The 72089-nt window shown below is 34.6% G+C and overlaps 5 protein-coding genes across 18 annotated transcripts in view; 3 read left to right on the top strand and 2 right to left on the bottom strand.

Annotated features, from left to right (window-relative positions):
- Nucleotides 1-13805: 13805 nt before the first annotated feature.
- On the top strand, nt 13806-22555 carry LOC107776910 (transcription factor TGA2-like). Of its 2 annotated transcripts, XM_016596868.2 has the most exons (9): nt 13806-14085; nt 16123-16245; nt 16568-16633; nt 16721-16780; nt 17845-17922; nt 18055-18106; nt 19842-20113; nt 21139-21384; nt 22133-22555. In XM_016596868.2, the coding sequence occupies exons 2-9, from the start codon at nt 16189-16191 to the stop codon at nt 22277-22279; spliced, it is 978 nt and encodes a 325-aa protein (XP_016452354.1). In that variant the 5' UTR covers nt 13806-14085; nt 16123-16188; the 3' UTR covers nt 22280-22555.
- A 272-nt stretch (nt 22556-22827) lies between these two features.
- On the bottom strand, nt 22828-24564 carry LOC107776909 (GDP-mannose 4,6 dehydratase 1). Its single transcript, NM_001325224.1, is given in 2 exon segments — nt 22828-23514; nt 23815-24564. Coding segments are annotated over 2 exon segments (1104 nt in total). The 5' UTR covers nt 24547-24564; the 3' UTR covers nt 22828-23142.
- A 2587-nt stretch (nt 24565-27151) lies between these two features.
- LOC107776907 (uncharacterized) lies at nt 27152-38206 on the top strand. Of its 3 annotated transcripts, XM_016596864.2 has the most exons (7): nt 27152-27252; nt 28472-28657; nt 29362-29532; nt 29714-29893; nt 36328-36498; nt 37521-37706; nt 37973-38206. In XM_016596864.2, the coding sequence occupies exons 1-7, from the start codon at nt 27235-27237 to the stop codon at nt 38021-38023; spliced, it is 963 nt and encodes a 320-aa protein (XP_016452350.1). In that variant the 5' UTR covers nt 27152-27234; the 3' UTR covers nt 38024-38206. The 3 variants fall into 3 exon arrangements, with proteins under 3 accessions (XP_016452350.1, XP_016452351.1, XP_016452352.1); XM_016596865.2 differs by lacking the exon at nt 36328-36498; XM_016596866.2 differs by lacking the exon at nt 37973-38206 and having other exon boundaries at nt 37501-37577.
- A 24-nt stretch (nt 38207-38230) lies between these two features.
- LOC107776906 (dihydropyrimidinase) lies at nt 38231-51999 on the bottom strand. 2 transcript variants are annotated; one of them, XM_075237378.1, is made up of 13 exons: nt 51782-51999; nt 44109-44276; nt 43189-43240; nt 42561-42830; nt 42198-42409; nt 40808-40928; nt 40209-40296; nt 40028-40106; nt 39758-39845; nt 39616-39656; nt 39461-39513; nt 39138-39294; nt 38231-38622 (listed from the first exon to the last, which is right to left on the bottom strand). In XM_075237378.1, the coding sequence occupies exons 3-13, from the start codon at nt 43193-43195 to the stop codon at nt 38437-38439; spliced, it is 1302 nt and encodes a 433-aa protein (XP_075093479.1). In that variant the 5' UTR covers nt 43196-43240; nt 44109-44276; nt 51782-51999; the 3' UTR covers nt 38231-38436. The 2 variants fall into 2 exon arrangements, with proteins under 2 accessions (XP_075093479.1, XP_016452348.2); XM_016596862.2 differs by lacking the exon at nt 51782-51999 and adding an exon at nt 47721-48444.
- Nucleotides 52000-66357: 14358 nt separating this feature from the next.
- Nucleotides 66358-72089, top strand: part of LOC107776905 (F-box protein At2g26850) — a 6316-nt gene continuing 584 nt past the window's right edge. Inside the window, exons 1-6 of one of the 10 annotated variants that reach the window (XR_012702361.1) lie at nt 66358-68266; nt 68350-68429; nt 68787-68965; nt 69101-69317; nt 70072-70146; nt 70695-70737. Coding sequence is in view for 2 of the 10 variants with exons in the window: in XM_075237379.1 (XP_075093480.1) it covers nt 67595-68266; nt 68350-68429; nt 68787-68965; nt 70072-70146; nt 70695-70717 (1029 nt within the window). In the remaining 8 variants the exon portion in view is untranslated. Of the gene's footprint in view, nt 68267-68349; nt 68430-68786; nt 68966-69100; nt 69318-70071; nt 70147-70694; nt 71204-72089 lie in introns of those variants that run through there. The other 9 variants (XR_012702362.1, XR_012702363.1, XR_012702360.1 and 6 more) reach the window with 9 other exon arrangements.

Here is a 72089-nt window from a genome sequence, read left to right on the forward strand (position 1 = left end):
CGATGCCCTTGCCTCTCGACTCGGCCCCCAAATGCTCCGAATCTAACCAAAATCAATATATTATCATCAATATATGCTAAAGGAATGAATTCCACACGAAAATAATCAAATTAGACCAAAAATCTCGAATTGGACTCAAACCCGGCCCCCAAGCCCACATATAGGAATCTAATCGCAAAACTAGAAACTCCTTTCACTCCCGAGTCTATTCATACCAAAATCATCAAAATTTGACCTCAAATGACCCATCAAATCCCCAATCAAAGCTCTCCAAGACTCAAGCCCTATCCCTTCAACTTCACCCCAAAATCCCCCACTAAGTTTATGATTCAACAGTGGAAAAATCATCACAAACACAAAATATAAAGCAAAGTAACTTACCTCACTGATACCTCTCAATTCCCTCTTGAAATCACAGCTCTAAGCTCCAAACTCGTCCAAAAAATGGCGAAGAATGGACTGAAATTCACGAAGGAGATCTTATAGACTTTCTACCCAGAACTTCCGCATCTGCGGTCCATAAATCGCTTCTGCGACGCCGCACCTGCGGAAAATTCATCCCAGGTGCGGTTTTCACTTAACCCTCGAAAATCGCTTATGCGGTCAGATCCCGCATCTGCGATCTCGCAGGTGCGGTCCCATGTGCGCACCTGCAGTTCCTGCTTCCTTGGCCTTGGCCGCTTCTACGGCTGCTCCCTCGCTTCTGCGGACCTTGCACCTGCGGTCCCCACTCTGCATGTGCGGTTATGACAGCTCAAGGAATTCTTCAGCACTTCCTCAAATCCCATCTTTGATCCGACAACCTCCTGAATTCAACCCGAGGCCCTCGAAACCTCAACCAAACATGCCAACAAGTCCCATATCACCATTCAAACTTATTCCAACCTTCGGAACACTCAAAACAACATCAAAATACCAAATCACCCTCGGATTCAAACCTAAGAATTTCCAAACTTTCGAATTTCGCAAATGATGCCAAAACATATTAAACCTCGTCCGAATGACCTGAAATTTTGCACACGCATCACAAATAACATAACTGACCTACTACAATTTCCAGGATTCCATTTCGAACCCGATATCAAGATTTTCACAGCCGCCCGAAAAACGTTAAATTTTTAATTTCGCCAATTCAAGCCTAAATCTTCCACGGACCTCCAAATTATATTCCGAACACACTCCTAAATCCAAAATCACCTAACGAAGCTATCTGAACCATCAAATTCACATCCGAGATCTTCTACGTATAAGTCAACATCCGGTTACTTTTCCAACTTTAGCTTCTAAATAAGAGACTAAGTGTCTCATTCCACTCCAAGGCCACTCCGAACACAAAACGACCAACACGATGCGATGAAATACAGCTGAACAACACATAAAGAAGCTGAAATGGGGGAAGCGGTGCTATAACTCATGAAATGACTGGCCAAGTCGTTACAATAAGCAACAAAGTTGATCCATCATGTATTATATTATTATTTATTTTTGATAAAATTCCCGTAAGTTAGTTTGTGCACAGATTTCTCTCATTTCTTTATTGCCATAATCCTCCATGTGTTTATTGGCTCGAAACATTGTAAAAAGCGAAGCCATTTGTTCTTTGCATATTGGATAATATAAAAAGATAAAAGTTTAACTAATATGTATTGACAGTGTAAATAATGGAGTATTTTATATTGTCAAGTCATTCAGAAAATATCCACAAATAACTTGTAATCTTGAAAATAAAGTAGGTAGTGTAAAATTCTTTCACCATTAATGAAAATTAGTTAAACAAGATTAAAAAAAAATGCACACATACGTAAAAATAATTTTGACATAAAGTTCAAAGAATACAAAAACACAAAAATACATAGTTTTGTTGACAATAACAAATTTCAATAAATAAAGACTTCAAATAACTACCGTTTCTATCCTATTAGATACTATATATCTGTAGAAAGAATCTTGTCGAAATATTTGCCTAATTAATCAAATGTCAAGAATAGTTAAAAATATAAATTATCAATCAAACTTTTAAAGAAACAGTTATTAAATTAAACGTCATAATTATAGTCATAATCTGGCCATTCAATGGGTCAATCATATTTGCATTCTTTCTCTATATTTAAAGATGAAAGATTTTTGTTCCTCAAGCCATACTCATTCCCTTTTTCAACCATAACTAGAGCTGGAAAGTATCAATTCCTATGCTCAAATCTCATCATCAAAACAATAGACTCAAGTAGTATCATAGTTAAAAGATGAAAATAAACAATCAAAATTCTAAATTAATCTTCATAGAATGCGGTAAACAAAGTTAAAAAGACTAAAGTCATCTTGAATCAAAATATCCTCCTAAAATTATATTTTCTTTACAACTTCGATCGACAGTAAGTTCAATTAGAACGAAAAGAAGTCTTTAGACATATAACAGAAGTAGTGATAATATAATATGAAAAAAGAAAAATTAAAATAGGACATAGCTTCACCCAATTCTAATCAACCCTAAAAACGTGATTTTCTTGTGTTATGTATTGTTACTTTTCTTTTGCAAATCTATATATATATATATATATATATATATATATATATATATATATATATATAAAGTAGGGACTTAGGCAAGGTGATGTGACAATCTCTTGAACAAGGAAACCTCCTTATACTTTTTCTACTTTTTTTTTGCCATTTTCCCCATATATCCCTTTTTATCTGCTAATTTTAAAATAAAATAAAAAATGAAAAGTCACGTCTCATGAATAGAGTTGATTGCACTTACGCCTTTTCGTCTTCTTTTGTTCTTTAATTTAATAAGTAACATCTTTTGCTTCGAAAAAAAAAGTAACGTTATTTCCTCTTCTTTCAGCCTATTTAATTTGAATGGAACTACAGAAGGAAAGCTACACCAATTCTTATCACCATTTTACTGCAGAACGCTGCAATATGAAAGACAGGGTTTGTGCTTTTCCTGTTGTCTTGGTTGTCAAGGAAAAAGTATGATAAATCTCCAAAATTGTGAATTTTGTTTTAAGAGATCTTATAGTTAGATTTTTTTACGGTAAGTTTTTTGACTGCAATCAAGGCGCGATCACATTTTCTAGGTGACAGTTCTAGCGAATTTGGAACTTTGTACTTGTCGACAAAGAAATTGCATTTACATAACATTCTTATGCTGAGTTTGGGTTATTTATTTTCTCGTGTAGTTAATAGAAAAATTGTAGTGAGTACAAAAAATTCTCATTTTTCATCTATGCTAATTCTTTTTTTGGTCACAGATGTATAGTAGTGGAATTGGCTCGAAAAAGGTTCATTATCCTTCTTACACTCCGATGCTAAACTATCAACAAAAGATTTGCTTATATCAAGGTAAACTTCAATTTTGTCATTTAAGATTAGGATTATTCTTATAGTGTGCCTATTTTTCTTTTGTCAATTGGGAAAGACTAATTTTTTTACAGGTTTAAAATCATTATTTTGGTCATTAGTGAGAGTATGACTATTTCTATAGTGTGCGTTTATGTTTTCCATCTGTTTTGTTAATCGACAGGTAATTTTGATTGTTTTTCTTAAATTTATTTATTTTGTACTTTTGGATAATTCTATTTGAGTTTTGATTTCCTTTATTTTTGTATAGAGCTGATGCTCTCAAAGAGAGGCTCGAGGTTAGCAGATACTACGTGTTATGTTATTCCCCTTTTCTCCATATCTTTTTTCTTACTTTTTAGTCAGTCTATGACTTATTGGCATGTTAATTAGTTCTACTTTTATGCATTTATATAGTAAAATTTCATTTCCTTCATAGAAAAGATTAAATCAAATATAGGATTAACGTCTAAACCTTTATTTTACTTATCTAGGTCAACTTTTTAATTTTAATTTATTTCATTAAATATATAATTTTTGTATTTATAAGACATTTTCCCGTGCGAGCAAATATATTTATATTGATATAGCTTATTCCATAGTGTAGGAATTCTATTTATTTTTTTTATTTTTTTCATTTATTGTATTTTAAAAGGTCAGCATCTATCGCACCTCTTCGGAAGCGTTATGCCTTTTCAAGTTCTAACTCTTTCTTTTTAACTTTTTAACTTTTTTTCCAATTTATATTATGGGTGATCAATGGAAAGTTTAAATTGTAAGAAGCAAAATCTTTGGAAAATTGCCAGCGAATTGGGAAAAGAAGATTGAAGGAGATATGTAGGTAGGCACGAAGATGGAACAGAGACCTGTGTTGCCACTTCTTTTCCTTTGTGTTTAGTTTTTTTAATTTTTTTTTATTTGATTAAAAGAAAATTTTAAAAAAATAATATTTTTATACTGTTTAATGAAAGAAAGAAATCAAATACTTATATTTAATATATGCTCAACTAAGAGATTATGTATTAAAATCACATACACGTTATATTAAAAAATAAATAAACTTTATATATTTTTCCATTTTAAAGAAAAAAATGTAATAATTTGCTAATATTTTTACCAATATTTAATAAGTACTTCACCTACACATTAATACTTTTAGTTTACAGTTGCGACTTCATCAATATTTAAAAAATTAATATTTTTATGCATATATATATATATATATAATATGCATATATATATATATATATATATATATATATATATATATATATATATATATATATATATATATGAAATTCTTTTATCTCATTTGATATGGTAAAATTTATATAAAAAAGGTTTTTAAATTGAGTAATGTACCGCGCGAAGCGCAAATATATTTTCTAGTATGGTATATTACATAGTCAAATAAGGAAAAATCTAATACATAATATTTAGTTGATTTTGAATTTCTAAATATTAGACAAATAATTAAATGATTAGTTAGGGAATTAATTAAATGACTATTTTATCCAATGTGAAATCTATTTTAAAGGGTAGAAAAGACGAACGATATTTCGCTAAAGGCATTCGTGCTTTTAATATAATACTAGTTTTATAGTATGTGCGTTGCGCGTGTACCCATGTCAGTGAGTAAACAATTTTTTATGAAATCATATAAATATTATTAAATAATATATTCGCATTAAAAATAATAAAAATATAAGTTCTTAAAAGTTATGAACACTTATCCTATTTAGTTGGTTCGATAAATGAAGTAATATGATTTATTATTATTCTATTTCCGCCAATTATCAAAATTATCTATTGTCTTCTTTAATTCTCTCTCTTTTATATATTTATTTTTGTTGTAGAGTGTCATTTTAAAATTACACCTAAAAAGTCAATGAAGAGTAAATATTATTTGAGTACAAAATTAAAAGAGTTTAAATATAATAATCGAATAAATTGTAGTCATGTTATGACATAAAATTATGGACATGTTACATTTTTAAAATAAGAAGGTAAAATCTTGAATGTCTTTTAAATCTTAAATATCTAAACTTCCAACATATTTTAAAATAAAGAAGGATTCAATTGATGAATGTTTCAATTTTGAATCTTTGTATTTAACTATTACAAATCACTTTTGTTTTCATTCGCAAAGTGGGGATTAGGCAAAATAGGAACTGGTACGGGGGCAAGACACTCGTGAAACGCTCTTGGACTTTCGTATGGGCTCTTAGTTTATGTCACGATCTGGAATTCCTATCCTCGGAAATCGTGATGGCGCCTACTCGTAGAAGCTAGACAAGCTACGAAATTAGAAAAATTCTTTACTTCTTTGTTTTAATCCTTTTAACAACTTGCTTCAACAGGTGATAAACATTTAAATAACAACAGAATATGAGATTAAGCGGAAGACTTAAACAAAAGAACCCAAATTAATTTGGAAATCAACATATGTCTCTACCCAGAAACTGGTGTCACAACTCTCACGGACTATCTATGATTACTACATACAAACGTTTGAAAGAAGGAACACTATCTGTCTCGGATGCAATGATAACAGAACAAATAACTGATAGAAGAGACGTCGGGCCTGTGAACGCCTGCAGGACTACCTCGGGATCTCGGTGGACTGAAGGCTGGCTCCCAAGCTACTGCTGCTGACCCAGTGCTACTCCGGTATCTGCACATAAGTGTAGAGTGTAGCATCAGTACAACCGACCCCATATGCTGGTAAGTGTCTGGCCTAATCCCGGTGAGGTAGTGACGAGGCTAGGACCAGACTCTAGATAAACCTGTGTAATTATATATATATCAGAAAAGAAATACCGAAAAAAACAACTAATGATAGGAGGGGGAAACATGCTTCGGGGAAATAAAGGTAAAACAGAATTTCAAGGGAAGTATAAAGGAATCAACATCAATCACTAACAAGAATGAGGAAAAATAAAGGCAGATTTCATTTTCTTTTCACATCTTGTTGCAGACGTGCAACCCGATCCCGATTCCTGTATCTCGTGGCAGGAGTGCCACCCGCTCCCATTTCAATTTATCTCGTGGTAGGCGTACTACCCGCTCCCATTTTATTATATCTTGTGCTAGGCGTACCACCCGCTCCCATTTTATCATATCTTGTGATAGGCGTACCACCCGCTCCTATTTCATCATATCTTGTGGTAGGCGTACCACCCGCTCCCATTTCATTTTATCTTGTGGTAGGCGTACCACCCGCTCCCAGTTACAAGCCAAAAATAATCACAAGGAATCCCGACAAGGGAACAAAAGCAATATAGCAACTTCCCGACAAGGGAACAATGTTATCAAAACAAACATCCCGGAAATGGATCTTTAATATCAAACAAACATCCCGACAAGGGAACAAAGGTGATAATAACATATGAAGCGCAATAAACCACAACGAAGACATAACAATTATAATACAAGACTCACGGGCATGCTTGACACCAACGTATAGATACTCGTCACCATACCTATACGTCATACTCCACAATTAACATGTAGCAAATAGGACACAACTCCTAATCCATCAAGCTAAGGTTAGACCAAACACTTACCTCGATGCCCTGAACATAACTCAAGTTTGAATTATAGCTTTACCCCTTGATTCCGCCGCCAATTCGCTCGTATCTAGCCACAAGTTACTTAATTACATCAATAAACGCTAAATGAATCAATTTGAATGCATGAAAATGAGTTTTCCAAAGTTTTTACCCAAAAAGTCAAAATTGTCCCCGGGTCCACGTGGTCAAAACTCAAGGTTCGAACCAAAACCCGATTATCCATTCCCCCACGAGCTCAAATATGTAATTTATTTTAAAATCGGACCTTAAATCGAGGTTCAAATTCCTAATTTTTGAAAAACCTAGGTTCTACCCAAAATACCCAATTTTCCCCATGAAAATCATTGATTTGAAGTTGAAATCATGTTAGAAGATGTTAATGATTGAAGAAAATGAGTTAGAAATCACTTACCAACGTTTTGGAGAAGAACAGTTGTTTGAAAAATCGCCTCTTATGTTTTTGGGGTTTTGAAAAATGAAAAATGACTAAAAATCCCATCTATTTATACCCCTCTCAGACCCCCTGTGCGGACCGCACAAAATGGACTGCGGCCGCACAGGCCTTCCTGAGGGTATTGCGGTCCAGTGCCCTGTGGGGACCGTCCAAAATGGACTGCGACCGCACAGGCCTTCCTGAGGGTACGACGGTCCAGTGCCCTGTGCGGACCGCAAAAATGGACTGCGGCCGCACAACCCTCCACCGCGCACCGCACAAGGCCGACCGCGGACCGCACTGGCCCCTTCTGCGGTCACACACGTTTTCGTGCGGACCACAGTGGCGGGTTAAGAGATCTGCAAATTCGCTGAACCTGCAACAATTGTGTTTTTAGGCCTAAGGTATCCCGAAACTCACCCGAGCCCTCGGGGCTCCAAACCAAATATACACAAAAATCCTCATACGAACTTATTCGTTCAATCAAATCATCAAAATAACATCATGAACATCAAGTTAAATCTCGAGATCAATGAAATTTTCTCAAAAACTTCTTTAAACATCAACTTTGCGATTTAAGTCCGAATCACGTCATATGACATCCGTTTTTCACCAAATTCCACATAAACATCTTAAATCATATATAAGACCTGTACCATCATGTTCTAAGAAAATTTCATTTTAATTTTCCTTAAACAATTTCAGAAAATAATTTCCTTTAAAAAATTCATTTCTCGGGCTTGGGACCTCGGAATTCGATTCCGGGCATACGCCCAAGTCCCATATTTTCCTACGGACCCTCCGGGACCATCAAATTACGGGTCTGGGTCCGTTTACCTAAAAGGTTGACCGAAGTCAAATTTATTTATTTTACAGTCAAAACTTATCATTTTTCACAGATTTTCACATTTAAGCTTTCCGCTATGCGTCCGGACTGTGTACGCAAATCGAAATGGTGCTAAGGGAGGTTTTTAAGGCCACGAAACGTAAAATTTCATTGCAACACAAGTGATGGCCTTTTGGGTCTTCACAATTTGGGAATCTTACGCCTCAAGCGCTCGACATATGCTTGGTATGTGTCTGACGCCTAACACGCGGGCTCCTCCCACGGTTTGTGTGCTACTCTGTGTAATTAGCTTTGTAGATCATAAAAAATTCATTAATAATCTTTTAACTTGTAAAAAGCTCTCTTAATTAATTGCATTTCAAAAATTTAAAATACTAATATTACATCATGAAAGTGAATTTACTAGAAACCCTCCATCCAAAATTTCTTCATGTTATAATTTTTGTTAGGTCGATATTGTTGAATTCTTTATAATTTTTTTCTTCAAATCTTGACTTTTATTTTATTTCGTTTGAAAATAATTTTATCATATTTGTAGGTGATGAAACTTATTACTTAATATTTAGTGTTTGGTGAATAATAACTTATAAGTATTTATATCCATTAATATTCTTTTAATAATGATTAGAGTATTGTGTAGACACTGAAATTTTAACAGATCAAGATAAGTCCTAATTTCAAGACAACTCTTGAAAAATTAGAAGTCTATTAGGGTTACTTGGTGGCTACTTCACCCAAACGCTAATTTATGCCGATAAATAAGGCGACATGTATCCTTCAAAGACGATCTCGAAATTCCATAAAAAATCATGAAATATTCATAGAGAGATCAAAGACATTAAATATTGTCTTTCTCAAAGTCGCCGAAGTGATCAACGTATGTTCTTCCTTTTCATGGAGATCAAATACATCTGAGGAAGGTCAGCATCATCCCACGTTTGAGAAATATGCCGCTAAGGCCCTCGAATCACGTAAAATAAATTGGAGGGAAGAATCAAGGGATAAACAGAGTTGTAACCTGCAATGCTTATCAATAATTATTTTTTTATAGTTGTTTATGATTGCAGTTTTATTTTTCTCTGCATAAATTTATTACAAATAAATTGGCACGTCCAGTGGGACCAGTTTTGCTAAAATTTCTTCCTCATGCAAATCAAAAACTTCAAGTTTCAAGATTATCTGTTGCGATTGTCGGGTACTTTAAGTCTCGTCTTCAAGTTTCAGCAAGCCTACACCTCGACAAACCTTGAAGTATGGGGCATTTGTAGATACTGAAATTTTAACAGATCAAGATAATTTCTTATTTCAAGACAACTCTTGAAAAATTAGAAGTCTATTAAGGTTACTCGGTGGCTACTCCATCCAAACCCTAATTTATGCCTATAAATAAGGCTACATGTATCCTTTAAAGACGATCTCGAAATTCCATAAAAAAATCATGGAATATTCATAGAGAGATCAAAGACATCAAATATTGTCTTTCTCAAAGCCGTTGAAGTGATCAACAGATGTTCTTCCTTTTCATGGAGATCAAATACATCCGAGGAAGGTCAGCATCATCCTACGTTCGAGAAATACGCCGCTAAGGCCCTCGAATCACGTAGAATAAATCGGAGGAAAGAATCAAGGGATAAATAAAGTTGTAACCTGCAATGTTTATCAATAAAATCCTTTTTTCTTTATAGTTTTTTGTGATTATAGTTTTATTTTTCTCTGCATAAATTTATTGCAAACATATTGAATTATGTTTTAACTTATAAAAGCTTATTGGAAGCATACAATGCTAAATTGTATTATGTAGTTGGAACTATTCCTTTAAAATTATATTTGTAAATATTTTATTAACTTGAAAAGGGACTCACTCTTTTTTTTTTTTTTTTGTAATTAAATAGTTTCATTAATCACGTTTTTATGTAAAAAAAAATGGGACTTTTAAATCTAAAAGAACTGCAAAATGTTTTGAAACTTTCCAAATATAAATTTGCAATGTTTCAGTCTTTCAATTTTTTTTTCTATCTTCCTCTTTATAATTTTCGTTTCTTTTAACCTATGTGGCTTAGAAGTCTTATTAATATGAATGTGCAATGTTTTCCTTAAGATTTTAAGCCTAAAAACCGTATTATGATATGTCATTATTTTATTTTATTTCACAAATATGGCATATCACATAGTTCAAATAAGGAAAGTTTTAATATAGAAAATTTAGTTGATTTTGAAGTCCTAAATATTAAAAAAATAATTAAATAACTATTGTCCTAAATATTAGAGATAAAATTAAATGACTATTTTGTCCAATGTGAAATCAATTTTAAAAGGGTAATAAAGGTGAACGACATTTCACTAAGGACTTTCGTGCTTTTAATATAGTATATATATAATATATATACATATATATATATAGATATAGATATAGATATAGATAGTATAGATTTGATGAATAAATAATTAACTTCAAAACTAATTCTATTTTTTGTATTTCCAGTATTTCGACTGATCCTAGTTGACTTGGTCAAACTAGGACGAGTCAATTCAAGGTTTAAAGCATCAATTTAAATTGTCGAACACAAATGATTTGGTTTATGGGGACCCTTAATAAAGAGTTTAATAGAAAATCCAGGTAATCTCAGAGTCAAAAGGACCAAAATCACAAATGTCATTAATGACCTTTTTATAAAAGTTTAAAATCGAATATTATTTATTTTAAGTACTTTATTCGGAAGATGAGTATAAAAATTCACTGTAAAACACTTTGTGTCCAAATGTCACTAAATAGTACTTTCCCTATCCCAATTTCAATCAACTCAATCTAATATTTTTTTTTATTTTATAAATATATCATTTAAGGACCAATTATTCAAATTCATTAAATTAAATAAAAGTCACCTTCGATATGATATTTCCTTCATAAAACTAGAATTTCACTTTTTACATAGTACTTTCTCTTCTATTATTTATTAAATAAACAAGTCAAATAAAACATGTAAAATTCCAAATTCAATTAAATAAAGTATTACATAAACTGGAACACGAAAGTCCTTGTTTCTAGCATTTCGATCATAGATGAGATTATTATAATAAAATTTTTGTTTTGTTTTATATTATCCTTTTCTTTGATATTTTAGCCCTTTTCCTTAAAGTCGTCCTTTTTTTAACTGAAGAACAAAATGTAAATTATTTAATAAAAGAATATTCTCAATACACTTTTTTTTCATGTGTTATAGACCGTTCAATCAGTGCAAATAAGAAAAGTAGAATTCACTTTTTTCCGCTAGGATTTTGTCTTAGATTGCTAGTGATTAATGTTGTGTTTACATTGATCTTTTGCTTTTTTAGTATCAGACTTTATCTACTGATTATTGTTTTGCTTTTCATCTATGTTCTTGTAATGCTGTTATTTCTTTCTAAGGTTTATTGAACTGATATACTGTTTCTTTTCGTCTTCATTTGGTCTTCTTCGGCCGAGGATCTATCGGAAATAACTTCTCTATTACTTGGGGGCAGAGGTAAGGTTTGCGTACACACTATCCTCTCCAAACCCCACTAATGGGATTTCAGTAGGTTGTTGTTGTTACTATTTTATTGTTGAGTTTACCTATTCGATGTCCGCTATCTGCATTGGAATCCGACTATATTCGGATCCACATCGTATATGATCCATTTAAAGGGTAATCACTCTCTAACCGAATTTTTTCTATGGACTCAAACTCAAAACGTCTTATTAAAGATAAAGGGATCATATCCATCCCGTCATAAATCATGCTAGTTATGATTTAATTTGTTTACCTCACTTGTCATTGGGATTAGATGACAATTGATTAGCCTCCACCTTGGTCACTACTAAATACAAATTACTCAAGACAAAATTATTTAACTTGTTCACTTTTTATCTATCAACTTGATTTTGACATGAAAAATTCTTTCACTCCACCAGAATAATAACAACATCATAATTTTAAATAAGTTAAAATTCGCTATATAATTTTTTTATGACCATACCATTTTATTTAAGTTTATGTCAATCTAATACTTATTATAATAAAGTAAAAGTACTAAAGTCATGGGCGGATGCACGTGGAGCCATATGGGTGCTCTAGCACCCATTGCTTTTGGTGCGGAACCATTATTTTATGTAAACAATTAGTATTAAATTAACAAATAATTTTAGTAAGCACCCAGGAACAAAATAAGCAGGTGGGTGCTTTGGTTAGAAAGTGCACTTGAGAGATCTCTAGATGAAACAGTCGCAAAATCGAATTCCTGAAAATATTTTTTCCATTTTGATATTAATAATCCCTTTAGTACTTGTATTCCTCTTTTAATTTTATTTGCTTCATTTTAATTTTTCTTCTTTCTCTTTCTGTTTTCTTCCCCAATATCGTGGCCCATTCGGCTCCAAAAATGAATGGTCTTTCATATTTTTCTTTTCTTTTTAAGTGCCTTTGCTTTTTTTAATTTCTTTCCCCCAAACCCCATCAAACCTAAGCTGACGAAACTCCATCTTTTGCGATTGTAGAAGAAAATTGGTAATATAGTTTAAACTTTTTTGTAATTAATTAAAAATATTCAATTTATGTTCAATCTAAAGCTAATAGTTTTGCACTGAAGGTTAATTCTGAAAATAAACGTAAAATAAGTAAAAAATGATATTTGTTTGCATATTGTGTATTTAAAAAATGAAAATCGCAAGGAATAATCGTGAATAAATTAAATCTTTTAACTATAATATTAATTTTAGTATATTTGTTAAATATTTTTACTATCGTGGGATAAGACGCAGTTGTGCACTTATATGTTGTGACCGTAACCAGAGGCGGATCCAGAATTTAAACTCTATGGGTTTAACTGTTAAGTTTTTAGCATTGAACCCATTATATATATTTTTAAAGTTATGGGTTCATATCCACTATTTTTGCAATTTTATTGAATGTTTACATAAAAAAATTTACTCTACGTAAAAAGTTACGGGTTCAATTGAACCTGTCGGTAGAACACTACATCCGCCTCTGACCGTAACAACTGTAGATAAAGAGGCGGAGCACCCACGACTACAAGATCCTGGATCCGCCACTGACTAAAGTTTTTATTTTAATATTTTCCAGTGACATTATAGCGTGTGCCTAAGTGAGTGTGTTTTAAAATTCAGACTTTCAATAATATATTCTGTATTATAAGGATATTTCATAACCTGGCAATCCTATTGCAACCCTCCTACTACATAAAATAATAAAAAACAATTCTAAAACTTATTTTCTTGTTTGAAACAATTTAAAATTATTTATTAATATTCGGTGCAATTGATCATCTTAAACATAAACGCGACTAAATTTTGGAGAAAAAAAGAGAATTTAATCTTAGTTCTAAGAATTTTGTTTAATAGAATTATATAGGTAATATTTTTTCGTAAAATAGCAAAAAATAGACACAAACTGATCCGAACCTCACTATTATATTAAAATAAAATAAAATAAATAAAAAATATTTCCACGAATATTTGGAACCAACCTTCAAAAATTATAGAAGTAAAATAAAATTACCCCCACAAGAAAAAATAGGAAATAATAGAGTGAGAGAGAGTGTGACCAAAAAGTCAAAATTGGCTGGTAAGAGAGAGAAAGAGAGCTGACAAAATATAGACGTCACCCCCATTTTCCCAAATTTTCACCTGCTTCTTTCTCATCTAGGAACTTCCCAACAACTGGGGTTGATTGTTTTTTTTTGTTGATAGTAAACTTCAGTTGAAATCTCACTGATTTACAGAAACAGCTGAGGCAAAAAAACCCAAGAAAAATAGCAGAAAAAGGAACAAGATTTGATGGTTTTGTTGTCTAACTCTGGCTTTGTGGCAAAGTTTGAGCCTTTTGCTATAGACCCTTTTCGTTTCTTGAACTGTAAGTTGCTTACCTTTCTGTAATCTTCAGTTATTATGTAACTTGCTACTGTATTGCTTTAATTTACAGTTATTATGTTACTTGCTACTATATTGCAAACTGTTTTTTGAAGTTGGGTGTGTGTGTTTGGGGTTGGAAGGTTATAAAGTTTGGATTTTGAGGACTTGATGAGCAAAAAGTATTAATTTATTTTTCTGTTAGGGAGGACTTGATGAGCAAAAAGTATTGGGAAGGAGATTTTGTTTGGATTTTACTAGATATGAGTTGTGAGCTTGATTCTTGATCATGGTATAGCTTAGTAAGTTCAATTTTAGAGTAGTGGTGTCTAAGAGAATAAAAACCCCATCCCTCCGGGGAACTCGGGTTCAAATCCAAGCAGAGGCAAGAAAATACTAGGTGAGTTCTTTCACATCTAGCTAAGACTTGGTGGGCAGAGTTACTAGTATCTGTGCTAGTGGGAGGTTATCGATACTTGATGGAATAGTCGAGGTGCCGCGCAAGTTGGTCCGGGCACCACCGTTAGAAAATAAAGATTAGAGAATTAGACGAGCAATTCTTTAACATTTTGTGTTATTTTGCTTTTGATATGAGAAAAGCTGTATGATCTCTGAAGATGTTCTTCAGCTTAGGCCAAATTACTTCTTAGAAATGCTTTTACAGCAATGTCTATGCTTGTATACTTTATCTCTGAGGCTGTGTATTCATCAATTCTGTTGCTTTTGATAGTTCTGTCCTCACTCCTAGTGATACGTGTCTGGTACTTGCTGGGTTTTCATTTGCTTTTTTAGTATTGCTTAGGTTTCAGTACGTTGTTTTCTATTTGCTGTACTTTGGTGTAAGATGAATAACTTTACTCATATAGAATAGAGAATTAAACTTTATCAAGCGTTTGAAAGAAAAAAGGTGTCAACTAGATGTTGTCAACCTTTTTTGTTCTCCCAGATGTAACTTATTAGTTGATGGAATCTTGTTGTATAAGGTGCCAGAATAACAAGTCTTTTAGTCTGCAGCTTAGTTTTTTTTTTTTTTTTTGCTTCAGCATGAAACTTTTAGCATCTTTCAGAGGGACCATGTGAATTCAAGTCCGTTGCTGCTCACCTTGCCAACCTAATTCATCCCTCCCCTTCGTCTACCACCCCCACCAAAATGAAAGAGACGATTTTGCATTTTGCAGCCAATAGTTTGAGGGGTTGGGTATTAAGCAACCACCGATTCTAATATTGACCATAACACCTTGAGGTTTTGTAGAATAAAGCATTCAGAAGCCTCTTGATAGCTAAAGGAGTAAACTTTTTTTTTTTTTTGGATGACCGAGAAATCCGTCTGGGGCCAATCCCTTTGGACCAACCGCAGCCTTCGAAACTCGGTGGATAATGGGCCCACCCCTCTACCCTTCTCCACTTAAATACCAGGCTTTGCTTTGCATGGTGTGGGGGCTTGAACCTGTGACCTAAGATACAAATCCACCACCCTTTGCCACTTGAGCTAGGCCCTGGGGGCTAGATAAAGGAGTAAACTTTTATGGATCACCATCATCAAAAAAACATATCCCCAGTTGGCTGCTCATCTGATGAATGAACCTATTGGCCAATGTTCATGAGGCTGAAGCTTTGGGTTAGCGAGGAGTGCGCATTTTCTTGCTAGATATATACTTAGGACATGATCTTTTCTTGAATTTGTTATTGGTTTTATGGTGAACAAAATTTGCTTGTTGCCGAATGCTATATGCATAAATAGACCTTGACTTTCCAATATCCATCTTAGCCAGCTTGTTGGTTTCTTTTCTGTTTCAGAAAACTATGTTACTACGTCGAGGGAGATGATAAGATACTCATGTGTTCATAATATGTAAAGTTAAATAACAAGATGTGCTAAACAAGATGCCTTCTCGTTGTAACTAAGCCAAACTGTATTGCCTATTGCAGAGACAAGTCTTTTGTGCTTTAATGTTGTTACCAAATTTCTTTAGCAGTTAACAATTTGATATCCGCACGTCAATATGTATTGACATCATCTTCTCCCTTGGTGTTTTTACAGAAGATACTACATCTGATTTGTGTACCAATCTGAATCGATCATCCAAAAAGTTGGCGGTAGTCCACGATGGCTGATATCAGTCCTAGTACATCAACAGATGCCGATACGGAAGATAAGAACAGGGTAAACCAATTACTTCTCGAATCCATCTCTAGTATTTAATTTGTAATTATATGTTTTGAGCTATGACTATTCTTGACTTCAGTAAGCACAAGTAGGCTTGGTTGACTGGTTTGACTTCATAAGTTCAATCTTGGTTTTCCTTTAAAAACATAAAAAAGTACAGCTTTTTTCTTTTTTAGTTGATTGAAAAAATAAACATGTTTGTGCCCTTACATATTAGCCCATGAACTTCCCTGAACGTGGTTTCACTACATTTTATCCTGTAAAATAATCCGTACTACAAATGCTTGATGAAACTGAGATTCAATCACTGCTGGTGCAGTTCCTAAATTCTCAACAACTGGGTGCGGTAGCTTCTGATGGAAGTGACAGGACAAGAGATCAGAAGGTATCCTATATTTATTGTCTCATTTAGAATGACAGAATATGAGTGGAAAAAGAAAAGTTTATATGATGTTGAACTCTTGTTGTGCAGACACTTCGTAGACTTGCCCAAAATCGTGAAGCAGCTCGAAAAAGTCGTCTAAGGAAAAAGGTAAGTTCTCTTGCTACAGCACTATTTCTGTTCATTTGGTATATACTCTATTAGTTGTGCTTGAGATTAAATTTGGAATTGTAATTAATGACCTTTTGGTTTGTGCTCATCCAAAACCTGCCTGAGTAGGTCCTCTCATTTAAGTTTTAGCTGGTGCATCTGAAAGTTTGATGTCATAATGCTAGTCAAAATGGAAAAAAAAGGTTCAGCGCCTCAATTTATTAGCTCGGAATCTAGTGTACCCTGAATAAATGAAGGATTTCTGCATCCAGTAGAAGATTGGTGGATAATAAGTGGGCTTACATGTACCTCTTTCTCACCAAAAAAAGAGAGAGCTTATGTGTACCCATGAGGTCCGTATTTGTATAGAAGGTTGAGTTTCTTTTGTGAAAAACCAAATTTTGGTGTAGGTTCTCTACCTTTTGGTATACAACTCGTATATAGGGTTTTCCCCATCTTTAATAAATTTATTTACCTTAATAAAAAAGAGGGCTGATGTGCATATGTTCCATTTTTAGGAAAAATCGTAAAGAAAAATAGAACACTTTATTCTTTCAAGTATTGAGGTGGGCGCTTAGAGTTATTCTTATCGTTGAGATAAGAATGAAAATGAATTATTATGCTGAAGGTTTCTGAACGAAATGTGGTATTGAGTATTTCACAGCAAAGAACAAAATTGGTATCTACTACATAACCTCGAGATCTCAGTGGACCCCATTCTTGAACATGACTGGAAACCTGGGGGATGTTAGTGAAGTTTAATGCGTGTTAATGTACATCTATTAGTTCTTTTTTGGAACATTACAGTAGACTACTTTTTGAGAACTTATAGTTTGAGGTTTCTTGTTTAAGTGATGAGTAACATTATTTCTTGCTCTAGATATCCTCGGAGCATTAGAAAAACATTGTTGAACTAAGTTAACCTTCTAATAGAATAGGTGTTATCCCTTATCTATGCTTGTGAGATGGGTATCATACTACATACATGTGCACAGATTGTAATGTGAAAATAGATCTAGTATCAAATATAGTAATTCCTTATTTTATGGCTTTTGTTGGTCTAGGCATATGTTCAACAGTTAGAGAGCAGCCGGATGAAGCTGACACAACTAGAGCAGGAACTTCAACGAGCTCGACAACAGGTTTGTTCGGCATTTCTTGTGTCCTCATCTGTTTTTCACTTTTAACACGTACAGCTAGCACCTCCATAGTTATTAGCTCGCGGCCTATCAGAGGATCAGCTTTTTGAGACATTTTTTTTTCTTTTGTCGCAGGGCATATTTATTTCAGGTTCAGGAGATCAATCACAGTCGATGAGCGGAAATGGTATGCTCATCTTCCGCATTCAGACTTCTCTCTTTAAAAGTTATGCACTTCTCAATTTTATGTTGGATAATCCAGTATGACTGATTTATCAAAAAAATTAACAAATTTATCTACCACTATCCCTAGGGGATTTCTCGGTTATAGTAAAATACAAGGAATTATGGTATGGCTGACTAATGAAGGGTATAACTCTCTGTTATAATAAAGTTAAAGTAGATTAGTGGTAGAATTGTTGCGTGGAACCTGAACTAACCCTCTTGTCCATATTGATGCATGGGTATCCTTCTGATGATTATAATGCCCTCTGAGTAGTTTATTGCTGACTTCGAGTTGGTTTCACATAATGTTAATGTAGTTAATAGTAAGGTGTCTCAGTGACTCGGACAAGTAAATACACGATTAAATGAATTTTGTTCACTTACGGAAATTATCATATATTCCCTAGTTGACTGATTTATTCTGTCTTTTCCAATGTACTAGCTTTTATGTATATAAAGGCTATTTCATTTACCAGTTTGATATCTTATTGTCATATTTCTCAGTTCAGCCCAAGATGTCTTGTGTATTAATCTGTCTGTGAAAAGTAAAAGCATTAAAAGTGGGTAATCAAACGGCATTTTTTGGTTTTTCTTCTCTTTCCTTTTTGCTTTGGGGTGGGGGGATTGAAGCGAAATGCTGTATTTGAAGATTTTGAAGAAGTGAGTGTCCGTACTATTTTAACTACACAGAACCAAGGACCAAATTTGTCTACAGATGAAAATATACCACATGAAAATGGGTTTCCAGTGGTAGTCAATATGACTAAATATTTGGATAAATGCTTTAGAAAAGGAACTTTTACTTTCTGTACTTTGTGTATTTTTTGGTGGCATTTAATTTAAAATGTAATCTATAGACAAGTATTATTTTTTCTACAGACTTTCAAATTTCATTAGTGGCTTTCTTTATTGGAATTATTGGACTAGGGTGCTATATTCATCCATATGTTTCATCATGCCGAGGAAATCATTGCCTGAGTTTTAGGCATTGGACGTGTTACAGATATTTAATTAAAAAGGAAAATGGAAGCACTATAGCTTTGTGAAGGGTGAAGAAGAATCTAACTAGAGTAGCGAAGAAAGTTGAGTATGGAGGTTATTGCATTCTTTTCCTTTTCCTTTTCTGGATAAGTCAAATGCACACATAGGGCGTGTGCTTAAAATCCAATTCTCTATACAAAAAGGAATTCTCTCCTTGCACCAGAAGTATAAGCAAAACAAGAACCTCTGTAGTCTTCATATCATTCTCACTATAATAGACTAATCTCCTATTTCTTCCGATCCAAATAATCCAAAAAGGGTACAATAGTGTAGTCTTCAAGCTGCATTCGAGCTTTACATTACTTCTTCGATTGTTCTAGTGAACACCTATGAGATGCTAGAGAAGGAGCACACAACTCCTATAGCTGTGATGTGTCCTCTCTTAGCCTCTTGTATAGGCAGCAGCACCCCGTGGCAATTTGCCGCCTCCTTGGTTATCCGCTGTTATGAAGGAGGAGCATTAGCCATGAAGGCAGCTTTTAGATAGTCATTAACAATTATTCTCCTTTGGAGTAGTGATTCATCTGCTATTTGGTCGTCTTTATTCCTTTAGATAACATAGAATTCCCTTGAATTCAGAATATTTGATTTTGTAAAAACTAGTTTGAATATAGAACTCCGTGAAAGTAAGTAAAACTAACTTCCGGTCCTTCTAGGAGCTTTGGCATTTGATGTAGAATATGCCCGGTGGTTGGAGGAGCAGAACCGACGAATTAATGAGCTAAGGGGAGCTGTAAATTCTCATGCTGGTGATGGTGAACTTCGCATAATTGTCGACGGTATCTTAGCACACTATGATGACATATTCAGGATAAAAGGGGATGCTGCAAAGTCCGACGTTTTTCACATATTGTCGGGCATGTGGAAAACTCCAGCAGAGAGATGCTTCTTGTGGCTTGGTGGATTCCGTTCGTCTGAACTCCTCAAGGTGAGAGCCTTTTACTTCCCACAAGTGATTGTGCAGCTTGATGAATAGCTTTCCCCCCTCCCTTTGGCTAATAAAAGAACAGAAAAAGAAAAGCTCTTAAATTAGTGAATGGCGGTTGGACATGTGAGATGATGATGCCTGTGCTAGAATAAAACAGGATGCATTTGGAAATTTTATGATGGGATTGTAGTTGTTCATAGCCTGGAAAGAGTTCTCAATTTTTGAGGCTTAAATTTCAAGAATTAACCCCAATGGCTCAGCAACCCATAAAGGGATCCAAGCACGTTTAGTGTGATAGAAGTCAGTTTTTCTAGTAAAAGAAGTTTCCTTTTCTGTATTTCACCTTCAACATGAACTGTAGAGGTCAAATATCGATTTCTGACCTAAGTTGTTGCCACATGTTCATGAATTACCTGTGTTTACTTCTCTAGCTGGAAGTTCTCAGTAAGCATGCTCTTTTTGGGGTGCACTACTCTGGTTCCAATGTGCTCCGCACCTCCGCCTCCTATTTGTTGTCCCTATAATGGTGGTTCTTGTGCAGAGAATGAACAGCTCAATTATCTCTGAGATCCCTACAGTCTCGCTTTTGTTACAACTCTCCCTCCACCCTTACCTTCTTACATTCTGGTTCTTCTTATTAGGTTTAGTCATCTAATAATTTTGCACGTTACCCTCCTCCACCTGCTTACTTCTCTGCGTACAGCTCCATTTGCATGACCTCTGCGTATTTCTCTAGCTGGAAGTTCTTGGTAAAGATTCTTTCTTGGGATGCACTGCTCTTATTTCGTCATGCTTGCAACTCCATTTGTTGTGTTTACATTGCTGTTCTTGTTAGTGAAATAAAGGTCTTGCTTTAGTCAAACCTCTCCCTCAACCCGTATCGTCCAATTCGGAAAAATTCCTACTGTCTAATACACAGTGGACATTTCCCTTCTTTTTCTCTTTTCAAGGGGTAAAGGTGACGGGAAGACATTATTGACTTAGTGTTCTTGCTAGTTCTTGAATTTCTTGCCATTTTGTTGCAGCTCCTCATTAACCAGTTGGAGCCTTTAACCGAACAACAATTATTGGCAATCAACAACTTGCAACAGTCATCCCAACAGGCTGAAGATGCTTTATCCCAAGGAATGGAGGCACTGCAGCAGTCTTTGGCTGAGACTCTGGCGGGGTCCCTTGGACCTTCAAGTTCCTCAGGGAATGTTGCCAATTATATGGGTCAAATGGCCATGGCAATGGGGAAGCTCGGAACTCTCGAGGGCTTCATACGACAGGTGCTTAATCCTTCATATTCTGTGTCTATACTCTATACCTTTGAAATTATACGCTTGATTGTGTGAAGAGCTTCTTAACAGCCTAAAATTCATCATTGACGTGTCATACATTTGCATCTTTCTGTTGCCTAACTTTTTCCGAGTTGCCTCCTTGAAAAAAAAATGGAAGAAGCAAAAAAAGAAGGGAAAGGGGAAGTTACAATATTCCAAGCCCCTTTGTTAGATCCTTTTTAGTCGTTTGCAACATCCAGAGAATGGATTAATGCCACAAGCAGCATAGAGCCATCTAACGTCTCTCATCATAAACGCCTCCTCGTATCAGTATTAGTCGCTTACTATTGCCTTGATAAAGTAAAAGTCTATGTCCTAGTTTGTGCCATGACCTTATTTGTAAGTTGCTTACTCCTTGTTATTTTAGGAGCTGTAGATACTCCTGGTGTGAAATAGTTGGACGAATCTGACTGGCAAAGATCCGTGATGAGTCGTTATTGATTGAAGATTTTAAGATCTATCCAGGGGAATGTTCTCTCTTCTTAAAGCCTTAAGTTTGTGTCTTTCTCTCAAAAATGGAGGAGAGGAGAAGGGGGTTTATTGATCTCCCCGCTCATTGCTCAAAGGGTGGCTGTAGTATAGTGATGATAATTTACATAAATTTGCTTCAGAACATATGGGGAACGTCTACCTGCATTTCATACATGTTGAAGCTTTTCTTTGCATGCATAGGCTAATCTATGAAATGTCTCCTCAGGCTGATAACCTTCGGCAACAAACATTGCAGCAAATGCATCGTATATTGACAACTCGCCAATCAGCTCGTGCTCTTCTTGCGATCAGTGATTATTTCTCTCGGCTTCGAGCACTGAGCTCTCTCTGGCTTGCTCGTCCCCGGGAATAACAAACTGCTTTCTTCTAATACTCTGCTATGAAATATTCATGGTAACATTTGTAAATGAGAAACCTTCTTCTGGGAGAGCTACCGAGCTTTAACAGATATAATTATTAGATTTTCAGCCACCAGTTCAGTCCTTGTTCATTTCATTGTAATGGTATTTGTAACACTGTTTCATTTTTAACTTTGATAGACATAAGGTGATCAATGAATTGTTGTATTTTAGCTTGTCTAAATGTTCCAGTTAGGTTGATGAAAAGGACCCTGGCTGACTTCCCCTTCAATTTTTGCATTATTGTTTAGCTGTTTCTCCTAACATGTCAACCAAGGACTCTGTATTCTCTACATGCCTTTCTTTACACCAAAAGTGAAACAAAAAAATACAATTCGTCTTAACATTCTGAAGAGTATTATATCTGTCTTCAAAAACTCTTTGAGTTCCTCTCTGTCCACCATACACTGTATGAGATCTAATAAAACTGCGAGAAAGAAAAATTAATATCCCCTTTGTATGGGATCTAAATTTCAATTTGTTAGGAACATAGAAAAAATAATTACTGCTCCATAAGAGATGAAAATTTTGTTCTCAGAATTTTTTGACAACTGATACAATATGTTTGTATTCAAATGAACAACAGTACAAAAGACATTTCTTTCTATTTGCCTAAGCTTTGGTAGATAGAATTAGGACAAAGTTCCCCGATATCTTTGCTGTGTGAGGTAGTAGGTACCCGTTGAGGTACGAGTAAGTTGACCCGAAACTCACCTGAGTTAAAAAACCAACTAACAATACAAAATAACATGATGATGCCGCTCTTAAAACTGCAAATGGAAGTGTGACAATAGAGAAAACTTAATAATGTGATGAATCAAGGCTGTTGTTGAGCATCCATGTAACCAGCATCAACAAGAACTTTCTCCCTTTTAGCTAACTCAACATCCTCATCCACCATCATCTTCACTAATTGCTCGAACCCCACTCTGGGCTTCCAACCCAAAACATTCCTCGCCTTGCTCGAGTCTCCCTTTAGATTATCCACTTCTGTGGGCCTAAAGTACCTCTTATCAATCACCACATGATCCTTCCAATTCAATCCTACGTATCCGAACGCCACCTCCAAGAACTCCTCCACCGTGTGTGACTCCTCCGTTGCCACCACATAGTCATCCGGCTTCTCTTGCTGCAGCATCATCCACATTGCTTCCACGTAATCCCCGGCAAAACCCCAGTCCCTGGATGCCTGGAAAGTGCACAAATAGCCGCTTTTTATTTAAAGCATAGCTGAAAAACAAAAAGTTCAAAATTTAACTGGCTCTTTAAATTTTTAGAACTTCGAGCTTTCCAGTTAAAACCGCTACTTGGTGACATTCATATTTTTGAAAAATAACCGATGTCCTATAGTTTCAAATCCCAATAGTGAAACTGAAACTGCAGGGCATTACAGTGACTAATTTTATATTACTCGAGCTGAAAAGTAGTATATTTTTTATTACAGGAGCTGAAAAATTAATATTTTTGTGAAAACATTTCCCATTTCTACCTGCAAATTACCCAGGAACAGCTTGCTTTGTAGCCCGATTTTGATCCGACCCACAGCCCGAGTGATCTTCCGGGTCACGAAGTTCTCGCCCCGCCTAGGGGATTCATGATTGAAAAGAATACCATTACAGGCGAAGATCCCATAGGCTTCACGGTAATTAACGGTGTACCAATGCGCGGCGCACTTAGATACAGCGTAAGGAGATCTAGGATGAAATGGTGTGGTTTCGGACTGTGGCGGAGGAGTAGATCCGAACATTTCGGATGAACCGGCTTGATAATACCTTATGTGGGACCTACCAGTAGCGGAAATGTGAGAACGGACGGCTTCGAGAAGGCGGAGAGCACCGGTGGCAACGACGTCGGCGGTGTAATCGGGGATCTCGAAGGAGACGGCGACGTGAGATTGTGCGGCGAGGTTGTAGACCTCGTCGGGGAGAATCGTATCGAGCCAACGCCGGAGTGATGACGCGTCGGTAACGTCAGCGTAGTGGAGCTTCATACGTGCCTTGTGAACGTTGTGTGGATCGATATAGATGTGATTCACGCGTTGCGTGTTGAAATTGGAGGATCGGCGAATTAGGCCGTGGACTTCGTAGCCTTTGTCAAGGAGGAATTCGGTGAGGTAAGAGCCGTCTTGACCGGTAATGCCGGTGATCAGAGCTACTTTCCGGCGATCTCCATTTGAATCCGCCGCATCGGCGGGGATCGATTCAGATCTGTTGGATGCCATTTCTGTGAGATTCTGTATGGGGTTTGAGCTTTTCCTCTGAGGAGAGAAACATAAGTTTGTTTAAATCGGAAAAGATCAACTAAATAGTGCAAGTTGAAGGACACACACAAAAAATAAACATATTTGTATTTTTACCTATCTATAACCTTATTACTAAAAATGTGCATATTTTCATTATTACCCGCCATGTTTATATTTTTCCTACAAAATTTATACCATTCATTAAATACCCAATATTAAGAGCTGATTCCTTCCAAATTAGGCACCTACAAATCTGGGATAAATATTTGAATAGCTTATTCCTTCCAAATTAGGCGCCTAAAAATTTGGGACTAAATATCTTTTCATATTCACATCATATTTGTTTCCTTATGTGATATAGGAAGGTAAAAATTCCTAAAATAAAAAAAACTTTAAAGGTAATCCAGTCACTAAAGTCTTAATTCGGTCATTATTCTTCAGTTACGGATGAATAAAATAATATATTGTAAAGGACCAAAATGGAAACTTCATAATGGCCATATAAATGCATTAACGTATATAACACACAATTGTAGTGACGTGTTATCCTTAATAATTGTATAAAATAGTTCTTTTCAGTACAAATCCTTATCTACAAATTTTTTACAAATAAACTACAAATCAGTTTAAGTATTGTATAAAGTTGTATTGTTTTTAAGGGTATCTATAAAATTACTACATTTATACTACAATTAAACTATAATCTATGTTGAAAAAAAATATTGACTACAAAATTTTCTCTGTATTTTTTGTGAAGAAGAAGGAAGAGAAGATGAAGTCTGATTTTATGTTAATATCTACAAAATTCCTACATTTATCTACAAATAAACTATAAATTAGTTTAAGTATGTATAAAGCAGTATTGTTTTTAAGGGTATCTATAAAATTACTACATTTATACTACAATTAAACTACGATCTATGTTGACTACAAAATTTCTATTCATCTACAAAATTCCTACAAATCAGTTTTAGTGTTGTATAAAGCTGTATTGTTTTTAAGGATATCTACAAAATTACTACATTTATACTACAATTAAACTACAATCTATGTTGAAAAAAAATATTGACTACAAAATTTCTTTAAAAAAAACTACAAAATTTCTTTCAAGAAAACAAGAAATGTAGTTGTGGCCAATTCCAACTTGAAGAACTTTCATGTGTAAATTGTTTCCAGATTGTAGTTATAATGTAGGTTAAATGTAGTTAATTTGTAGTTTTTGTAAAATTTTGCAGACAATTTGCAGATTAATTGTGGATGTCACATTTCTACAATTGGCTCTTCATCTACAAAATTTCTACAAATAAAAGCTGCCAAAAAAGCAATTCATATAATTCCAATCAAGAAATATGAGAAGAAGTTTAGAAGTGATTTAATATCACGTCTTTTCCATTAATTGGATCGACACTAACATATCGCTCATGCTGTTTTATGACAAATAAACCAACCTTTCTCTGTATTTTTTGAGAAGAAGAAAGAATGTAGAAGAGAAAGAAATGGGAAGGGGAAAACGACGCTCGTTAGATCTTACGAATAAATTGTTTCTATTTTTATATGAACGAACAAAATCAGAAGGGAAAGTTGGAAATCTTCAGATCTCTCTCTATGGATGAACTCAAAGTGAAAACCAGAAGGAGAAAAATCAAAAACCACCCTAGCTCCCAAGATAACAGTCGTTCCCACCTGAAAACAAAAATCAAACGAATCCTTTCTTCTTCGAAAAAAGAGGCGTTTCAGTCAGATTTGAATTCCGTTAAATCCGTTTGAGGTCGTCGAGTCCAGGGGAGAGAGAAACGTGGGAGGTATGGGGGTGGGAGGAGAGAGAGGCGGGTAAACGAAAATGGGAGAATATACGCTCCTAAATTAACGCCTAATATAAATAAAGCATTAATTATGCCCATAATTTGAATTATGGTATAGAAATGGTAATTTGGTATGCTTAAATGTAATAAACACAAACCTTAAACATTGAGGGTAATAAAGTTTCATATATGGTATAGATAGGTAAAAATCCCAAATAAAAAATAGAAGTATTTGGATAAATTTGGTTTAATTTAACTAGAGTTTAAATTTTATGCACGATAAAGAATTAATCCAAATAGCCGCCCACCTAACAACTTAAACTAAAAATAGCAGGTGGAAGTATAATATTGGTGTAAAATTGTGTATAAGTAATGTATAATCCATGTATATGGCTAAAAAAGGTAAATAATGAATATGATCGGTTATTTGTGCAAAGATCCGGAATTTTTAAGGAGAGTGGCGAGAAGAAAATCCCCTATTAACTTAATTTATGTAAGAGATTCTATAAAAGGGCTTATTGTTTAAAAGGGAATTTTCCTCAGCAAAGATTTAAGGAAAATAGGGAAAGAATTAAAAACAATACAAGATTTACTTTTCCTCTATTTTTATAAACTAACCAAATTAATCTTAGCAATTCCATTGCTCTTTATGCTTTTCCTTCGTTTTCTTTTGTTTGGTCTAATGTATACCTTTTAATTTTTACCTGTCGTTTCATAAGGCAATGGATATAATTGAATAGTTAGAATATGTGGCAAGTTAATTTAAACTCCATAAAAATTAGAGGCTTATATAAACGAGACAAACACATAATTAACCTCTTCCCAAAAAAATTTCCAACATTTTCTCTCTTCTTTCTGCTCCAATATGGCGAAACAAAGGGAGGTATGTCTTTTATTTTGTTTTTATGTTATCTTGAAAGATTGTAAATTTTGTTATGTATTTCTCACATATTTGTTTTTCCTTTTCTTTTCTTTTGAAGATTGTTTAAGTTTTTTAATGGAATATGATCAGGAAGATAGAGTAGTTAATGTATCTTTATGAGTTGGAGATTTTGTTTCTCAGGATCCATTAAAAAAAAATATTATTGTACTTTTCTCTTGATATTTCTTTATTGATTTTGTTTCTCCTGCTGTGTCTTCTGTTTATGGCCTTCACGATTTCCTAAGGAATAACAATAATAATATTGAAATATGATTTTAAAAAAATTAGTATTAAATAGTGTTTTCTACATCATCATTAATGTTAAACATTAATTTATATGGTTGTTAGCGTGTATTTTAATTGTTGTAGAGATACCCTTATGATTCTCTTGTATCATTAGAGATTTCAACTCTTTTCTTTAATTAATAACAGGATACATTTATTCTTAATGTAGACATAAGTCATAAAACCCTTTTAGTCTTGTCTTATTATTTGTACAATGAAGTTGCATACATTATAAGAAATTACTTTCATCTCTTTATTCACTCAATTGTCACTCGTACTATATTTTAGTTTAAAAGTAATATATGAGAAATCATAACAATATCATAGAATGAAGAGCTATTCTTTCTCCCAAGTTCTATTTGCACATGAGTTGTTCGTGCGGGTCCATGTATATTGAGATGATTATAGGACGTGACTTGTTTGAGGGCATACTGGTCATGTTCCTATTTGTGTGTGATAAGGATCCATCCCCTAAGATATATCTTGATGGTGTACATGTTGTGGGGGTGTCGGGGCACGTTGTTGTAAAGTTTAAGCTTTTCTTTGGTTCACACTCGATGTCTAATATTCATTTTGGGGCCTAACTCCCATTGAAAGGTAAAATACGCAATATCAAAGGCAACTCCATTCACATGACTCGACCCAATACCTATGGTCTCCAAGTTAATTATCCTACTTTATGTATTTGGTTTTCCCAAAATTGTATCTAGAAAAAGGAACTTACTTGCATACTTCCCCAAATTACTCATAACCTTTCTCCTTGGACAAGTCAATGTAGTTTACACTATGCTTACTTATCCAACGCTTATATATCATCTCACATCACACATATCCGGTAACTCTATAGTATAATTGTTTAACTAATTAAACAGTTTTATTTTTTCTATATATACAGAAAAATGGATCGACGTCTGTGCCTCAGTTTGGAGCTTGGGGTCATAAAACTGGTGACAATCTTAATTTTTCCATGGTATTTTCCCAAGCTCGTGCAAACAAGAAGCAGAATAGACATAATCTAGCACAGCACAACTTGGGAAATGAACAAGAGATTCTTGCCAAGCTCCAAGAAGTTTCACCCAGAGTAAGATTTTTTTCCTAACATCATAAAAATTCATTTATATATGCACAAATAACTTCATTTCATGCATTGCAATAATATAACAAGAGATGCACCTTCCTTTAGTAGTACAATCAGAGGGGGATGCAATGTATCGGCACCGGGTTCAACTGAACCCAATACGACGATATCCATTTCAGTGTTGTTCGAATAAGTGGTACTGAAAGTATTTCTTTTTGACTTCTACGTCTCTCTTTGAAAATATAGACTGAAAGAAGCTTCTATTTATAGGACGCGTAGTATAAATTTATATGTAAAAATTCATTAATATTGTAATATATAGCAATATGAACCCCTAACTTTTAAAAGACAATCGGTTCAATGCCAAATTTTTTAAAGGTTGAACCTATAAAACTTAAATCCTAGACCCGTCTCTGAGTACAATGGGAACTTATCTTTGGTAGTGCAACAGTATGAATACTGCTCCTTATTTTGTTAAGAATGCGGATATTAGTCCTAATTTGACTCTAAAATTTAACTCATGAGGTGACGATTGGCGTTACGAGGAACCACCACCTTATCAAGATCATTTATCGATCTCCTTATGAAAGTTATTCTAACATACAATATATTTAACAATTAATTCACAGATAACCTTTCATATGTATTGCAGAGGGGAGGTAACTCACAATGTCATTGTCTAACTAATAGTTTTTCTGAATCTGTAGAAAGATAGCTCGACGCCAGTGCCTCAATTTGGAGCAGGGAATCAAAAGACTGAGGGAAATCCTGATTATTCCAAGGTGTCCCCGAAAGCTCATGCCAACAAGAAGCCACATAGACATGATTTAACACGCCGAAGCCTGGAAAATGAGAAAGAACTTGGCAAACATCAAGAGGTAAGAAATACTACTTTGTTTCTAATACTTGAACAATTCATTTACACATGCAGATGCATTTTCATCTAATGCATTATATAACTATCAAAACATTCCTCTAACAATATTGTCGGGAGTTCCTTTAACATTTCATGTCTTCTAGGAATGGATAACTGATCTAGTGTTATTGTTAAATTTGTAGAAACGTCCAATGTCTGTGCCTCAATTTGGAGTGTGGGATCAAAAGAGTGGGGGTAGTCCTGATTATGCGAAGGTGTCCCCTCAAGCTCGTACCGAGAAGAAGCAGCATAAACATGCTTCAGCACGCCGCAAGTTGGGAAATGAACAGGAGCTTCGTAAGCACAACGAGGCTTCACCTAGGGTAAGAAATACTTGTTTCTTATGAGACTCGAGACACACTTCCTTTTAGTTATGTTTAACTGTGTGACCATCTCATCCAAATATTTAAGCTATTAGAGAGGAACCACTTCCATTTACTTAGTTATGTCTTCAACAAGTCATACAATAGAAGCTTGTCCATGGCATGCCAAAAGAACATAATTACCACCCCCTATTCTGCATATGTGAATCAACAATCTTAGATCACAAGTAGTATGGCTTTTACTTAGGTGAGAGAATGGATATATATGTTTTTCCTTCACCACCTAAGGGGGTTCAACAGCGTTCCTACTTACCTCCCAAAAACACCCAACCAACCAGTTGGATGTGAAGCTGCTTTACGAGTACAAGTTGACAGCATCTTCTGGCAGTGAGGACGTGCTTCCTAGGAAATTAACTAGGAAAATGAGAAAGTGATAGTAATGCTTCTGCTTGGCACCATTTCAAGTACCTTAACTATTTTTTTCAGTTAGGTCCATGAGAATCATACATAGGTCAGGTCAGCTGTCCCAGACCATCGAGACTTTGTAAATCCATTTTCCCCAGTTAGGCTAGAAGTGTTTGTTAGTTGGCTAGGAAGAGAAAAGTAGAAAGGTTATAGAACTGTTTATTGCATACCATTTACCAAAAACAACCTCTCTACCTTCACAAGCTAGGAGTAAGGTCTATGTACAAACTGTTGCGGAAGCCAAATGTATATAGTATGAATGAGTCACAACTACTATACCAAAAATTATGGCAACCACCAAATAATAAATAAGACAGTAAAGCAACAATAAAAGGAACACCAGAATTTACGAGGTTCGGCCAATTTTGTCTACTTCCTCGGACACAACCAATATTTTATTCCACTCCAAAATACAAGTGAAATAATACTAAAGAGAGAAGATACAAATGTCTTAAGAAGATAAGAAGGCAAATGAGAATTGTGTTTAAATCCTAAACATTAGGCCTCCTTTTATAGGGAAAAATTCTCAAACCCAAATTGTCACCCACCGATGTGGGACTTTTGACAATCAACAAATCTCCACCTTGGCAAAATTTCACATCTTCAACTTTCTCTTAATAACAAATTTTGGTTGGGTCTTCATCTTCAATCTTCAGTGTTCAACAATGTTGATCAAATCCAAACAATGTTGAAACTTGACCGCAGTCACCACCTTTGTCAGCATATAGCAGGATTCTCCGTAGTATGAATTTTCTTCACCGTGACTCCACCTTCTTCTATGATTTCTCGTACGAAATGATACCGAACATCAATGTGCTTCGTCCTTGCATGATAAACTTGGTTCTTCGTTAATTGAATAGCACTTTGACTATCACAAAAAATTGTGATACTTTTTTTTGTCCAATGCCAAGCTCTTTTAGCAACCCCTGAAGCCAAATTGCCTCCTTCACAGCCTCTGTAATAGCCATGTATTCTGCCTCTGTTGTAGACAAAGCAACTGTTGACTGCAAAGTAGACTTCCAACTAACTGGTGCCTTTGCAAAAGTAAACACATAACCAGTAGTTGATCTTCGTTTGTCCAGATCACCCGCAAAATCTGAGTCACAATATCCAAATACGGACTAATTGCCTTCCTGCTAAAAAACTAACCCAACATCTACAGTATTATGAATATACTGTAGAATCCACTTCACAGCTTGCTAATGCTCCTTTACTGGATTATGCATATATCTGCTAATAACTCCAACAGCTTGTGAAATGTCAGGTCTCATACAGACCATTGCATACATCAAGCTACCAACAACATTTGCGTATGGTACCTTTGACATATACTCTCGTTCAGCTTCATCTTTTGGCGACATAGTAGTACTTAGCTTAAAATGGGGAGCAAGTGGAGTACTAACTGGCTTAGTCTTCTCATCTATGTCAAAGCGCTGTAGTACTCTCTTCAAATATTCTTTCTGAGATAAACAGAGTTTCTTTGAACGTCTATCTCTTATTATCTCCATGCCAAGAATTTTCTTTGCCTCACCCAAATCCTTCATCTCGAACTCCTTCTTCAGTTGAATCTTCAACTTATCAATTTCTTCCGAATTCTTGGAAGTTATCAACATATCATCAACATATAGGAGAAGATATACAAAGGAACCATCTTCAAGCTTGCGCAAATACACACAATGATCGTATTTGCTTCTCTTGTACCCTTGCCGCAACATAAACTTGTCAAATCGCGTGTATCATTGTCTAGAAGATTGTTTCAATCCGTACAATGATTTTTCAAGTTTGCATACCATATTTTCTTTTCCAGCAACTTTGAATCCTTTTGGCTGAGTCATGTAGATTTCCTCCAAGTTTCCATGTAAAAACGCAGTTTTTACATCCATCTGAACTAGTTCCAAATCCAACTGTGCTACCAAAGCCAACATAATTCTAATGGAGGAATGTTTTACAACTGGAGAAAACACTTCATTATAATCAATTCCCTCATTTTGAGCATATCCTTTGGCCACCAATCTTGCTTTGTAGCGAACATCTTCTTGGTTAGGAAATCCTTCTTTCTTTGCAAATACCCATTTGCACCCAATTGCTTTCTTTCCCTTTGAGAGATTGGCCAATCTCCATGTATGATTCTGATGAAGGGACTGTATTTCATCATGCATGACAATCCTCCACTTATCTTCTTCTGAACTTTGGACTGCGTCTTTATAAGTGGTAGGAACATCATCAGCTACAATTGAGGCGGCACAAGCAACCGTCTCTATAAGACGAACAGGTTTTGTTATTGTCCTTTTTGGCCTGCTAGTTGCAATTGATTCAAGTTGTTGTTGAGGTTCCTGAGTTGGAATCTCCCTCTCTACTGGCTCTTCTTCCAGAGGATAATCTTCATTTGTTTCCTCCTCTGCTTCTTGAGTAGGAAAAATAAATTTTCCCTTAAACTCTACCTGCTTAGAAGCACCCTCATTTTGTTTGGTATCTTCTGTTACCTTATTTACCATAGCAGATTCATCAAATATAACATCCCTGCTGAATATTACTTTCTTTGTCATAGGACACCATAAGCGATATTCTTTAACTCCAGAAGTAATCCCCATGAAAATAGCCTTCTTTGCCCTTGGATCCAATTTTAACTCTGTCACATGATAATATGCAGTTGAGTCAAACACGTGCAAAGAGTCATAATCTACAGCAGGCTTTCCATACCATTTTTCAAATGGTGTCTTGCCATCAATAGCAGCAGATGATAAGCGATTAATGAGGTGGCATGCATATGTAACTGCCTCAGCCCAAAATTCTTTTCCCAAGCCAGCATTGGATAACATACACCGTACCTTCTCCAGCAAGGTCTGGTTCATACGTTCTGCCGCTCCATTCTGTTGTGGTGTATGTCTGACAGTGAAGTGTCGGACGATGCCATCATTTTCACAGACCTTATTAAAATGATCATTTTTGTATTCACCTCCATTGTCTGTGCGAATACACTTGATCCTCCTGCCTTTTTGATTCTCCACCATCATTTTCCATTTGAGAAAAATTCCCAACACTTCATCTTTGCTCTTCATTGTATACACCCACAATTTTCGGGAAAAATCATCAACAAAGGTTACAAAATAGTGCTTCCCACCTAATGAAGGTGTTTTGGGAGGACCCCAAACATCATAGTGTACATAATCCAAAATACCTTTAGTATTATGGATCGCTGTACCAAATTTAACCCTTGTTTGTTTCCCTTTGACACAATGCTCGCAAAACTCCAAGTTGCAAGCCTTTACTCCTTTTAACAATCCTTGATCTGATAAAGTTTTCAAGGGTTTACCTCCAGCATGTCCCAAGCGCATGTGCCATAGCCTGGTTGTTTCTGCCTCTTTTTCGTCACTGGATGTTACTATCGCTGTCCCAATAACTGTACTACTACGATAACGGTACATGTTATTGTTCTTCCGATTGGGCTTCATTACCACTAGTGCACCGGAGCATACTCTCATCACTCCATTTTCTGCAATGATTTTGAACCCTTTTGATTCTAGGGCTCCCACAGAGATGAGATTCTTCTTCAAATCCGGTACATATCGAATATCTGTTAATGTTCTGATCATTCCATCATGGTTCCTTAATCGTATTGAACCAATGCCATATGAGGTAAGAGGGTTGTTATCTGCTGTGTGGATGACTCCATATTCTCCTTCTTGAAAATCCACGAACCAGTCCCTGTTGGGACACATATGATAGCTACAAGCCGAGTCCATCAACCATATGTCTGATGATGTTGATGGCTCTGTTGTAACTAATGAGAAGTCTAAATCATCACAATCGGCTACATTTGAATCCATAATGGCCTTTCCATTGTTATGTTTGGTCTTATTCTTCAACTTCGGACAGTCTTTCTTCCAGTGTCCCTTTTCTCGACAAAAGGCACATTCATCTTTGCTGGGTCTAGATCTTGACTTGGATCTTCCCTTCTTTGTCCTCATTTGATTTTGAGGACGATCTCTCACAACCAGTGTTTCTCCTTCTCCGCCCTTTTGTTTTTCTCTCTTTCTTTGTTCATAGTTGTACAAAGTCGAACAAACTTCTCTGAGAGAAATTTCGTCATTCCCATGGAGTAAAGTAGTTTCAAGGTGCTCGTACTCATCAGGAAGTGACCCCAATAACATCAAGACCAAGTCACCATCATCAAAAGTTGCATCCATATTTTGCAAATTTGTGACCAACTTATTGAAACTGGTGATATGTTCGTTCATTGTGGTACCAAGAACATAGGTGAAGCGAAACAGTCTCTTCTTCATGTACAATTTATTTTGACTGTTTTTCTTCAAAAATTTATCCTCCAGTGCTTTCCATAATTTACTTGCAGAAGTTTCCTTTGTGTATGGATATTTCTGCTCTCTAGCAAGGTAGGATCGAATGGTACCGCAAGAAACACGGTTGATAATTCTCCAATCTTCTTCTCCAATAGCATCTGGTTTTTTTTCTTCAATGGCAAGATCTAGCCCTTGTTGAAAAAGAACATCTAGAACCTCGCCTTGCCACATCCCAAAATGTCCTGATCCATTAAAAATTTCTACCGCAAATTTCGCATTTGACACAATTCTTGTCATAAGCGAAGATGTCAATGATGACGTATTGTTGACACTTGATGTAGATTCTTCTTGTTTATTGTCTCCCATCTTTGACACAAATATTATTTAATAGCTGACGACAAAAATCAAGATTATTTCCTTTCTGGTGTGGAAGATCAGACTAAGCTGCAACCACAGAGCATACTCAGACAGAACCTTGACTCAGTTACCAAAATAAATCTTTTCTGATATGGAAGATCAGACTATGCTGTAACCACAGAGTATACTTAGACAGTACCTTGGCTCTGATACCAATTGTTGTGGAAGCCAAATGTATATAGTGTGAATGAGTCACAACTACTATACCAAAAATTATGGCAGCCACCAAATAATAAATAAGACAATAAAGCAACAATAAAAGGAACACCAGAATTTACGAGGTTCGGCCAATTTTGCCTACTTCCTCGGACACAACCAATATTTTATTCCACTCCAAAATACAAGTGAAATAATACTAAAGAGAGAAGATACAAATGCCTTAAGAAGATAAGAAGGCAAATGAGAGGTGTGTTTAAATCCTAAACATTAGGCCTCCTTTTATAGGGAAAAATTCCCAAACCCAAATTGTCACCCACCGATGTGGGACTTTTGACAATCAACACATACTACCCTCCCAAGACCCCACTTGTGGGAATGCACTGAGTATGACGGTATGTTGCTGTTGTTGTTGTTGTTGCTACTACTTCTCCATTTTACTACATCAATTATGCTACTGGTGATTTGAGATTAGCAGTTGTCACCAGTCACTTGGAGAGAACTATTCATAGACATGCCCAATCTGTATCCAGGATAAGAATAGATTTTAAGAAAAGTAAACAAAAATACATATATTTATACCAATACTGAATGCATCTGAGAAAGGTTCAACGAAGAGATCAGAATTTAAATTGCACTGTCACGAGTTTTAATTCAATATCTCTGGTAATCCTAATCAAGTTACATTTCCTTCTTCTATTAATTTTATAAAAAGGAAAAAGAATAAGTAAGGTATGATTGGTGAATGACAAATTTTCTGTTGCAATATCTTTAGAGCACAATTTTGTTGTAGCGACAACATGCATATTATCTGGTCAGTAAGTTAACTTCACTTTTTACCACTATGTTCATCATGTTTTCTGTTAGTTAATGTGCATTGACCACGAGAATATAAATTTCTAGAAAAGACAAACTATGTTTCCCATGAACATCATTCATGACCTTTTTCCAAATTTCATAAATATCATTCATCATAGTTTTTTATGATATATTTAATGATTCAAAACTTATAATATTTCAAGTCTTCCACAGAGTGGGTTAATCTAGTGCCATCGTGTCACTGAGAGTTTTTTTTTCCTTCTCTTTCTGAATTTTAAGAAAAATAGTCCTGTGGCCATGCCTCAACATGGAGCACAGGATCAAAAGACGGGGGACAATCCTAATTATCCCATGGTGTTCTCCCAAGCTCATGCTAAAAAGAAGCAGCATAAACCCCACAGCCTGGGAAATGAACAAGAGCTTGGCAAGCGCCAGGACGTCTCACCGATGGTAAGGAAAACTTTGTTTCCTAAACTCATGAAAGTTCATTTACATATGCAGATACATAATACTTTGGAGAAAACTTTCCTTTAGTCATATAATACGACTTTTCTTTGGTTTGGTAAAAGCATGATAAAATCCACAAGATGAGTATCATAAAAATGTGAATATTAACATGAATGTTCTACCATACATAGAAGATAAAATGAGATAACGTCACCTGGATAGTTTGGTGATATCCTGCGTAGACTCTCTATGTGAACTGAAACACAGGACAATATGATGTTGGCTTACCTCTAAATTTGGCATAGATCTCCATATGCATTGGTATGTTGTTACGGCAATATGATCATTGAAAGTGATAAAAGAAGATGAGCTATACCTAAAATCACATGACTAGAAGTTATCTCAAAGATCTACAATATCTCGGATCAGTGCATTATATAACATCCCTCATTAAAATAGTCATTTTCCTCCCTTCCTATTTTTACAGTTTTACAGTGATGGCCACAAATAGAAACTGTTATTTGTATTTGACGTGTTCTCTTCTGTTCCATATGTAATTGGTATGGATGTAAGAAAAAGGAAATTGAACCATACCTAAGATTAAACTATTCCGGTATTCCTTAAGTAGCAACACTTCATTTCTTTTCCTACATCCTTGCATTAAACTGAAATTGCAGTAGTCAATGTGGATTGTTGAATTTCAATAGAATGCATATAGCCTGCTAAGAATGAAAAATTGTTTTGACAGTAACACCAGCCACTGCCAGAAACAACAAGTGATCATTACTGCACCTAGATGTCTTACTTCATATGTGAATCTATAACCTTTACAGTAATCTCTCCCTCAAATTGCTTATTTAGCTAATGAGTAATGTATTCATTATGTTCACAACTTTAATCATGCACTGCAAAGTTGTATTAGTCATGAATTCCATAATAATCATCCATAAAATACTATGAGCTTTGTAAACGGAAAATACTCACAAGCTCTTAATAACTTATCAGATGGTTTTCTAAATCTGTAGAAAACTGGTTGGTTGTCTGTACCTCAATTTGGAGAGTGGGATCAAAAGACTCCGAGCGAGACCAATTATTCTGTGGTGTTCTCTCAAGCGCGCGCCAACAGGAAGCATCACAAAAGTGATTTAACTTATCGTAGCTATGATTTTGAGCAGGACCTTCTTTGCAGGGAGCGAGAGCAAGCTGCCAGGGTAAGACATCCTAAACTCAAAAAAAATTGTGTTACACGGTAAACGCATCTTCAATACTATGCATTATAAGATTCTCAAGACAGAATTTCCTCAAGTAACTGAACATAAGTGCAGATTGGGGTTTGTTCAGATCCATATTCGTACTTGCTTAACGCCCTAGGATCAGAACATGCCAAACATTATATACCAACATAGCTTCCATATACATTGTAGTTATGCAAGTTGTAACCGTACCTCTAATCATTTTGGACATGTCCTTTGTGCAGAGGAAAAAGAACAAGTTCCTGACCTATCTTAGTTGCTGTCTTCCTGTATGATGCCGTGGTTTTTTAGTGTGCGCGAGCAGCCTCCTTTTAACAGTCTTGACCTGACTATTTCTCTCATGTGTTCTTAAAAGTAAGCATGAGAGAGTTTTATCAATTTTTCAGTAGGGTATATGTATGCATCCAAGCCTCTTGCTTGGAGTAAAACTCAAGTAAATATAGCAGTGTTACAATCAATAGCTATGTGATTCTTGGTATCTGTTTATTTTCTGCATAATGAGGTAAAATCTTAATCTCCATTCAGTAATCCAGCTATACAACATTGTACAATATCCTTTATGGAATAAACATCAATTTGACTAAATAACATTATGTGCCCAATGGCCTAGCTACAACTGCAGGAGCGCAAATGTCCTTATGGTTCTGTATTTACAAGTGAATAGAAACACATTTCTTTTCCTGCTAAATCAAGTTGTTGACCGTTTTACTGGTGCTCTTAAGGAAGACAGGTACTTTGCGTCTTCCTTGTCTATCCCGTCAAAGAGATAACTAAAAGGTGGCATTTCAATGTACTTGCCAGCACCAGGAACAACTTTCAGCTCATCATTTTCCCAAACAATCCTTCCTCCTGCAATTGTAACTTCAACCTTTCCCTGCATAAAGAATAAAAAGGAAAAAGAAGAAAGCATAGATTTAACAAATCGCGAACGTAAAGCAGTTGCTATGTTTGAGAAGCAGTAAAAAGAAGGGGGCTGCGAGAATTGGGTGACTTGAGGGCAAGGTTAAATTATAGAAAATATACTGCATAGGAAAACATAGTGTTCCCTCTCCTGACAATAGAGATTTTCTTTATGGAATTGGACAATTACACCTTTCACATGAAGAGCCAGCATGAGAGCATAGATTCCCGAAAAATGCAATAATCGAGTACGTGAGTGCTTCTATCTATGTAAATAAAGGACATTTCAGCAAATCATATTATGAAGAATGGAAAACTGGGTCTGAAAAAGTTAAAATGAAGGTCTGATGTAGTAGTACTTTCTTACTTTTATTAAGTAAATTCACTAGAACATCAAACAATACAATCACTGTATTCGACAAAGTTCTGCAACATACTTTTGGCAAGGATTATAGGATAAATAAAACTCAATAATTTGCGAATGCTTACCTTGCCTCTCCAACCCTCATAGACATTGGTATCTGTTCTATAATGGTGTGACTTTGAACTAATCTCGAAGCTCGAATTTGGATTTAATATGATTATATCTGCATCAGACCCAAGTAGTACTGCTCCCTTCCTTGGATAGATATTGAAAATCCGAGCACTACAACACAAGATCAGGTATTTCCAGTTAAGCTTCCGTTATAAGACAGTTGAATTCGTACAGCGGATTTAAACCAAAAAAGAGAGTATAAGCATTAGGCTGGAAGATGGAGATTCAGATTGAAATAAACATCAGAAGATCTACAAAAGTTTTGGCTCAAGTTTACCATTCAGTGCTTGTTATGCGAACATAATCAGTGACAGATATTTGACCAGATGCCTGACAAAAAAGTCCTAAGAAAGTAAATAATATAGTTGCATATCACACAATTCATTTTAGCATCATCTCATATTAAGAACAATATATAATGGTGCAGCTTACCACCATAGTATCCCAAACCAAATGCATCCTTTCCTCCATACCTATACAGAAACGGGTTATACTGAAGAACTTCAGTATACCGTAAAAGGAAGCTAAAGACAAAGCGATAGATATATGAAAGGAAAGAGAAAACTTTGCATACCATTAACACCATTTGGTATTTTCCGGAAATCACCAATTCCTAGGGCTTTCTGAGTTGAGTTGAAGGTACAGTGATCAGTTCCTACCAGCTGCAAGAAAAGAATACCAATAACTTCCATCTTGCTCATATGAGTTGATGGACAGAATCATACGACGGGGAAAGTGGAATATTCAGATATGGCCTATGGAAGATGGAACCCCAAGTAGCTTTTAAATTTGCGACATCACAAAAAAGCACATTTCATATCTATACAATGATCAAGATGAAAACCTGCAGAAGCCCCGTTGCAAGAGCTCCTTGAAGAGCTGTTCCATGACCTGGTGCTCTGATTGGTGGGCTCATGACATACCTGAACTAGGAAAGTGCACATTTTATGCCATCTATGACGGGAGAAAAAGAAAGGAAAAAGAAAAAAGAAATTATAAACCACAGAGGAGAAAATGATTTTTACCTAGCTGCAAAATGGAAGTCAGGGTCCCAAAGTACTGAATCATTAAGAACTAAACCTGAAACTACTGGCTCCCCAATAACTCTCTGACCTGAAATGAGATGGTACATGTAGTCTAGAGGCATAAGTCAAGTGGCATGAAACTGGCATCTGAAGCATAGTTTTTGATAAACAACATTGACATGGAAGCAAAATAGGCTCAAATCTACAAGCATGCAAATAAGTATGTCTTTCAAAGAGCAGACAGAAACGCAAACTGATGAATTATTAGAGGTAAAAACACTACAGGTATAAGTAAAGTTTTAATTACAAGTTCCCACTTCAAAGTAGAGGAAACAATTTCATTACTGCTAGAGACCAGAAAAGGACCAAACCAGAGGAGCTCTATGGTCAATTAGGAAACACTGAACAAAAATTTTAACTCCAGACTGGGTTTGCATGAATGATTTGATGAGGCTGAAACCAAGAACTTGAAGATTACTACAGACTAGTAATTCTTAGATGGGACAAGGAATCAAGGCACATTCGCCATAAAGTAGGCATTACAAAGCCACTCATTCAAATTGTCATCAAATACACTCTTCAAAAAGTTTATGCCAAACCTGACTTCCGAGCTCTGGCAATTTCTTCCATCGCGTCAATGCTCATGACATGAACAACATACAGTGGAGTGTTCACAAAGCCAGCCAAACGAATAGCTCGAGCAGTAGCCTCTCCCTCCAGCTGCAATTATTGATGACATTGCAAGGAACAGCATTAGGAAAAGTTAAACAAAGAATGAAATAGCCTTGCCAAATCAAAGCACAAAAATTCATAGTCACAGTGGGTGCATTGTTGGCTAGAAAGAACAGAAATACGAAAAATAACAACAAACTTGAAGAAAACACCATAATCTGACAAATATTTAATTCATATAATTATGAGTACCTAATATTGTCCTAATCCCTTCTGCTATGTAGCATGAACACTTCTGAAATGTCCGTGTCCCTGATTATCCATGACTTACAACTATAGTTACCAAGCTTTGCTGTGTCCAAAATTTCTTCCAATTATCTGACCAACGATCACACGTCTATCCTAAGCCGTCAATATATGCAGAAGATCTAAACATGTTTATTACTTATTCATATGTAATTCAATTATATGTCTACACAAAACATAGCTTATTGAATTAGCCCATATAATCAGTTTAACCCACTAATAGAAATAAAACTAGTACCTCCATTTCTTCATCTCAATCACCTATAATTTATCTAGAAAGCAAGTTCTGTCATGTCGAACAATTCACTCACATTTGTTTCTATGCTGCACAATTCTCATCCTACTCTTAATTAATTAATTTCACGAAAGAGAATCAGCAGAATATAATACCGCACTTTCACATTGTACATCAAAAAAGAATAAGACTCGTAGATATTATTTGGTGAGGTTGACCGTTGACCAACGTAAGCTATTACAACGATGAATACTTTTTCTTTTGAGACGCAGTTGGCGAACTGTTAAAACTTTTTCTACCAAAAGAGAAACAGCACAAATGTTTAAGAAAGAGAAAGGGAGAATTCCAAAGGAGCCTTAACCACATAAAAGCTTAAAGTAAAAATACTTCACTTCACTATCTCTGTTGAGTTGTCACAGATAGAATCTATATCTCATAAGGTTGGTCACCATGCCTTAATATCTTGTCTCAAAATGTTATGCCTTGTAATATACATTTTGCTAGAAAATGAAGAATATTTCCTACATCTCAATGTCCTAGACATTATTCTCTGCTCTTATCACTTTGCTGGTTCTAAATAATGAGAAAGAATAACCATCCTACAGCACAAATGCCTACCAAATAATTAGTTCATTCTGGAAATCAAAGCGCCATTATTTGGTGGCAATGGAGAAAAAGTACATGCATGTACGTTGACAAGCTAGGAGATAAAGGAAAAAAGTAAAGCAGCATTATCCCTAGGTATGAAAGCTCAAGGCAAAATTGGTTGACTTTACCACTGGAGGCCTTGATAATGCATGTCCCTCTGGACCTGTAATACCAAGTTCAATCATTCTTTTTTGACCTTCAAATACAGCATCCCCATTTTCTGCATGAACCATAGCTAAGGCACCAAGGGACTTGCATTTCTTCAATCCCTCCATCAGAAGCTCATCATTAACCATAAAAGAGCCTTTGTAGGCAAGGAAAAACTTGAAAGAGTTGATGCCTAGGGTAAGAGAAAGATAGTCAAGAAGAGTAAAGCAAAGAGACAACAAAAAGTCAGAATGAAAAATGCTTCCCCATGGCATGCTCTGCAAGTATGAACCGAAAGTTTAAAAAGTATTCACACAAATGACACACTCTCTAGAAATAAGAACCTTTCTCCTTGACCATAATTTCCATATCCTCTGAGACAGTTTCATCCCATTTTGTAATTGCCATGTGAAAACCATAATCCATGCATGACCTCTTTGCTTTCTCTACATAAGCTTTGTAACCTGCAGATAAGCTTCCATTTACGGGAATAACAAAGTCAATATGCATTGTTGTTCCACCAGCTAATGCAGCCGCCTGTCCACTGAAGAAGTCATCAATTGTCTCAGAACCCATAAATTCCATAGCAAGGTGTGTATGAGGATCAATTCCTCCTGTCGTCATCATGAGAATAAGCAAACAATGATAAATTATCTGTCAGCCAGTTTACTAGTGAGACAGGTTTATAAGGAACAATAACTTCAAGAAAATGCTCAGATGTATATTTTACCACTCAAAGCTGAATATTTTTACATTAAGCAAGGGAATCTCACTACAGGAAAACTCTCTTTTTATTCACATGAAACTACAATAGGTAGAATGGATGTAAGAACTGCATATATGACAACAAAACGTATTTTGTCTAAAGTAGACATGCGTTATTGGTCTTTCTGGAAGAGAAAAGCAAAAATATTATTCTGATACTAGAGATGCAATCAACTGAACACCATGGCCTGAAGAAAGAAACTCTACCTGGCATGATAAACTTTCCAGTTGCATCAATGACTCTGATATCATCACCAACCTGCAGATGATCTTGTAAACTGAGATGTGCATCATATTCAGACAAACAGCAATGGAAATACTCGCCAAACATAAAGATTATCAACCATTGAGAACATACAAAGAGTTTCAGGAATACACTCAAGCGGTAAATGGATTAAATGTGAACCATTTCGCTGATCAACAAGTGAGACACATGCTAACATGAAGACAAAGTGAAGGACCAAGAAAAGACCAAAACAATTCTCCTCAGCAAACTTCAGTGTCGTAAAAGAAGTTATTGTTATCCAGATAAGGAATGGGGAAAACATATATTCAGCAATGATGATGTGGTAGTTAGCAAGCTGGTACCAAAGTCAAAAAAGCTATTCTTTCCCAAGTAAAAGCCTATATAGGATCCTACATCCATAGATCCACTGCACTGCGCCCAGGTGGCTTTTAAGATGTCCTTGAAAATCTTGTCTTATCCATCTCTAGACTACTTAAAACATACTTTACTTCCTTGCTTGCTAGTCTTTCGATCTTGGTATACGAGGGACCAGGTTTTATTCAAATCATGAATTAAGTTGCAGAAGTTATAAGTACAGAGATTCCATTTATTTCACAATCATACCAGTCAAACTTGAAACAGATGAGAACTGTTTTTTCCGTTGTTCAGATAGTTAACCGAATAACAAATTTCTTTGTAAGACCCTTTCGTTATTCCCACATAATAAGAATAAAACACAGCCAGAAATAAATCAAAAACAATAATTGGCATCGAATTAGCTATCAGCTCATAGAGGCCAATCACAATTGACCAACCCTACTAGCTCTCCTGAGGATCATTTATTATTCACTTCCCACTCAATTAACAAACTCAAACTAAAAAGAGAAACTTTAACAGATACCTTAATGTTCGGCTGCACTGCCACGATTATTCCATCTTCTATATACACATCAGCAGCCTCCTTATGATGAGCATTCACTACTGTTCCTCCTTTTATCAGTATCTTTGATGAAACTGACGGTGGAATATTGCACCCAGAATCTCCATAAACAAATGTGGCATCACAAAACTGCAAAACATAAAAAATCGATTAGACCATCCTAGAAAAGAAACTGCTTGACATTGATACGACGATCCTATTTGTTTTATTTACTCCACAAGATTATGTGCATATGACAGTTCATATTTCTACTCATCCACCATGATTCAAATGAGAGGTCCTCCACAAATTTGAACTTTCTCGTTCATTGAGTAATGAGTACAAAAGCAGAAGGAAAAATGAAACAAATCAGTTTCTTAGAATCACACCAGAAGATTCAACTACTCTTCATTTTCAATGCATTCAAATTTAGAAACTTTCTCTAAGTTTTATCAAAAGGAAAAGCTCCAGTCTCATTTCCCTTCATGCCAACATTTTTGGCATCCAATATTTTAGTTGCATAGGTACAGAACAAGAATTCCACTACGAAGATCCAACCATTTTCCAACTAATCCTCAGTTTATTGAGAACAAAAGGACAAAGAAACAACTAACACTTAAACTTCTTAGGAATCAACAATAACAACCCAATGAAATTCCACAAATGGGGTCTGGGGAGGATAGTATGTACGCAGACTTTATCCCTACTCTGGAGGATTAGAGAGGCTGTTTCCGATCGACCCTCGGCAGAATAAGATGAAAACAAGACAGTGTAGTAGTAACAACAAAGGAATCCGGAAAGATAACACCAGCAACGTAATAACCAAAAAATAGAGAAAAGTAATAACACTAAACTGTAATAATGGCACAGTACTACGAACACGATGGAATAATATGGACACAACAAGAGCCACTAACATCCTAATACAAAACACTTCCAGACTAGCTTCCTACAACCTAACCTACAACCCTGAAGAAATACTACGGACGCAACTGGGGCCACTAGTAGCCTAAAACAAAACACTATCAGACTAGCCTCCTATCTCCTAACCTACAACCATAATGCTCGACCTCCACAACTTCCTATCACGGGCCATGTTCTCGGAAATCTGCAGCTGCACCATGTCCTGCCTGATCACCTCTCCCCAATATTTCTTAGGTTGTCATCTACCTTTCCTCGTACCCGTCAAGGTCAGCCGTTCACACCTCCTAACCGGGGGCATCCATACTTCTACTCTGCACATGCCCGAACCATCTAAGCCTAGCTTCCCGCATCTTGTCTTCCATGGGAGTCACGCCCACCTTCACCCGAATATCTTCATTCCTAGTCTTATCCAGCCGAGTGTGCCCGCACATCCATCTCAGCATCCTCATTTCTGCAACTTTCATCTTCTGGATATGGGAATTCTTAACTGGCCAACACTCTACACCATACAACATGGACAGCCTAACCACCGCTCTATAGAACTTACCTCTAAGTTTTGGAGGCACCTTCCTGTCACACAAGACGCCAGCCTCTATTTCATCCACCCCACTCCTATACGATGCGCGACATCCTCGTCAATCTCCCCATCCCCCTGGATAATCGACCCAGGTACTTGAAGCTCCCTTTCTTGGGAATGACTTGAGCGGCAAGCCTCACGTCCATGTCCGTTTCTCCCGACATGTCGCTGAACTTGCACTCCACGTATTCTATCTTAGTCCTACTCAGCTTGAAACCTTTAGACTCAAGGATCCGTTTCCAAACCTCCAACCTCTCATTAGCACTCTCACGTCTCATCAATCAGAACTATATCATCAGCGAATAACATACACCATGGCACTCTCCTTGAATATGGTGTATCAGTTCGTCCATCGCCAGAGCAAACAAGAACGGGCTGAGCGCAGATCCTTGGTGTAACCCCAGAACAACCGGAAAATGCTCCGAGTCGCCCCCCATTGTCCTAACCTGAGACTTAGCTCAATCATACATGTCTTTAATCACCCTAATATAATCCACTGGAACACCTTTCACCTCCAGGCATCTCCAAAGAACTTCCCTAGGGACCAAAATTTTACCGGAATCTCGTCTGGCCCGGTCGCTCTGCCCCTGCTCATCTCGCATAGCCCCCACGACCTCCTCGACATTAATACACCTATAGTAGCTAAAATCTGGGTGACTCTCGGAGTGTTCCAATTCACCTAGCACAATGTCTCTGTCCCCTTCGTTCTCTGCTTAATCTTAGCGTCTTCCATCAACACTCTGCCTTCCTCGTCCTTGATGCACCTCACTTGGTCTAAATCACGAGCCGTCCCCTCTCTCGGCTTGGCTAGCCGGAACAACTTCTTGTCCCCGCCTTTGCCCCCAGTTCTTCATACAGGCGATCAAACGCTGCATTCTTAGCTTCTGCGACCGCTAACTTCGCCACCTTCCTAGCTTAACTATCTTCGTTGCTCCGCCTCTCCTCCTCGTTTGTACTCTCCAATAACCTCCGATACGCCGCTTTCCTATCTTCCACCTTTCCCTGGACCTCGACGTTCCATCACCAGTCTCCCCTATGACCGCGAGTAACCCTTCGAGACACCTAACAACTCTCTCGCCGCCTCCCTTATACAGTTTGTCGTCATCATCCATATATTGCTTGCATCCCCGCTACTCCTCCAGGACCTTATAGCCTCCCCTCCAACTCCGGAGCTTTATCCTTCGTCAAGGCACCCTATCTAATCCTCGGACGACCCTGAACCACCTTCTTCTTCCTCTATATCATGATGCTGACGTCCATCACCAAGAGCCTATGTTGAGTCGTGAGTGACTCGCTCAGGATAACCTTGCAATCCTTTATAATCAATCTGAGTCTTGGCATCGTACTTTGAAAAGTAACCAAATGCTCCTCCCTCTTTGGAAAACTAGAGTTGGCAATCACCAACTCAAAATCCTTAGCGAAATCCAACAGAGAAGTGCCGCCTCCGTTCCTAACCCCAAAACCAAAGCCGCCATAAACCTCGCCATAGCCACTAGCAGACTCCCCGATATGCCCGTTGAAATCCCCTTCTTAGGAATCCCACAAGAAAGTTCCCACCAGACTGCATCTTTATATATTAAAGTACTCCTTCCTTTCCAATTTTCAGTGTTATTAAACGCGCAAAAAAGCAACAAGGTCTGTGGAGCTTGAAGTAAAAGGCGAGAACTAAAAGGCATGCGCACAATTTACAAATAATTTAAAATACCATACCTATAAGAATTAAGTACTATAATAGTCAAATTTCAATTAAAATAACCAATTTCACACTCAATGTATAATAATGCCGATATTAATCCAACATTCCAACTCATCAAAGTTGAGATTCCAAAAATCGGACTGTTTCATTAGCTCAAAATTCTTATGTATATTATTGCCATTATTGTAAAATTACAAACTTGCTACTCTGACTCTTATTGATTATTTTCAAATTTCGGACTTCCTTTCAGAAAAGGAGAATTTAATCATCTATTCGTTAAGTTCAAAATATAAGAAAGACGAACAATCAACTCAATTACACAAGTTAATCTTATTAGACTTAGGATTAGATAACAAGAAAAAAAAGGGTCAAATCAAATACAGAAACATTGACATACCTCGTTGGATGCAGAAACAACAGCGAAAATTGTGGAAAAAAGAGCAATCACATAAACCAAAGGAATCAATAACTGAACTCTGTGACAAAACTCCATTGACTTTCAGTTCCCTATAGAGCTAGAAATGTTAAACCTATAGAGTCGGAAATGTTAATATATAAATGCCAAATAATAAATGCGACTTATAATTTGCATTAACTAAATGATTTTATACGTCACATTTAACGATTGCTTTTTATAAGTCGCATTCCTGAAATGCTGCTTTACGTGTCGCTACTACAGAGAGTTTTGTAAAGTAAATTCTGGGCATCTGAAATCTTCTAACTTTTTTGGAATAATAAATAAGAAACTACTTTTAGGATAATGTAAGATAGGTTATAAAATTAACTTGTATGTGTAGAATGTCACAGCTATTACATAATTTAAAATCTAATTGCAAGTAAAATTGCACTAATACTAATACGAAAATACTTTACAATGTGAGAGATCATTTATCATTTGTTTGATTGTCATTTTTTTTCTCACTATAGCTAATACCGGTATGATTTATAATTCAATTTAAATATTATCTTAAACTTCATACAATATAGGATATCTAATATTAATATTAGCCATACTGAGTATTATTAATCTCGCATATTTATACCATATTAAAAGTACGAAGGCCCTTAGCGAAATGTTATTCGCCTTTTTTACCTTTTAAAAATAAATTTAACTTTGGACAAAATTGTAATTTAAGTTATTTTCCTAATATGTAGTACTTCAAAATTGATTAAAAATTGTACTTGTCAAAACATTCCTTATTTGAACTAAGTAAAAAAGTCCTAAATATTAGCATATTAATATAATTTATTTCCTTGTAGGTGACTTCAATTTTTGAAAACGAAACGTAGTTATCTTGCTTGTCCCAAGTTTTTGTCCATTTCTTTTCTTATTCTGGTATCAGTTTAGACTAAATAAATTAATTATTAATACATTTATCCGTTAAAGCTTAATACAACTATAAACGATAAATATATAAAATTTACCACATACTAATTATCCATTCGTTTATTTTTTCCATTCTATGTAGTTAAATTTGTGTCTCCTATTCCTAATCATGCAAAAATATATAGTTATATTTAGAATTACAAAAGTAAATTTGTTGAGTTACATATTTCTTCATTTTATATTAGCTCAAAAACTTTTATATGTTGAGAAAAAAAAATACGCAACATCTTTTTATAGCATTTTTCTTAATGTATTGGTGGTTGTGACATGGCTATGTACTAACAATATAAGTATTTTTTTTTTAAACTATAGTGAGTTTAACTTGTGATAGCAAGTTAAAAATAATTTCTAATATACTACCAATTAAAGAATAGATGTAATTAGTTATTACCTTATAAAGAAATTTATCGTATAAATAATTTGGCATAACCTCGGTCTCTCTACAATTTCCTTCTACCAACAAAAGTTGAAAATCTTTCTCAACTTAAAAGTTTAAAAACAAAGAAACATCTTATATTTCCCATTTTAGATTAAATATGAAAGATACAAAAAGCTTTTGAAATTTTAATTTGATGAGTGTTGTACATTGTCTTCATCTTTAATTTGGCAAGAAATTATAAATAATTTACTATGTTTTTATCATAGCAATAAAAATAAGATCAAAAGATATAATTAATTACCATGTACTAACTACTAAGTACATAATATCCAATTCAAAAGAAAGTTAGAAGAATCCTATTTACTAAAATATATTTCCAAAAAATGTCGCTCGCTCAAAGAAAACGCTGTTAGCGGTGCTTTTTATTGATTGAAATAGAACAAAGATAAAAAAAATAAAAATAAAAATAAAAAAAAGTATTTTCTCTCGATTCATTGACCCTATTTATGTCTTTAGGATGAACTTGAAAATAACTATCCAAGACGTATTTTAGAAAAACTCTTAAATCTTCAAGGCTTACATATTCTTGCTAAAACTGAAAAGAAAGTTATAAAATTATGAAACAGGAATAGATTTTAAATTGAAAGATTTCTACAGGACAACTTCTTTGAGTTAACTATATAAGATCAATATTCATCCTTTTTTGGAACATATGTGTTTTATTTTATAGCTCAAACACAATTTCTCATATACTAACATTTATGAGATATTTTTTTTTTAAATTACTCAATGACACAGGCACACGCATAACGCGCGCACTCCAAACATAAATATATAGAATCCCTACATGGGGGGGGGGGGGCGGTTGATGCGGGAGAGGCATAAGTGCAGTTCGATCTTGTGGTGTATTCGTTTGTAGTACGTAGGGCCTCTTGCTTATTGATCAGTTCGCCTCCGTTCTATTGAAAAATCGAAATTTCTATGGCGGTTTTGCCAACAAACGACGTCTTGAGCCGAATTGACTAAGCTAACCCACCCTTAAGGAGGCTTTTCCATATTAGGAATATCATCAAATCAAGCAATTCATGAATTGATTGTGAATACACAAAATTCCAAGTTCCCAAAGTACCTCTCTTAGATCTCTATAGTTCTTCCAAGTTTCTGATCTAAAATCTGGTTTATGTCTCGAATTATAGGGCTTAACCTTTGAATCATTATTACTTGGATAGCTAAACCTCTTTGCTTAGCTAATAAACAAAAGAACTCCATGTGTACCTTGTGTTAGCATACAATAGGCTTTTTACTACCTGTATCTATTTATAAGAAGTTTGAGCTTTTGTTCACGCTCTCCTTTTTTTTTTTTTTAATTATTGTGTTAATATATTCTTGTTGTAATTGTTGCTTTCTTTATTATTGTTATTGATGATTTACCTATATATTTTAGTTGTGAACCTGAATCTTATATATTCGTTCATATGTTGTATCACACCATACTATGATACTTGAATCAAAGAAGATTCACGCAGTTTTAGGTTGATTAGAATTCACAAATTTTAGGGTTGTGTTTTAATTTCTCCTCTCTCTTTTTTTCCTTTTAATTTAATGTTTTAATTATTTACATTATATACTTATATTATATGTCCATATATTTCTTTTCCCAAAGTTATCGAACCTACAATAGCTCATAGAATGAATTCGTTAAGATAATGTAGTTTGGTTGTTTAATGTTCTTTTGACGCCTCTATACGAATTGGACGATCAAACTTCAAATTGAATTAGACAAATTAAAAAATGTCGATTCTCACCACATTGCTCACATCCAAATATGTAAGCCAATCTGTTTGGCCAAGTTTTTGGGAAGTCAAAGATAAATATTTCTTTTTAAATGTGCTTATTTTGGAGAGTTAAGGTGTTTTGAGGTACTTTCGAATAGTGGTAGAAGCTGAAAAAAGTAAATTTTCCCATAAACATGGCCAAAGTACTTCTAGCTTGAAGTTATCCCTAGAATTTAATTTTGTCAATACAATTATATTTTCAGATAAAGTATTTTTTTTAATTTAAATGATCGTTGTATATATCTCTACATCAATTGCTATTATAATAATTCATTCGTATTCAATATTCTATATATTTTTTAATTAATAGGCACAGAATACACGTGCAACGCATTATCTATCTTATGAAACACTAGTTATTGATGGAAAACATATATATATGCATTATAATCAACGTAGATAAAATATTCTGACAAAGGGGTAATGGGTATCACTAACTTGAAATGTTCAATTAATAGCATTTTCATGAAAGATAACATTTCCAGGCATGCTCTCAAGTTGGTACTGCTGGATCCGAACCAGTATTGGATAAGCTTTCACAATTTAAAGATGCCTTTTGGAGATTTTTCACATTCAGTCGGTCGGCTAAAAATAATTATATCGGCTATACATACATACATACATACATACTTTTATATATATATATATATATATATTATACTTTAATATACAAATAATATATTTTTACTTAGTATAATTTTTGGAAGTGACTATATTGCATAGTTTTCCCAAAGAATAATGTGGGACATGAATCTCATCAAATTGTTGACAAGGAAATAGTGCATAATTGTTATAGAAAAAAAATTAACATGCAATTTGGGGTTAATAGAGAGAAAATTATTCATCCTTAAGCTCACCTTGGTCAATCTTTTAAAATAAATCGAGATAGTGAATCAAATCCAACATCGCCAACACCAACAATCTCGATCAAAAATCTTATTCAATCAAATGATGGAAAATAGTTCAACAGGGGCGACCTGAGAACATATGTATCACAATTACAAAAATTATTAAAATAAAAAAAACGTCATACATATGATCTTAGGTTGCCCCTATTGAACACTTCCACCTATTTATATAAGACACTTTAACTTTTATGAGAAATCATGTTGATCTTGAAAACATATAAAGGGGAGATTTTGAAGGTGTAAATTGTATAACACAGTACTACAATTGTACTGGTACTTCTAGGACAATAAATTTGTATATTATGTGATGTCTTTGTCAAAAATAAAGTACAAATTACATATTGTACTACACACATTCTACTTCACTCATTGGTACTACAAATTGATTAGTTGAAGATTTTGTGCAAGTACTACAAATGATAAAATACATATAGCAAGTACAAGATCTTAACTACACTTAAAATTGTACTACTACCATTCATATATCACTTAATCGTGGTTAACTAATATAATTTTTTGTACATATCGGGTCTAGAAAAATTTAATTACACCCGATGTTTGAACCAAACACATGACACGTGTCTTTATATGCACTTTTATACTTAACCATGATTAGTTAATGCATATTTTTACCCAATGTATCACTTAACTATGGTGAACTAATATGATTTTGTGTATACATCAGTCGTCGGTTGAAGATTCAGCATCATTAGAACATAATTTGAACTACAAAGTAATAAAGCAAGGGACAAGATAATTAGGAGTATTAAGCAGTATGTGTAAGTTTTGGCACTAACTAATAAGTCAATTAAACGAAAATCATATAATTGAAGAGATTTGGTGAAGCGGAGCCTTGGAGCAACGATAAATTGTCTTCTTGTTACATATAGGTCACGGGTTCAAGCCGTGGAAACAGTCTCTTGCAGAAATATAGAATAAGACTACGTACTATAGACCCTTGTGGTCCGGCCCTTTCCCGGACCCCGCGTATAACGGGAGCTTAGTTCACTCGGTTGCCCTTTTTTTACATATATGCCACGTGTTCGATCCATGGAAGCAACCATTAATGCTTGCATTAGGATAGACTGCCTATATCACACCTTTGAAGCACGGCCCTTCCGTGCATCCTACATAAACGCAGAAAAATTTATGCATCGGGCAACTAATTTAATCTAAAAAGCTAAGTTCTATCTACAGTACTATTGCTCCATAAGGAAATGTTCACTAATCAACATTCTAATACTTCTTGATCAATCAATTGATGGTGCAATCTCTTCTTCCCACATAAACTCACTCCAAACAACTTTACACTACTACTCTTTGGCTCTTCATCTTCAATATTTACTTGATGATCATGACGATGATCGTTGACTCTAAGATTCAGACCTTCATTAAGTAAAAACAAACAGGACTTCTGATCAACAGGTTTAACGTAGTTCTGAATGAAATAAATAATGTTGTTATATAGATTCTTCATGTGAGCGAGTTAAGATAATAGTAAATTGTTTCTTTTCCTCAGCCTTTGATTGTCTTGTGTGAGTGTTAACAAAAGGAAATCATCAGTACTAGGGTTATTTTGTGTTTTTGGCTGATACAATATGTTTTTTGTGATATTTTCATGGTAGGGTTTCAAATGGTGAAGTTGTTGAGTTGTACTCTTTCTTCTTTGGATCTTACAAAGTAAGTGTTTTTGCCCTTTCTTGAAATTCTCATTGGAAAACTCACATCTGTCTGGAACTATCTTCTTAAATCCCTGAAAAAAGAAATAAATAAAAACCAGAAATTTGATACTCCATGAATAAAGCAACTTCGCACGTGTGAGCTTGCTTATATTGTCAGTCTGAAGGTCGAAAAAAACAAGACATATTGCGGTAAGTTGGCAGCCAGCGTAAAACTTGCCAATTCATGGCTAATCATATATATATATATATATATATATATATATATATATATATATATATATATATCAAATCTTTATAAATATATAAAGATTTTGTAGAATTATGGAAAGTTTTCCTAACAAAATGATTATGTTGTTAGAAAATAAGCCTCAGCACCCAACCATACATAATGGAAACTAGAAAACCAAGATATATAATGTGGATGAGATATCAAATCTTGGATAATGGAGTTGTTTATGACGCATCTTATTCTTTTTATTTTTTTATTTGAGGTTCTTTTATAATTTTATTACTTAAATTAAAAATAGCAGGTGAAGGTATAATATATGCATAATTTATGTATTATATGTATATAATTATGTTAATCAATGTATAATCTATATATATGGATAGAAAAAGTAAACAATGAATATGAACAACTATTTGTGTAAAAATTTCTTTTTTTAATATGGTTTAAATTTCACCAATTCTTTGAACAAATTAATAATACTAGTCTAAAAATTAAGCTACACAAAGCAAAGGATAAATTTTTTCTTTGAGTTCACTCTTACAATCTCACTATTAATTAATATATGAACACTCTCAAAAATTTCATATGTCTCCTTCAAAGCAACACTATATCGCTAAATAATAGTAAAAGAAGATGAAAAATATAACAAAATACAAATATGGTTGGTTGGCCGAAACTAATTGTATTTGCTAGCTAAAATGTGTATATGTGTTGTATATAATATACACATACACAAAAAATATATATATTGTCGGCTAATATCCTTAGGAGCAACAGAAAATATGCATTTCTCTATAAAATCATAAATATTTTTTAATAAAAGAAATGGAGCAAAAAGGATTATGTAATGCAGAAGAAATTCAGGAGAGAAACTCTATTTCTTGGTAAGTTTTGACAAATACTCAACAATTGTTACGCCACAATCCCAAATAATTTGGGGTCGACTATATGAATCATCACTGTTTCATTTAAGCTGAATTCATGATGTTATCAAAGAAAAGAAGTGCAGAAGAAATCTAGGAATAAAACTCCAATATTTCTTGGTAAGTTCCGAGAGAAACAAAAAAAAAAAAAACTTTGATCCTAAACAAGTCGAGGTGTATATGAATCATGAATAATGTTTTATTTAAGTTGAACTCGTATCATTAAATAAAAAGAGAGAGGAGGAGGTAACTCACATATGTATTGAGCTGCCTAACAAAGCTGGAGAAATTATTGTGTTTAAAATAGTTGGGAAGAAGATCTTTAGCAAACTCAAGAGGTTTCCAAACAACAAAAGTAGTGTCATTTTCACCCCATGAAACAATGTGATTACTACTTTGATCATCTACTAATTGGTATGTTTTTGTCAAGAATGGTGCAGCCATTATTGCCCTTTGACAATCTTGGACTGTGGAAATCATCTCTGAAGAAGACATTAAGGATAACCTATTTAGTTAAGAAAGAAGATTTGTTTTTCTAAGGAAGAAAAAGAATGTCTTCTATCCCTTCTTAATGTATGCTTATGTTGTAGTTGCATGTGCACATGTGTGTGTTTATAGGGTAATATTAGTTTACGTTTACACCAATTCAATAAATGCACGACATATATATATATCTTCACACGTATTCTTATTACTAAGTCACTCGCTTTCATTACTTATTATATTACTGTTGTTATTGCTTGTTACTTTATTTTTACCGTTTCTTAAGACGAGGACCTATCGGAAACAACCTCCCTGCTTTTATACGGTAGGAATAAGGCTGTGTACACACTACCCTTCCCAGACCCCACATATGAGATTAAGCTAGGTTTATTGTTGTTGTCGTATATTCTTATTACTAAATTATAGTTAATTAATATATATTTTCATCTTGGAGCCTTAGAGCAATGGTAAAGTTGTCTTCGTGTGAACCTATAAGTCACGGGTTCGAGCCGCGGAATCAACCACTGATTCATGCATAAGGGTAGGCTGCCTACATAACACTCCTTTGGAATGTGGCCCTCCCCGGACTCTGCATGAACGCGGGATGTTGCGTGCACCATACTGTCCCTTTTTTTTTGAAATACATGATCTCACCTTAATTACTCAACCATGTAAATTAGTATGATTAATTTTGTATAAACACCAGCTTTTATCGTGTTTATACTGATATTGTAGTAATTTATTTCTATGTTATATCAGTATATACTTTGCTAAAGTAGGTCATTTACATTATTTTTATATTATATATCAAATTAGGAGTTACATAAAGTTATTTATTGTTGAAGATCAATCGATATAATTTGAAGATTTAAAAAAATTATGCAATGTTAGTAGACAGAAGTTAAACTATTTGTATACAGTGTTAGTATAAAAAAAAATTACACTATTAACCTAGAAGCAAGTTCTTTGTCACTTAAATAATTCCTCATTTTACTGATCATTTCTTATATTTATTACATCAAGAAGGGCATATGAACTTTGTCAGTATTATATTTATATCGCTTTAGATTTGGTATATAATGAGATCCAATAAATGAACTAACTATTTAAACAATAATTTCTCCATTTTGCCTTTTGGATTGAGTAACATGTCCACCCTCAGTTTTGTTGTATAAAATAAGTTATTTTTTCAGAAGTCAAATGGGTCAAATCACTTTTAATCTGTGATTTCATTTAAAAACTAGGAGTTTAATTATACTTTATCTAAATTTTTGTGCCCAAGTGTAATATTTTGGTCATTAAGCTTATCTTATAATAATAACATTATCTAATTGAAATCTGAGTCTCATGCTCAAATCTTCCTAAAAAGGATTTTTTGCGACTACCATGTAGTATAAGCTTTGTAAAATTACTATTACAAATCATCGGAGGCAGATTAAAGATTTAAATTTTTGAGCTTTTATAACTATATTAAATTAAATAATTAGATCTACAATTAAATATTTAGAAATACTTAATAATTTTTTTAATACACATATCATCTAGATAAAAGCTACTAGGTTCACGTGCATATATAGATTTTTACAAGCTAATCAGCTTCTAGAACTTATACGAAAATAATTTTAAACTAAAAAGATGTTACTATTTAAAAGATGCCACTAGAAAAATTAAAAGAAAAAGTAGAGTTAATAACTAAATATATATATATATATATATGATCATTTTAATAAATCAGTAGCTGTAACTTTTGACAACTTAAAGTTGTATTTGTTCGACATTTTTTTGCTGAAAAATTATACTGTATATATAGGTAAATTTGTTTATATATATAATATTAAATTCTCTTGACTTCTTCGTATATTTATTTTTTATGTGAAAATATTGGCTTCTCTCTTATCTCCTCGTATATTGTTCTTGTTCATATAACAAAAATAAGAAAGAAAAACACAAGAATTTTAAACTTCATTCTAGATAAAGGTGTATTAAAGTCCTTTAACTTTTATAAAAATTTTCCTAAAAGTTCAACATAAAATTACTTATTCTTTAACCGACAATTACATTGATTAGAATCTAAAGATCAGAGATTGACACTAAAATTTCAGAGAACGCATGTTACTGGGTGCCTCTTTTGATGGTTTTCTTTAACAATTCTTTTTTAAAAAGCTTGTTCTTAGTTAAAAAGTCTCTAATATTTTTAATAAATAATTTATATAATAATCTATAGATCTAGTTCTAGGAACATTCTTAACTTTTATTTTTCTTAGTCCAAGGCATACCCGTGAATGAAAAAGTTCTATGTAAATGGCCATGGAAAAGTAGTTTTGTCAAATTCTTGGACTAAATTATGGTTTATTCCTTCTTTTAGTAAAAAATAAAACTTGACTGTATATTTTTTTTTTAAAATGAAAATTAATATTTTGAACATTATTTTTTAACTCGGTATACTTGGGACTGATTAATCCGCATTCGCGCTAGAAAGTTTTACTTTGAGCGTGCTCCCTATCAAATGTGATTCTCCACTTAAAGCTCGAATACTTGAATTAGAACGTTAAAAATTACGTCTGCATGTATTAGAGTTCACAGTATAATGTTGCAAATTCAGAATTTTTACATCCCTTCTAAACTTTTGAAAACTTTTTTTGCATCCGTAAAATAAAATATTTGAAAATTGATAAAGATTCGCCTCTTGTTTCAGTCAGAATGAGTCATCGAGACATTGGCTTCCAGTATTACAGATCGCTCCTCAGTATATTCTATATTATAGCCTGTTACTGATTCAGCTTTCGCTTCTGGGAGATCAAACAAAGCTCAATCAATTTCTATCAGACGATATATGAAAAATATAACCAATATAGGGAATAAGGGATACAATTCCCTTTCAAGTATTGCTTCATTACTACTCCATCTTTTATCCCTAACATATTTGTTAAGACATAAGATTGATAATATGGTAAAAGAAATTATTGTAAATTAAAATAGTAAATTAATAACTAAAGATACTAAACCCAATTCTGATTCCCCTTCTTGTCAACTTAAACCCAATTCTGATTCTTTTGGTTTAAACGCAACTACTCAACCCAAGGGAATAAAATAAAGCTACAGTAGTAATTAAAATATTCTTAAGCCCAAATCCCTCTCTTATTTCACGTTAATATCTATTTCTTGATTTTAATTATCATGACTAAACCCAGCAACTCAAACAAGTTCATTTTTATGAAGCAAGGAGTCAAGCATAACAACTACTCAATAAACGATAATATCAACCAAGACAGCAAATTTTAGAAAGGCAGAAAATATATAAAAATCGCAGGAAGAAAGAGAAATTGGACCTCAAGTAGCATAACGAGGGCCGGAAAATAGCAGAAACACGAAACTACTCTAGGAACCCACAACCTCGGAGAGCAGCCTCGACGTATGACTGACCGTGACCTCGGACAACGACTTCAACAAAGAACCGATAGAAACAGTCATCCAAACTCAATTTGAAAACTCGAAATGAGCTTTCGGACTCTTACTGTTTCCAGCTTTTACTTGTTTTGTTTTCTTTACTGTTCTTGATTTGTTTTTCGTTTTGGACTGAAGGTCGTCGGCTGGTCTAGGTCTGTTTGTCGTCGATTTTCGCTGCTTTGGTTTCAAATTCTGGAGATCTTTTCCGTTTTGTGAGGGTGGAAGAGGAAAGGGTAAGGGTGTTCTCATCAGGTTGTGAGATGGAGAAGAGGCGACGGCCGTTGCTTCTCCTTGTATATATGTCTGTGCCTTTTTGTGTTTTAGTCTCAAGAACAAGAAGAAGCCGCAGGCTGTGCTGAAGACGATGGAGAACAGGGGTGGTTCTTTTGTTTCCGGCTGAAGGGTCTGTTGTTTGTGTTAATCGAGATCCTACATGGTTAGCTCTTGTCCTTGTTCTAAGGTCTTAGTTCTGTTCTAGGTTAGAAGAAGGTGAAGATGCCGTTCTCAACTCTGTTCACTGAGCCAGCTCCGAAATCGAAGATCTTGGACAACAAAAAGTGTGAAAGATAACTTGCGTTGTGTAACGAAACCAGCAAGAAAATAATTATTATTATTTTTAGCCCAACGGTGGGCGTCAAAGTGTTTACCGTAAAAATAGTAATAACAATTAAATTTGTTGATGAGACTCTAAAAATACGTGATCTATTTTTATGCTAGTTTGCTAAGCAGTTGATGCTAGATATGTGAAAATAGAAGATGAAATGTGAGTTGAAATGGAATTACAATCGAACGGGAGGGTTAGCTATTCTGGCCTCGGACTGACCGATGAGGGGCCTCGAGGTCGATGCCTGGCCCCGGCTCGAGCTATCGGGGATAATCGGAAAAGAGCTAACAGTTAAGATATAATTACAGGAGGTTTTTTATGGCCAGTGACGAGCAATAAGTGAAGAACAAGTATGAAGGCAAATAAATATGAGCAATAATATCGAGAGAATAAGTTAGAGAGAAAAGAGAGAATTGTTATTTATCTTATGTAGAATAGTTGGAGCAACGACAACCCTTTACAAAATGGTAAAGATCCCCTTTATATAGGAGGGAGATCCCAATATAATACGAAATACATTAATTGTAAAGATATGGAGATGGGACGGCTAGATGCGACACCTTGATACAGGCTCCGGACAGGCCATCTTTGTCAGACTTAGCCGGATGCCTTGGGAATCCCCTATTTTACTCTAGCCTCGATCAATATTCTCTTTAGGTCGGGCCTCAACGAGCTTCGAGAGAGGGAACTCGATCACAGCTTCGCGTCCTCGAGGCCTTGAGGTGTTCTTATGAAGTGACTTAATAGCAAGAAATTGAACTCTCTGATTTCGCCGCATACAATGGGGTATCCAGATGCCCCGGTTATATGTGTTATGTGACAGAGATATTGAAAAAACACATGTCCAATACTCGAAAAGCTTGTGGAAGGGAATGTGGTATGGCTAAGGTACCAAAGGAGCATCACTAACTAGGAGTCTGAATTGAATTGGTTATCAACTAATGTCAATAACAGGAATCCAAGAAAAACAATCCTAGGGTATTTTTGCATTTGTGGTGTATCGTATCTGGATGGAAAGGAATAGTAGAAGATTTCAAAAACCAGAAGAAGGAAGCTATAGACTGAACAAAAGACATTACATTTCAAGTGTATATAACAGGTCAACAAGAATGTAAATAGAAACCTATATTGAATACTTTAAATAGTTATCCTAGTTTTGGTTATTTTTGAGACTTGCTACTTGAATCAAAAAGAGCAAGCGTGGTACATTGAATACTAGTTGAAATTAAAAATTTCTTTCGACAAAAAATAAAAAAATAGCATTCTACAGTAAAGATGTCAAAAAAAAAAAAATTTTGGTCTTTCCGTTCTATTTTTTTCCTTCTTTAAAACAGTTACTAGTTCCGTATTTATTTAACACTATGAAACTAGTGTTAAATTAAAAATAATTTTTAATTCGAATTTTGTAATCATTCCAATAATAAGGAACTTGCATTTTCTAACTAATCCAGTTACAAAAAAGGTAACAAGAAAAATCTTTTGTCTTTAAGTCTTGCATTTGCGCCTCAATTGATTCTGTTTTTTCTTGAAGCTGAGTGATTAACTCTGTAATTAACAGTATGTGATCTCATGCTGGCCGTAGCTTTTTGGGCTTTATGATGGGCCTGGGTTTTTGGGCCTCATGATGGGCCTGGTCTGTAACCTTTTAAACTGAACGAGATCTTTACACAAATAGCAGATTGGATTATCTGTTTACTTTTTGCATCTGGTATACATAAATAATACACTGATTATACATGATTATGCAATATTGTATATTCATCGCTTATTTTTAATTTAAGTAGTTGAATAACCGGCTTTAGGTTAATTCTTCTTAAACAGCCTATATTGGACCAGCAAAGACAAATAAACACGATATTCAAGTGAAATAAATTTGAAAGTTGATACCATTTTCTTTTCATTATTAGAGAAAAAGAAGCATGTGTCATTTTTCAAATTGGAGAAGCACAACTAATTTTATTAAATTAGCAGAGACATTTATATAATTCGCCTAACCAAAATTGACTAAATCTTTAAGGACCATTTTCTTTTTTCTTTTTTTTTAATTTAATTTGCAAATATTAAGACACAACGAATACATATCTTATCATTGCTATATTGTCTTTAAATATGAATGAACCAGACATATTATAAGCAAATAAGTGGTTATAAAATTAAAAAAAAAAAAATACAAAGACACTTAATTAGTTGAGATATGAATAATTCAGCTTCAAACCCCCCATTTAGTGACACAAATGGACGCCTTTTTATCCTTCTAAAAGTAGTTGCGCATTTCTTAGTAAAAGGAAAATTAAGATAAACATCATAGTTTAAGAAAAGATATTTGTACCTTGTACGTCAATATTTTTTTCAATAATTCTCTATCCACATCCTTTGGCTTTTTTGTTTCCTTTTATGGCCAACAGAATATTAAAGGATAACTAGAGTATATTCCTTGACTAAATCTACAATCCAAATTTTAATTGCCATGGACAAATTCCTAATTAAGGATATAATTGCAAAATAATGATTATGGATTTAGTCACCTTTCCACTTTTGCAACTAGCAATACCTTATATAATTTTCGATCGAATGCATTGAACTTAGACACGTTAATTTAAGCTGCGAATTAACACATTTTTTAAGTCAAGATCAAAATAGGACTACATTAATTTATCATTGGATATGATCCTTCTAAAATTTCTTTGCCTAAGTTGCAATATAAATGCAGTATTATTTAAATTGACTTCTATAAGCTGATAATTTTAAAAAATTACACTATCACGTCATTCAAAAGACAATTAGTAATGCTATAATAGGTCACAATACAAGTAATATAGTATTATATAGTATAGTTTTTCTTTAACACTATCCATATATAAGTTAAATCCTAAGAAATTAAGCAAAGCAATGCACAACATAAATACATGGATGATATGCAAAACCACCTTCTACAATCTACCATTAACACTACAAATTCCACAATTCATTAAAAATTGTTTAATAGTAGTAATTATGGATATGTTACTTTTGATTGATGACAAATCTCTACTCTTTTTCTTTACTAGAAAAAAACTATTAAATAATGTACCTAGCATTTTCTTAAATAATGTTCCCCGTTTTCAAGAATATATTGCGATAGCTTTTTGTGCATTTTCACCCCTAGAGATATTAATATAGTATAATATTAACTCATTATAGGAACACAAAAAAGAAAGTGGTCTAAAGTGGACAACACCATAAACAAAAGCTGATAATTTTTAATTTTGAAAGATAAGTGGTTTAACTTTTGGAGACATGCTTTTAGAATTAAGAGCAACCAATTATATTATCCACTTACTGCTCCCCTTTAACAATTTTTTTTCCTCTTATTATATTGTAAATTTCATTGTAGCCAATTATATTGAGCAGTGGTGTCAGATTTTTCTTTGTTCTTGCCCAATTATTTACCGCAAGTTCTTCTTGTGGTTACTCTCAAAGCATTTTACCTATTGTCAAGCCTTTTAAAAAAATAAATAAACGTATGGAATAAAATATCTCATTCTAGATATAACAACATATCCTATAGTAATTTGCTTTAAAATGCAACTGACTTTTCAACAACGACAAGCCGGAGCTTATGACACTATATAGTTATTCTCAAAATAATAGTCGAAATATATATATATATATATATATAGGAGTAATAAAGTGCAAGTTCGGGACATGACTGTTTGCAAATGAATTGGATTTATGAGTTTAAACTGTAAATAATTAAAGTCGTAGCCAGTAAAAAGATGGCCTTACGTACACTAGATATGGTTAAAATAGTACGGGCTAGTCAATTTTCGGAATGGTCATTTAAAAATAACCAGTGTTTGCAAAGTCATTAAAAAATAGTCTCTATTTTGCTGCAACATGGAAAGTTCCAGCATACTATGCTGAAGATCGGTGCAACTGTGTATGAATTTCCAGCATATTATGTTGGAACTCCAACATGCGAAAAGTTCCAGCATAATATACTAGAGATTGGAACACCTGTGTATAAACTTCCAACATATTATACTGGACTGGTATATTATACTGGAACTCCAGTATATTATGCTGGAGTTCCAGTATACTTATGCTGGAACTCCATTATAATATGCTGGAGTTTCAGTATACTTATGCTAGAACTCCAGTATATTATGCTGGAGTATTTTTCGGATTTTGAATAATTTTTGTTCAGATTTATCTTTACATGAAAATTGGCTAAATTTCAATTACTTTTCAAACCGTGGATATTTTCGAATGACCACTTGTAAATCTGACTATTTTTTAATTTCTCCCTCTTCTACCATGACATTTTCAAAGTGGCTATATTACACCAAATCCACAAATGGGTATTTATTAACATGGTTAATAGTGAAAATAGCACGGGCTAGCCAGTTTTTGGACTGGTAATTAAAAAATAGCTAGTGTGTGCAAAGTCATTAAAGAATAGCCACTATTTTGTCGAAACACGAAAAGTTCCAGCATAATATGTTGGATTATGGAGCTCCTGCGTATAAACTTCTAGCATATTATGTTAGAACTCCAGCACATTATGAAATTCCAACATATTATCATATGTAAAAAGTTCGAACTCCAGCATTCTTATGCGAATTTTTAAGGGTGTTTTTTTAGATTTATCTTTACATGAAAAAGTGACTAAATTTTGATTACTTTTGAAACCGTGACTATTTTTCAATTATCAGTTGTAAATCTGGCTATTTCTGAATTTTTTCCCCGGTAATAACATAATTAGATATATAGACATTTAGTACTCTCTCCATATTCTACCATGTGAAAAACTTAAATAAAACTATATTAAGTTCTTGATGTCATAATAGCGTGTGAGAAAAAGCTAACACGTTAGGTAGTTCAGATACAAAGTGGAGTTGCATGACAAATATAATTAATAGATATAAGATATGGTTGGTGGGATAATAAATTGATATATCACCAATAAAATTCATTTAAATAAATCAAAGAATAATTGTATTCACACGAACGAGTGTAGATCTAAGATGTTAGCAAAATCTTTCGTGTTACTTCCTAAGATTTAGGCTGGCAACAGCAAGTCCAAATAATTGCAAATTAAATTTCACATGAATATATGTTTTAATAACTTTTGCAAACTCTTAAATTGGTGTCATGTGTTTACACTAGATTTCTTGATACTAGACAGATTTTTAGAATACAATAATTGCTAATAATTCATTTTGCCTACTGCAAACTTAGTGCTAACACAGTACTTATGACTTTAACATAAATTTATATAAAAAAAAAATATTAACCCATATATGCATAAAGTTTATGTTTATATGTGATATTATCACTTTTTTTTTGTGGAATTCTTTTAGGGAACCCGCAGTCCTATTCTTAGGGTGCGCACGAGGTAACTTGCTCACTGTGCAATAGCTGAAGATGTAAATCGTACTAGACAAGTTCGGTGCGACAAGCTCTCAGTGACGAGGCTGCTGATGAAGGGAATCATCGCATAGTTTCTTTTGATATAATTTTATAAAATACTGTCTCAAATTACTCATGAGTTTATAGTCTTGATTACAACCTTGTATTCATCTTCTTCATTAACGTTATTTATAAATACAAAATAAGGATATAATTGAGATCATATTATTGTTGAGTTTAATATTTAACAAATGGAAATTAGAGAAGAAGCTCTTTTTTTTTCAACATAGGAAAGAGGTTGACTTTGACTACTTTTTAGAGTTTTGATTATAGAGTACGAAATTTTAATTGATTGAATAACTCCCTTTTGACTTTCTTGTTGCTTATAAATCTTGCTTACTTGGGACATTTCTCATTCTTTTCCCTCTACTTTAGGAACTAAGAAAGGAACTCAGAGCTTAATGGTATAATAGCATAAGTAAATAAAAGAGCCTTAAGATTGACACAAGATCAAGATAAAGATAAAGAAAGTACATAGATAGAACAGAAAAGGTCCAAATATATCTTTGTACTATCCGAAAAAGTTTATATGTATCCTTGTTATACTTTGAGTCCAAATATGTTTGTCGTTATACTATTGGATCAAATATGCTCATTTTCTGTCCAAAGTGGATATCAAATCTTACATGATACTGACATTTGATGAGGTGAGTGGCACATGACTTGCCACCTCAGTGCCCCTAACCCATTTTACCCATCCCTTCTATTTTTTTTCACTACTAAAATTTCCTTCTCCTCCGTCACTATTGCCACCATTACCGCTACCATGAAAAGTTATTGTATTTCAAATTTTAGTCTTTTATATATAGATTAGGGGCGCTGATTTAGCATGTTATGTGATATCCACCTCATCAAATATCAGCACCACGTATGATTTGATGTCCATCTTGAACAAACTTAATAAAAGAGGAATACATTTGAATCAATAATATTACGATAGAAGTATATTTGAATTTGATGTATAACGAAGGGTATATTTAGACCTTTTCTCGTAGTACATGAATATATTTGGCTATTTGGCGTAGATAGAATTTAGTAGCTAAGTTTTTTTTTCTTTCTATTTTGAAACCAACAAGTGGTATATATTCTTGCTTGCATTGGCTAACAAACCCAAAAAAGGAAACAAAATTCTATCACACATTAAAATGATACTTCGAAAGGAAAGATGACAAGTCCAATTTGTGCAAGTCATAGTCCAATTATTACTAGTATTATTATAATAGTAATTAATCATTGCTATATTAAGAGGTTTCTGTTTTTTTGTGTGGAGGGGTTTGTGGGGTGGGGGTGGTGAGGATAGGACAAGACATAGCATCCGTCAATAAATTCTAAATTTGCCGCCAAACCTATAACTCGTTATAGTTACACAATTGAATATTTACACAAATTTTCTAATAAAAATATAGGGTTTAAGCAAAAACTATTGAATTAGTTTGAACACGTAATTTATATATTCCCTCCGCCCTCTATATACATAAGACTTATTGTGGTCCAACCTTTCTCGTACTCGGATATAATGAAACTTAAGTGCACCAAACTGCCCTCTTCTTTCTTCTTCTTCTTATTATATTATTATTATTATTATTGTGTTACATCATAGAATAACACATAATACTACCAACAATTGCACTTACTGGTTTAGCCGCTATTTCCTCCCACTTGTGTGTATGGGAGTTAGTAGCAACCAATAGGGGTGTTGTGTTTTGGGCGGTGCTACTTGCTGTGGCTGAGCAAATCCATAAACTTTTGCATTGAATTCCACAAAATAACAAATAAAACTAACCAATCCATAACCTTCTCTTTAACTATAAACCACACATTTCATCTTTCTTGTTTTTTCCTTGTTTCCATTGGCTCTTTGCTCAACTTACCACTTCTTGTCCCTTACTTCCAAGAAATAGTGAGAAAAATAAAGGGTAGGGGTCCTTTTTTTTTTTGTGATTAAGAATTTAGGTGGATGATTGAAAAGGGGACAACCCCACTTGTGTAAAACTTCCATACTTCAGTCATCCATTATTTTCTGCTTCATTCATCTCCATTTTATTGCTTCTCTTGTGTTTGTATAATCACCTCAATTGGGAGTCTAAATAAACACAATAAGCTAGTTTTGTTTTTTCAAAATATAATCTTTGATTATTTTAAGAAAGAGGTTGATGACCTTTGTTTGTTCCCCATAAATTTGTACTATAAAAAGTTGGTATTTTGGATAAAAGGAGGGGTCTTTGTATCTGGACTTATCTCTACTTTTTTCATCATTAGGGGATTTTTCCAGGTGTCAGAGACCCATATCAGATCTGTTTTCCCATCTTAGAATACCAAAAAAAAAGGAATAAAAATCTAATCTTTATTGTGTATATGAACTGATCTTGGACTCAAACTGGATTCTTGATATGGGAATTTGAGAACATAAATAGAGGAGAAGCTTTCCACTTTCCTTTTGCTGTTGTTTCTAAATTTATGTAACCTCTTTTCCATTGTTTTGTTTCTTTTTGCTCTTATAAGAATAAAAGAGTTGTGTGTATAGTAAGAGTTTACTTAGTTAAAGCTTTGTTTTAGTCGATTCCTCTTGAGTCGATGGTCTTTGCCTCTAGAGGTCGGTAAGACGTGCATACGCAGTACCCTTCTGAGACCTTACTTATAAAATTTTATCGGATTTAATTGGTTGATTTTGTTTTTAGTCAATCTTGTTAGACTTTTGGTGAGGCCCACTATTTGTTTTGGTGGGCTTCATCAAACCAATAGAAGGATAAAACCTGTATTTTTGGAAGGGGATTGGTGGGGATCCCCTTTATCTCCTTTTTAAGTAGAGGTTGTAGTTTAATAATTGTTATATAGTAGGAGAAAGAGGGTAAAAACAAATGAGTTTCTATTTATTTACCTACCTTTTGATCTTCTCCCCACATGATTTATGCTTAAATTGAATCATCAAAAACCTTTTTTCAAATGCTTTTCTTATTGATAACTTGCTTCACCTTCATCACTTTCCTTTATAAGTCTCTTTCCCTTAAACCACTTCCCTTATGGAGTTCTGAGGTGAGATTGTTATCAATCCATTTTTGGAAAGATTTCTTGATTTTGTTGAACCCTTTCAAGAAAGGATTTTTAGAAGCTGGTTTTATCCATTTTATTACTTCAAGAATGTCAATTAGGAGGAAGAGTTTCAGCTCTAGAGTAGAGAATGTTGATCCAAATTTAGAAATGTCTGTTCTTGATTTGCCTGAATTGGCTTTGGATTGTATTCTTGAAAGGCTTCCCCCTGAGGGACTTTGTAATATGGCCAGTGTTTGTAGTTTTTTGAAAGAGAAATGTAAAAGCGATTATCTTTGGGAAAGACATATGAAAGAAAAATGGGGTAGAGTTATTGGACCTGCTGCTTATAGGGAATGGCAGTGGCATATTGCTTCAAGAAATGATTCAAGTTTCTTTAACCAGGCTAAACAAAGAGGTTTTATGACTTACCTCTCTCAGTTTTGGCCTATTTCATTAGTTAGTAGATCTAATTTTAGCATTAGTATCAAGAAAAAACATACCGCATCTGTTGATTCAGTTATGTCTTGGTATCTTGCTCTTGAATCTGGCAAGTTTTGGTTCCCTGCTCAAGTTTACAATCGCGAGGTATCATCAAAATTTCAGCTTGAATAGTTTTTTTGTTGTTGTGAAATATAATTATTATTAGTTTCTCTGTTTCTAATTTGCAGAATGGGCATGTTGGTTTTATGCTGTCTTGCTATGATGCTGAGCTTAGCTATGATCCAAGAACTGACACTTTCCAGGCCAGGTAATTGGAAATATATACTCACAAATCTTGATTCTTAAATGTTTCTCCTTTTTTGTGGGCTAAATAAAACTAGTGATAATTTGCCACTGTAACCAGTACCGGAGCCTGAAATTTCACAAGGGGTGTTAAAATTTAAAGAAGTTAAACACACGAAGAAGCTAAGGAGAGTTAACATATGGTGTATATACATGAAAATAATCTTTTGACCTAGCTACACAGTGCAGTTTTCCCGGCGAAGGAGTGTCTTTCCTTTTGCTACATATGAAATTAGAAGTTCAAGAAATGCTTTTCTTTTTTGTAATAATATATGTAAATGAGTTCTGAAGAATTAGTTTTGTTTATATAATTATTTTGCAGATATCCACCACATGGAAGGAGGGCAATTGCAATAGAGACAGGTGTAACATGGGATAGATTAAGAGCTCCCCCTCTTGATACTTCTCCACATGATCTTTATATATCTGATTGCTTGACTGAATTATGCCCTGGTGATCACATTGAGATTCAATGGAGAAGAAACAAAGAATTCCCTTATGGTTTGTTCCTCCATTAACCTTTCCAACATTCTCTACCATTTTCATTCTTTTTGAAGAAGTGTAATTATTTGGCATATTGTATTTTGGGGATTGGGAGTCTTTGAGTAATTGGTAAAGTTGTTGTCATGTGACCAGGAGGTCATGGGCTCGAGCTGTGGAATTGGGAGTCTTTGCGTAATTGGTAAAGTTGTTGTCATGTGACCAGGAGGTCATGGGCTCGAACTGTGGAAACAGCCTCTTGTAGAAATATAGAGTAAGGCGGCATACAATAGACCTTTGTGGTCCGGCCTTTTGCCGGACCCCGCGCATAGCAGAAACTTAGTACACCGGACTGGTACTTTGGTGAAGTTAGGTACTATACTAATATTCCTTGATTGTGGATGATGTGTTACAAAACAAACTTCCTGGTAGTATCTAGGAAAGATGACTTATCCTAGTCCTATTTCCAACTTGTTAGAATCTTTTTCTTTTTTCCAAGAAAGGTCCTCTCTTTTATCTCTTGATCTTCCAAAACGTGTTCAACTGTTAAGCCTGCCTTAATTGACCACAACTTTTTGATGGACATAGTGGAACTTATTCACTATTGATGAATTTTGGGATATATTTTCAGCAGTACATATTGGGTGTCCTATGAACAGTTAATTCCTACTCATCTCTTCCATTGTACTGATATTCTTTATTTTTTAGTCTATACCAAAAAATTTGAAAACTCTTTCCATCTTACGATGAATGACGTGCTTTTATAACCGTAGAAATATCATTGGGATGTTCAAACTACAAGCTCTAAAGATACTTTTGGATTTTGGTAGGTGTCAAAAGTCAATCGTTTGTACTTCGATCTTAAACTTATATCCAGTCAAGCCGTGGTTTAAAATGAATTAAGAGAAAGTCATTGTTTTTTTTCAAATGGAAGGTGGCCAGTCTTTCTTGTTTGGTAGAAAGTTGCATCAGCAGAAACTTAGGGTTCCTATTTTTTGATTTGAGTCCACTGTCAATTTCTTCCTAGGAAACGTGACTTACTTTGATTGGTGTTTGAATCTTGAAGATATGAACAAATCTATCTTTTGGTTTTGCAATCTTTGAATTTTTGTGGCATACTTTTGCAGGCTGGTGGTATGGTGTTGTAGGCCACTTAGAAACATGTGATGGAAATGAGATTTACTGCCGTTGTCATGATAGTGGTGAGTTATTTTCCCTTTCACATCTATAGCTAGTAGTGTTTTTTAGCCATATACTTTTAAACTAAGTCAATTGGAGAATCTAGTCTGTAGCTTTACTTACCACTTATTTTCCCTTTCACATCCAAGATTTAGCTATATACTTGTACACCACTAACTCCATTAGTAAACGGGCCAAAATCCAAGAAACGTAAACATCAGTTTCCGTGTGTGCATGTCAAATTCAAGATCACAAGTTTCATTTGTGGTCCACTATAAGAACAACAAGATATATAGTAGGGTTAGATCGTTGTTATTGTTATTATTATTGTTATTAACCACCCGAAGAAAGGGTGGACCTACAAAAGACTTGTCTAGTTTTGTGCATTCAAGATTTTCACTCACACATGTGTAGGAGAAGACATCTTAGCTATGAATATAATTTGAGTATGATCCATTACTTGTTTGTAGTTTATGTGCTTTACATCTTTAAATTTTTTTTAAGAAATTGTCGATTCATCATTATCGAAGGGGCCTTGGCGTAACTAGTAAAGTTGTTGTCTTGTGATCAGGAGGTCACGTGTTCGAGCCGTGAAAACAGCCTCTTGCAGAAATGCAGGGTAAGACTGCGTACAACAGACCCTTGTGGTCCGGCCTTTCCCTGAACCCTGCACATAACGGGAGCTTAGTGCACGGGACTGTTTTTTTGTCAATTCATCATTATCACAAAATAGACCTTTTCTTGAGTAAGGCCCCTTTTGGACTCCCATCATTTTGCTTGTGGGCTCATCTTTTTGGTCCCCAAGACAGAGCCCTATTCAGTTTGTCATCTTTTCTTCCAACATGATCATAAGTGCTGTCTCAGTGGAGCATATTTAATGATAAGCAAACTGAAAGAGACTTGTAATTTTCTCAGCCTATGATTCTTTCTTGTGGAGCTGGAATGATTCTGCCTTTTAATATGGAGATTGATGTATTGATCCAAGATTTTTTAATTTCTTGGTGCCTGGCCTAATTGTCTCTTTTCATCTTCTTATGCTTGAGGGTTTTGTCGGAAATAGCCTTCCTAATCCAGGGTAGGGTAAGGTTTGCGTACACCCTGTCCTCTCAAAACTCCCACTTGTGAAATTATATTGTGTTGTTGCTATTGTTACTATTCTTGAATCAATTGATATTGGTGTATTCTAGAATCCTAATTTCACATTTGGTACACCAGTAGGCATAACTTACTTCACATCTCTAACTTTTCTTTATCTTTTCCTCAACATTTCTTCTTTTTTTGTGAAGTTTTTCAAGTTCTTACATAATTCAAATGATTAACTTCTGGACCCCCATCTCTACACCCTAATAACATTACAAAGATTTTAAATTCATCTTTTAGTAATAGTAGGAAGGGGAGCTGTCATGTGACTAGGAGGTCACGAGTTCGAGCCATGAAAACTGACTCTTGCAGAAATGCAGGGTAAGGCTGCGTACAATAGACCTTTGTGGTCCGGCCCTTCCTCAGACCCCGTGCATAGCGGAAGCTTAGTGCACCCGGCTGCCTTTTAATAATAGTAGCAAGCAAACTATAACAAATGTACATTCACTTTGAACACCTTCTATCAGTTGAGAAGATCTCCTAAAAAATGGTTAAGTCCTCAAGCCTTCATTTAATCCATCAAAAACTGTTCTTCCTTTTTAAGTCGGCTATAGGAATCATCTATATCCATTTCGCTCTAAGGCCTTCATTTAGCCAAGTTCTGTTCTCTCAATTAGTTTAGACTTGATATAAGGTTTCAAAAGTCTAATTTCTCTCACATTATAAAAGGAAAAGGGGTGGGGGGAATACAGTACACGAGTGAATAACACATACTCTAGCAGATATAAACTGTTCTAAGGAAAAATCAACTGACTACTTGAAAATTTATGCTATATATCTTTGATCTTATGAACCACTACCGCACCAATGTGATCCATTTCAATCT

The sequence above is a fragment of the Nicotiana tabacum genome, chromosome 18 (assembly GCF_000715075.1).
Source record: "Nicotiana tabacum cultivar K326 chromosome 18, ASM71507v2, whole genome shotgun sequence".
In the NCBI taxonomy this organism is placed as follows: domain Eukaryota; kingdom Viridiplantae; phylum Streptophyta; class Magnoliopsida; order Solanales; family Solanaceae; genus Nicotiana; species Nicotiana tabacum.

Coding starts and splice junctions, on each gene's coding strand:
- LOC107776910 (XM_016596868.2), top strand. CDS start 16,189: ATGGCTGATATCAGTCCTAGTACATCAACAGATGCCGATACGGAAGAT. Junction 18,107..19,841: donor ACAGTCGATGAGCGGAAATG/GTATGCTCATCT, acceptor CGGTCCTTCTAG/GAGCTTTGGCATTTGATGTA. Junction 20,114..21,138: donor GTTCGTCTGAACTCCTCAAG/GTGAGAGCCTTT, acceptor ATTTTGTTGCAG/CTCCTCATTAACCAGTTGGA.
- LOC107776907 (XM_016596864.2), top strand. Junction 36,499..37,520: donor GCCAGGACGTCTCACCGATG/GTAAGGAAAACT, acceptor CTAAATCTGTAG/AAAACTGGTTGGTTGTCTGT. Junction 37,707..37,972: donor AGCGAGAGCAAGCTGCCAGG/GTAAGACATCCT, acceptor TCCTTTGTGCAG/AGGAAAAAGAACAAGTTCCT.
- LOC107776906 (XM_016596862.2), bottom strand. CDS start 47,816: ATGGAGTTTTGTCACAGAGTTCAGTTATTGATTCCTTTGGTTTATGTG. Junction 43,241..44,108: donor CAGTGCAGCCGAACATTAAG/GTATCTGTTAAA, acceptor GATCATCTGCAG/GTTGGTGATGATATCAGAGT. Junction 40,107..40,208: donor GACTTCCATTTTGCAGCTAG/GTAAAAATCATT, acceptor TTCCTAGTTCAG/GTATGTCATGAGCCCACCAA.